This window comes from Hyla sarda, chromosome 1 (genome assembly GCF_029499605.1).
Source record: "Hyla sarda isolate aHylSar1 chromosome 1, aHylSar1.hap1, whole genome shotgun sequence".
Lineage (NCBI taxonomy): Eukaryota > Metazoa > Chordata > Amphibia > Anura > Hylidae > Hyla > Hyla sarda.
The window spans coordinates 424,648,297-424,720,385 of NC_079189.1; positions in this window are offsets into that span (position 1 = coordinate 424,648,297).

A 72,089-nucleotide genomic window follows, 5' to 3' on the forward strand; every position below is an offset into this window, starting at 1 on the left:
TTTTATTTTTTTTTTATGGGAAAAGGGGGGTGATTCAAACTTTTATTAGGGAAGGAGTTAAATGACCTTCATTAACACTTAAAAAAAAAAAAAAATTTTTGCAGTGTTACAGCTCCCATAGGGACCTATAACACTGCACACACTGATCTCCTATGCTAATCACTGGCATGTATTAACACGCCTGTGATCAGTGATATCGGCGCTTGACTGGATCTCAGGCACGGAGCAGTCATTAGTCGATCGGACAACGAGGAGGCAGGTAAGGGCCCTCCCGGTGTCCTGTAAGCTGTTCGGGACGCCGCGATTTCACTGCGGCGGTCCCGAACAGCCCGACTGACTAGCCGAGATACTTTCATTTTCGCTTTAGAAGCGGCAGTCAGCTTTGACCACCGCTTCTAAAGGGTTAATACCGCACATTGCTGCAATCGGCGATGTGTGGTATTAGCCGCGGGTCTCGGCCGTTGAGCGCCGGGACCGATGCAATGTGATGTGGGGTCGCAGCGCGACCCCGCTTCATATCGCGGGAGCCGGCGCAGGTCGTAAATATACGTCCTGCGTCGTTAAGGGGTTAAATACGAATTTTGGTGCATATAGATATCATTTTTTTAAAGTAGAAAAATAAAACCTATATAAATTGGGTATCCTTGTAACCGTATGGACCCACAGAATAAAAATAAAGTGTCATTTTTACCGAAAAGTGCACTGCGTAGAATCAGAAGCCCCCAAAAGTTACAAAATTGCTGTTTTGTTTTTACTTTTGCCCCACAAATATTTTTCTGGTTTTGCCATAGAGTTTGTGGTGAAATGATTGAAGTCATTACAAAGTACGATTTCTGATGCAAAAAACAAGCCCTTATATGGGTATATAGGTGGAAAATGGAAAACGTTATGATTTTTAGAATGTGAGGAGGAAAACACGAATGTGAAAACATTACTTCTGTAGTTCTATTCTTCTTTTATTTTGTTCTGGGAATGTTTGATTCAGAGTTTCCCAACCAGGGTGTCTTCAGCTGTTGCAAAACTCGTCTGGGCATGCTGGGAGTTGTAGTTTTGCAACAGCTGGAGACACCCTGGTTGGGAAACACTGGTTTGGTTATAGGCCATTATATGCTTGATCCCCTCAAAATCATACCCCCCCCCTACACCCAAACATAGCTCAACTACAACCACCAGTATGTAAAGGAACATAGCTCTACTACAACCACCAGTATGTAAAGGAACATAGTACTACTACAACCACCAGTATGTAAAGGAACATAGCTCTACTACAACCACCAGTATGTAAAGGAACATAGTACTACTACAACCACCAGTATGTAAAGGAACATAGCTCTACTACAACCACCAGTATGTAAAGGAACATAGTACTACTACAACCACCAGTATGTAAAGGAACATAGCACGACTACAACCACCAGTAGTATGTCCCTGGTGTCGGGTGATAGGAGTCCCACATCCCTTAATATAAATGTGTGTGTGTTTCCCAACCAGAGTGCTTTCAGCAGTTGCAACAGCTGGAGGCACTCTGGTTGTGAGACATTGATAAATACACACACATGCATAAATCAGTGTTTCCCTACCAGGGTGACTCTAGCTGTTGCAAAACTACAACTCCCAGCATGGCCAGACAGCCAATAGAGCTGGCCGCACCCTGGTTGGGAAACACTGATATACAGACAAATATAAAAACTTATATACACAAACATTAGTGTACTTAAGGGGCACCATGCGATTTGTGACCACCACTGCAATAAGTGCTGCATCAATCCTGGGCCTTGTTGGCCTAGTGACAGATACAGCACTGCATATAACATACATAAAATACTATACATATATACACTTACATACACATACTCACACATATATCATACATGTGTATATACATGCTGTACATACACACCACACTATCCACAAAGGCTTCACAGACATGTTCACACAATACATCTGCATACTATATATGAATACACTCACTTTTATAGAAAGCTGGCTGGGTGCAGGGAATACTTCAGTAACTGGATGTTCGGCAGGACTCTGTGCTTCCTGGTCCCTGCAGACTCATCCGACAGGAAGTTACAGTGTGCGAGATCGTTCAGCAACAGAACAGGAGGGGGGGGGGCGGCTTGTTAAAGGAGCCGAGCATCTCCCTGCCAATGCCAGCGCTATACAAGTGACCTCTGCAGAGAGGTAGCACCTCTATAGGGTGAGCAGACTCACTTTGTCTACCAGTTTTGCAAAAATAAAAAAAAGGGCATTAAAGAAGCAAGGGCGAAAAAGGGCAGGGGCTGAAGCCCCCTTTGAACCCTATGTGTGCACGTCCCTGTTAGGCACTGTGATCAGGACACACCTGCTCAATAGGTTGTCCCACTATTAACACTCAGAATAGTAGATTATTACTGTTGGTCTATTTGCTGAGACTCTTTTTGACACTGCCTCTTCATTCAGTGACACTGTGAGATACTTCTAAGAGCTTTATTTAGCTTCAGATGTGTCCACCCTTATCTTTCCTTAAATTTAGTAGGAAATTCCAAATGCTTATCATACAAATTGAACACTACATTATGACATGCTGATACAACCCTCAACAGGCTGTCATTCATATCAAACCACTGGGTAGCACACATAAACACAGAACATTTACATCTCCCGACAGAGTATGACTAAATCCAATTTTTTTCTAGGCTATTTATCCGGCATACACATTTTCTGATTTGTTGAGCCATGAACTGTAAGAAAATATTTATCAACCATCATCACGGCTGCCCCATACACAGTGAAGAGTGACATGGGACTGCCACTCATTTCCCACTGGAGACTTGGGACTCTTCATCTCCATATCTCTTAGGAAGTGAATTTCTCATGATCATACACTTACCCACTAACACGAGATGAACAACATTTTGTCTGCATCTGGTTCTGCAGTTTGCCCTAAAAGCCCTGCATAACGCTGTTAAAGGGGTACTCTGCTGGAAAACTTCTTTTTAATCAACTGGTGCCAGATTTGTAAATTACTTCTAATTAACCCCTTAATGACCAAGGATGTATATTTACGTCCTTGACCGGCACCCGGGATATAACCTCGTGACCCTGCGTCATATCGGGTCGGTCCTGGCATGTATCTGATGCCGGGACCCGGGGCTAATAGCGCGCAGCAGCGATCGCGGTTAACGCTATTAACCCTTTAGACGCGGCGTTCAAAGTTGCTCAGCGGGGCTGATCGGGACTACCGCAGTGAAAATGCGGTGTCCCGATCAGCTGGGACACAAGCAGAGGTAATCTTACCTGCCACCGGCGTGTCCCCTCGGCGATTGATTGCTCCAAGCCTGAGATGCAGGCTTGAGCAATCGATCACCGATAACGCTGATCATTGCAAAGCTATGGCTTTGCAGTGAACAGTGCAGGCAATCAGTGTGTGCAGTTGTTATAGGTCCCTATGGGAGCTATAACACTGCAAAAAAAAGTGTAAAAAAGAAGTTAATAAATTTAAATTAACCCTTTCCTTAATAAAAGTTCAAATCACCCCCCTTTTCCCATAAAAAAAAGACCATGTAAATAAAAATAAATATAAACATATGTGGTATCGCCGCGTGCGTAAATGTCCGAACTATAAAAATATATCATTAATTAAACTGCACGGTCAATGGTGTATGCACAAAAAAATTCCAAAGTCCAAAATAACATATTTTTGGTTGCTTTTTATATCATGAAAAAATTAATAAAAAGCGATCAAAAAGTTTGATCAATACAAAAATGATACCGCTAAAAACATCAGATCATGGCGCACAAAATGAGTCCTCATACCGCCCCATACATAGAAAAATAAAAAAAAGTTATAGGGGTCAGAAGATGACAATTTTAAACGTATAAATTTCCGTGCATGTAGTTATGATTTTTTCCAGAAGTACGACAAAATCAAACAGATATAAGTATAAAGAGAAGGTGTCATTTTAAAATGTACTGCGTAGAAACGGAATCCCCCAAAATTTACAAAACTATGTTTTTTCTTCAATTTTGTCGCACAATGATTTTTTTTCTGTTTCGCTGCCGATTTTTGGGTAAAATGACTGATGTCACTGCAAAGTAAAATTGGTGGCGCAAAAAAATAAGCCATCATATGGATTTTTAGGTGCAAAATTGAAAGGGTTATGATTTTTAAAAGGTGAGGAGAAAGCAATGAAAGTGCAAAAACCGAAAAACCCTCAGTCCTTAAGGGGTTAAAAATCATAATTCTTCCAGTACTTATCAGCTGCTGTATGCTCCACAAAAAGTTATTTTTTTATTTTATTTTACTTTTTGGCACCAGTTGATTTAAAAGAAAACTTTTTCCAGTGGAGCACCCCTTTAAGTCACCTTGGAGTGTATACATGTACTTCTGTAAAAGCAACATATATGGCTATGAATAAACAGATGGTATCCAGTGGTAACTAACAGGTTTAGTACACCCTGCACTAGTGGATTTTTTTATGCTTTTGAAAATTAATATAAAAATTATACATTTTTAAAGCAGATGCCTACTTTTGTGTACACATAGGTATTGGTAGAAGCAATGGCTTTTTTCAAGTGGTCCAAAAATTTTTGGAAGTAGCAACAGGTTTTGTGCCTGGCAAGTGAAGAAGAAGTGGATTTTTACAAGCTGTGAAAAATGATTAAAATTTTGAGGCATAGCAATAGGATTGTCATCATTGACACAAAATCCTCAGTGCACAGCTTTTTCACAATTAGAGTAAAACACGAAAAAAACTGTCGCACTGGAAGAACAGTTGCAGAACTTTCTCTGTAGTACTTTGTTACTACAACAATTATATATGTGTGGTCCTTCTCCTATCTGTTTTGCTCACTGATGACTGTCCCTGACAGAGATCTTCTCTTAACACCTGCTATCTCTAAAATGGCTGCTGAATCTATATGTATAGGATTTTATAGTGCTTTGACATCACCCCTATAACTGTCTCCTGATTGGATTAGAGAGCTGTTTAAAATATCACACTGAAAAGATTTAAATTGGTTATCCAGGAAAAACTGGCTCCAGAAAGTTAAACAGATTTGTAAATATTGTATTGTGTATTGTGTATGTGTATTGCAATATAATATACATACATGTGAATTAGGATATAAAAACGCTATTACCCAGTCTGAACTAGATCAATGGATATTGGATTTCGATGTGTAATCCAGGCCAGATATTATCTCTGATCTTTTAATGAATTAGCTCCAAATGTGAACCACCATATATAAGTGATCCATAAGAGAAGCTTCAATACATTGTTTATTTTTCCTACTGAAGAAAGGGTCATGCAACATAGTGAAAGAACCCTGAAACGCGTCTAGGTTAATTACCACACCTTGTAATACACTGGCGGTGTGAACCTGGCATAGAGACTTACGATTTATTGGAAGCAACAACCATCGCAGCTGCAGTCTGGTCCGGACTTCCACCTTGATTTGCCACCAACCCGAACCTGCTGGGAAAGATCCATCTTCCACCCGCCCTGAGAACACATCAATCTCCATTACCATCCACCACGAGGGACCCCAGCGCTGTGCCCGCCCTGTAATGACCACAGGAGCAGTACGGAGGCCACTGGGGATGTTGTGCCAAACGCACCCCTGCACAAGCAAAACTCTGCACAAGTTATAGCCCTGTGCCAGCGCAGCCGGCGTGTGGTGAACGGAGTTAACATCGAGCGTCAGGAGCAGGTGAGATACATTGTGCCAGCAGTACTTAATACAGATCAGTCCAAAGCCTGTATTAGCCAAAAAGACTGAAATAAGTAACCATTCAGTGGATACACTATTTATTATATCATCTGTTCATATATTTACTGCAAAGACTTATTGCATCAGCTGCATCAGAGAAGGACACAATATCTTTTAATATATTTTATGGTTGCCAGAATATAAAGTCTCCCTTTTTTTATAGGCGATTAATACCACTAGGGCCCAGTGGAATATTCACCTTTAATATATATGTGCCAGGATTAGAGTAATTTTATATAATTGTTTTATATATGTTTAATAAAATTTATATCAATTGAAGCATCTCTATATTAATTTGGAATTCATTGTGTTCCCTTTGGGATAAAATCCTAGAAGGATTGGTTATATATTCTTTACCGATTTGTAAATTACTTCTATAATTTAAAAAAAAAATCATTTCATTACTTATGAGCTGCTGAAAATGAGTTGTTCTTTTCTGTCTATGTGCTCTCTGATGACACATGTCTCAGGAACTGTCCAGAGTAGAAGCACATCCCTATAGAAAACCTCTTCCACTCTGTAATTCCCGAGACAAGCAGAGATGTCAGCAGAGAGCACTGTTGCCAGACAGAAAAGATTAACTCAACTTCAGCAGCTGATAATTAATGGAAGGATTAAGATTTTTTTAAAGTAATTTACAAATTTAGACAATACAATATTAAAAATGGGGCTCAAGGTCACGGATAGATGGAGTAGTGTGGTATTTATTAGAATTAATCAGATATTAGTTGATGCCTGGCTACCCACAGGGCCCTTGCAGATATACAGGAATCGTATATATAAAAATATTAGACAATCATAGTGTGATAAATATCATAAAAATCATAAAAACATAAAATACATATATTAAGAAAACCTCTGAGATCACTCTAATTAATGATAGTAGTGAATACTGTTGTTGTGGACCAACACCAATAAAGTTCACAAAAGTTCATCCAAGTTCATGGTGAGAGTCGCTAGTAAAAAATCCCACGATAGTAATGACTTGAACCTCAAATTCACACCCAATATTAGTTCGGATTCTGTAGAATTTCTAGATTTATTAATCACCGCAAAAGTAGACAAATTAATCCTTAGCACATACCGGAAACCGGTGGCTAAGAACGGCTTCATATTGTATACGAGCTGTCATCTTCCATGGTTGACAAATGTCCCGACCAGCCAATTCAGAAGGCTCAAACGAAATTGTACGGAAAACGAACAGTTTGAGGTTGAAGCCATTGCCCTTACCAATCAATTTTTAGAAAAAAAGTACCCTCTGTCAAATTTACAAACATCATTAGATAAAGTACGACAATTGGACAGAACAACATTCTTCACTCCCAAGAACCCTATCAGACCAATTACGTCCATTCCAGACAACTCCAAGATAATCATACCATACAACACCCAAGACAGGAAAATTGAAACTATAATTAACAAATACTGGTCATTACTGCAACAGGATAAGACAATTGGTAGTATTCTCCCAGATAAACCACCAATTGTCTATACCAGAGCCCCTAATTTAGGAATCAAAATAGCCCCCACTATTCGTACCGAAAATCCCAACCCTAAACCCACAACTACTTTACTTGATCTAAAGGGTTTCTTTAGATGCGGGCAATGCCCCAATTGCAAAGCGACTAAGCTCGAAAAACGCACCACAGTAATAAAATCCACGGTTAACGAGTTCTCATATAAAATCAAATAATTTTGGAACTGTGCAAGTGGGGGGTTATTTATATGATTCAATGCCCATGTCACAATTCGGCTCATTAGCACCAAAAGGACTGAACAACGATTTGGAACTATTCGACTTTCTAGAATAACATGGAGGTGGGCCCAATGGACGGCCGGTAGGCGTTTGGCTGTTGCTTCCCAGCACTCCTACCGACCCTTTGTTGGTCCTTCCCCCCCCCCCCCCCCTCTCCACATTTCTATTTATTAATTTATGTTTTCTCATTAATTTATGTTTTCACATTATTCATTCTCTACTGTGCTGATTTGCTAATATACAGGTTTTTTGTTTAAATATAGTCATCTTATATAATTTTTATGCCCTATACTATATACTTTATCATCTTCTAAATTTCATCTTTCTCAATTCTAGTTTTTATATTTGCTTACATATTATATATGCCAAATTGTGTTATCCTTTTAATCTTATTACCCTAGATTTTAGTTTTGAACAATAACATATAAATATTTGGATTCACATATATATACATCCAATACCATACCATCTGACTTTGATGGGTTATCTATCATGTACTGAATGTCTTCTATATCGCATTCCACTGCACTGTATTATTTTATATGTTATCATAGATTTTTACAATGTCCTACATGAATACATACGTTCCAATTTATACACATAATTTTCAATACATTTTTTCATATATGTATATTTTTGATACACAAGTTTATATAAAGGTTTCATATATTTGTATATACCTTTTCAGATATACTGTATTGATTTCAGATATTTATATATATATATATATATATCAAATAAAATCAAATTATAGTAAAGGTATTAATTATATTCACACCATGGGTATATATGTGTCCTCACAGATTATATACATAAATATTAACACCTAACAGATATATATATGACACATATTCTCTGACACATAAACACATTCAGACTGTATTGTTCCATTACTAGCTCCTTTTTCACACCTTCATTCACAATTTACCACTGTTTACACTGGATATGACGTCACTAATTAAGGGGATGTCTTTACTAGATATAAAGAGCAAGATAATGACCCCCATACCATCTATATTTTATGCTGCTGAGGAAAGAACCTAGGAGGTTCTGAAACACGTCCAGCCCACTATATCACACTCTTGAGATCAATATCATCCATACTCCTGCCTCCAATATCTAAGATTTGCAGATACTGCCACCTGTCAATCCTAATTGCCCCCAGCGCGCGCTGGAGAAACACAAGGAAAACACCAGAACCACCATCATAGTAGTGCAGCCGCAGCGCTGCATTCCTCCGATTCCAGGCCCACTCCACTATCCACCGCTCTTACCGGGAGACGGCCGAGTCTCCGAGCGGTGAGCTCTCCTGCTGAGAGAGCCGGCACATATACTGCCAGGAGGAGCCGCTCGGAGATTACTTACATGTACCGGAGATATCACTGCATCAACCGGAGAGTCCGTCACGGCACCCGTGCAGCAGACGCCCGGACCGGTGAGCATATTCCATTCATTCACATCACGCAGAGCCGTGAAGTACTATTTGTACAGAGCCGCATATTGGTACAGAGCATGCTATTTCAATTGATACAAAGTGGCTTGATCTAAAGTGATCTGAATTACTTGCTACTTATGAAAACTTGTCACATAAAGCTGCTGAGAATAATTGATTGCTATTGTTATCGCTTGCTCGAGATACATATGAGAGACTGAATTTTCTGCTATACAATTTCATTGACAGAGGCTTTTTGTGGAGTTTTTTTTTACTAGCGACTCTCACCATAAACTTGGATGAATTTTTGTGAACTTCATTGGTGTTGATCCACAGCAACAGTATTCACTACTATCATTAATTAGAGTGATCTCAGAGGTTTTCTTAATATATGTATTTTATGTTTTTATAATTTTTATGATATTTATCACACTATGATTGTCTAATATTTTTATATATACGATTCCTGTATACCTGTAAGGGCCCTGTGGGTAGCCAGGCATCAACTAATATCTGATAAATTCTAATAAATACCACACTACTCCATCTATCCGTGACCTTGAGCCCCATTTTTTATATTTTATTGTCTAGATATTTTGTGACACCTGAGGTATAGGTGTCTGTTGGGTAGCCCAGGTCTTGATTGCTGTCTAGAGGACTTTAGAGCCTCAACAGTACCTTGTTTTTATAATTTACAAATCTGTTTAACATTCTGGTGCCAGTTGATATATATATATATATATATATATATATATATATATATATATAGTTTTTTCCTGGAATACCCCTTTAAGTAGTGGGTTTCCAATACTCAACAATGTAGGAACTGATTAGAAAATAACATTTATTACCGTAATTTCCAGTGAAAAAACTATAATGCTAAGTTCACCGGTTGCCACTAATGTAATGCATAGCATACATGTGTACTTATGTTGCACTGATACATATTAAATAATCTGGATGGAGTCCACAGAAAAGTGCAACCAAGTGCATGAAACACATTATATAAACAAGCACCAAAGCAAAGATACAGTCATAGTTTTATTATGTGATGAATAAGTCTTCCAACTTCACATCTCTATTTTAATTTCCAGTTTACAATGTAATGGCTCTTGTCATGTAGCATATGATATAATATTATTGATGCATTCCACTAGTTAGGTTATTTCTGCAACAGTCACTGTATTTGTAAGATCGCTAAATGCAGTTACATATATATTCATCTTTTGGCTGCCATGTGGTCTTATTCTACCTGAATAGCTGGATCAGAAGCCTCTGTAGCCGTTTTACATCTTACAAGAGAGGGACATGCCCCCTTTTCCTGAGAGAATGTCTAACACTGTGAGCTAATCAGAAGAGGTATTTCTATAATAAATATAGGTGATATAGGCATAAAATAGATGTTCATGGCCAGGATTAGGTACTGAGTAACATATTCATAATTTTTTGGTGGGATTTGAAAGGTACACTTGATCGATAATGTTCACACTGAGGTCTGCTCCAAGACTATGGAATAATTATGTACTCACATTGATATACAAACATCAGCAGCAGGTGGACTTATTATTACCCCTTCAATATTGACCTCACTATTAGGAGTTGGGCCCCACTGATCTGTTATTAATGGCCTTTCACAAAAATTCTGATTAAAACAAATCTGATTTATTTTTATTATTATTCAATTTAAAACAAATTGAATGTGCTCTAAATAGCTTTGCTCATCACTAGAAAGGACCTTGTGTGCTCTTGTGTGCTGGGCTGTACAGGGTTTGATCTGGCAGGATAGCTTGTGACACCCTAAATAAGGACAAATTGGACAAAAGTAAGAAGAATGTGAAAACTTCCAACAGGACTCCAGTTCTCTGCCCATGGTACTTAGCCTGTCTAGGACACAGGGCGTACAGGTACGCCCTGGCACCCTGAGACTTAAGGACCCAGGGTGTACCTGTACCCCCGTGGGAATTCTGTTCCCCACAGCTCACTTGGCGGGGACCGGGATGCCTGCTGAAATCATTCAGCACGCATCACGTGACAATGCCTGGGGGAGTCCCAAGACCGTCAATCTGCGGTCATTCCGGATCATATGGATCTCCGGGGACACAGAAAATAAGGGGGATCAGGGCTGTCCAAGACACCTCCGATCCCCCTGCCTAGCAACATCTGGAGGGCTACAGTTTGGAGACCACTATACAGTTTGGGCATGCTGGGATTTGTAGTTTTGCAATATTTGGAGGGCTACCGTTTGGAGATCACTGTGCAGTGGTCTCTAAACTGTGGCCCTCTAGATCTTGCAAAATTACAACTCCCAGCAAGCCTACACAGCAGTTTGCTGTCTGGGCATGCTGGGATTTGTAGTTTTGCAACATCTGGAGGGCCACATTTTGGAGATCCCTGTGCGGTGGTTTCTAAACCATGGCCCTCCATTTCTTGCAAAAGTTATAGTTGCATACCTCCAGTTGTTGCATAAATACATCTCCCAGCATGCCCTTCGGCGATCAGTACATGCGGGGAGTTGTAATTTTGCAACAGATGGAGGCCCACTGGTTGGAAAATACTGAGTTAGGTAACAGAACCTAAGGTTTTCCAACCAGTGTGCCTCCAGCTGTTGCCAAAGTGCAACTGCCAGCATGCACGGTCTGTCAGTGCATGCAGGGAGTTGTAATTTTGCAACAGCTGAAGGTTTTGAGCTGTGTCAAATTTTACGCCGCAGCTCAAACTCCTAGCAGGTAACTCACAGTAAACCCCCACCTGTGTGAATGTACCCTAAAAACACTACACTAACACAAAAAAAAATAGTAAAACAATACATATACACACATGTACTGTCCCCCCCCCCCCCCCCCCAATAAAAAGTAAAAACGTCCTGTACGGCAGTGTTTCTGGACAGCCACTGACTGTCCAGGCCTGCTGGGAGTTTAGCAACAGCTGGAGGCACGCTGTTTGGGAATCACTGGTGTACAATATTTTTGGTAGTGGAGGCAATTGTAACACTTGCATCACAGTCCAGCCCTATTCAAGTCCTTAATTCAGGTCTCAAAATGAGCATGGCGCTCTCTCACTTCGGAGTCCTGTCATATTTCAAGGAAACAGTCTAGGGCCACATATTGGACATTTCCGTACTCAGGAGCAATTATGTTACAAATTTTAGGAGGCTTTTTCTCCTTTTACCCCTTATGAAAAGGAAAAGTTGGGGTCTACACCAGCATGTTAGTGTAAAAAAAATATGTCATTTTTACACTAACATGCTGTTGTTAGCCCTATACTTTTCATTTTAACAAGAGGTAAAAGGAAAAAAAGACCCCCAAATTTGTAACACAATGTCTCCTGAGTACGGAAATACCCCATATGTGGACTTAAAATGCTCTGCGGATGCACAAGGCTCAGTTGTGAGAGCGCACTATGAGAGCGTACATTTTCAACATTTCAGCCAGAATTCTTCCAACTCACCAATTGACTGTTTTATCACGTGGACTTTCTTTTTTAACAACTACTAGATTTGATTTGTTCCGTACATTATTAGATGTCAGTCGTTTTGTTAGGGGTATTACTTTGCAGAGACATTTCAATGTTATCCGTACTTCTGATGATCTGTTCATTGAAGAATCTAGTAAAATTAAAATTCTTGATATTGACATCTCTGGTGTAGATTCAGGTGAAGTTTATGTTCATAATGATATCACACAATCTGAATGCGATCTTACTACTAACCACATGAATTTTTCCTTTCAGGATTTAGTGATCACATCCCATCTAGACCAGTTACAAAATCACATCTCTGACACCCCTGAAAAGAGTCCAGTTTTTCAAATTCGAAATAATGACTTTCATCCCATTTTATCTAGAACTCCAGTTCTGGACTATTTTCAGAAGGCGGTCGAACATGATCTTTCCAACTTAGCCAATTCACGATCCAATGGCAGTTCTAATCTAACTTGTTTGGAGAGGGTTGCTCTTGACAGCCTGTCCACAGCATACGACATTATAATTAGACAGGCCGACAAGGGCGGCGCTGTCATTATTCTTGATAAAGGCCTTTATCGGCGCATCAATGTGGACATGCTGTCAGATTCCAACACCTACCGTGTCTTACAGTCCGATCCTACCTCCAATTTCAGACAACAACTGGCTGAACTTGTGAGTCTTGGGAAAACAGGTGGTTTCTTCTCTTCCAGAGAAGCTGATTTCATTTTAGTTGAACATCCCCTTGTTCCAATTTTTCATTCTCTTCCCAAGATTCACAGGCTCTGCTTCCCTCTGCCCTGCAGGCCAATTGTGGCCGGTATAGGAAATTTATGTGCATGGGTAGATACATTTCTCCAACCCCTTATTCCCCAAATTCCAGCTTACATTCAGGATGCTAAACACCTGTTATGCTAACTGATGAAGCTGCGCATGCGCAGCGAAACGCGTTGCATCTAATAAACCCAACTTGATTTTATGCTGCACTCCTCCTGGTTCCTCTATCCAGCGCCGACATCTCCTACTACACGGTGAAATTGCTTATCTAATGCTAACTCGAGGGAATAGAATGGCACCAGGGTTTTTCCTGGATTTCCGCAGATGTAACGTCTCTTTATTCAGTCATTCCTCACGATTTGGCAATAACAGCACTACAATGGTTTCTATCTGTATATTCATCTTATTCTCCTGAATTATGTGAATTTGGGATTCACAGTAACATTTCTGTTGGAGCACAATTGTTTTATGTTTGATGGTTGTTTTTTTACTACAAACAACAGGAGCCTCGATGGGGGCGAAATTTCCCCCTCGTTGGCTAATATTTTTATGTGCTGGTGGGAATCTCTTTATTTGTTCTGTTTTCCCCAGACAATTCATTTATTGATAGATTGGTCTAGTACGGTCTCTACATCGACAACCTCATATTTATATGGGGTCCCGGTGTTGCGGTCGTGCCAGACTTTTCGTCATATCTCGATTCCAATACTTGCAATTTACGTTTTACAGTTACTCACCAAAAAAATGCTCTGGTCCTTAACCCCTTAAGGACCGAGCCCTTTTTCACCTTAAGGACCAGAGCATTTTTTGAACATCTGACCACTGCCACTTTAAACATTAATAACTCTGGAATGCTTTTAGTTATCATTCTGATTCCGAGACTGTTTTTTCGTGACATATTCTCCTTTAACTTAGTGGTAACATTTTATGGTAACTTGCATCCTTTCTTGGTGAAAAATCCCCAAATTTGATGAAAAAAAAATGTAAATTTTGCATTTTTCTAACTTTGAAGCTCTCTGCTTGTAAGGAAAATGGATATTCAAAATATTTTTTTGGGGGTTTACATATACAATATGTCTACTTTATGTCTGCATCATAAAATTTATGAGTTTTTACTTTTGGAAGACACCAAAGGGCTTCAAAGTTCAGCAGCAATTTTGAAATTTTTCCCAACATTTTCAAACTCGCTATTTTTCATGGACCAGTTCAGGTTTGAAGTGGATTTGAAGGGTCTTCATATTAGAAATACCCCATAAAAGACCCCATTATAAAAACTACACCCCCCAAAGTATTCAAAATGACATTCAGTAAGTGTATTAACCCTTTAGGTGTTTCACAGGAATAGCAGCAAAATGAAGGAGAAAATTCAAAATCTTCATTTTTTACACTCGCATGTTCTTGTAGACCCAATTTTTGAATTTTTGCAAGGGGTAAAAAGGAGAAAATTTTTACTTGTATTTGAAACGCAATTTCTCTAGAGTAAGCACATACCTCATATGTCTATGTAAATTGTTCAGTGGGCGCAGTAGAGGGCTCAGAAGAGAAGGAGCGACAAATGGTTTTTGGGGGGCATGTCACCTTTAGGAAAACCCTATGGTGCCAGGACACATGGCATGCCATTTTGGAAACTAGACCCCAGGGGAACGTAACAAGGGGTAATGTGAACCTTAATACCCTACAGGTGTTTCACGACTTTTGCATATGTAAAAAAAATAAATTATTTTTACCTAATATGCTTGGTTTGCCAAAATTTTTACATTTTTAAAAAGGGTAATAGCAGAAAATACCCCCCAAAATTTGAAGCCCAATTTCTCCCGATTCAGAAAACACCCCATAAGGGGGTGAAAAGTGCTCTGCTGGCGCACTACAGGTCTCAGAGGAGAAGGAGTCACATTTGGCTTTTTGAAAGCAAATTTTGCTCTGGGGGCATGCCGCATTTAGGAAGCCCCTATGGTGCCAGGACAGCAAAAAAAAAAAAAAAAAAACACATGGCATACCATTTTGGAAACTAGACCCCTCGGGGAACGTAACAAGGGGTTAAGTGAACCTTTATACCCCACAGGTGTTTCATGACTTTTGTATATGTAAAAAAAATAAAAACATTTTTTACCTAAAATGCTTGTTTTCCCAAAAATTTTACATTTTTAAAAAGGGTAATAGCAGAAAATACCCCCCAAAATTTGAAGCCCAATTTCTCCCGAGTACGGCGATACCCCATATGTGACCCTAAACTGTTGCCTTGAAATACGACAGGGCTCCAAAGTGAGAGCGCCATGCGCATTTGAGGCCTAAATTAGGGACTTGCATAGGGGTGGACATAGGGGTATTCTACGCCAGTGATTCCCAAACAGGGGCCTCCAGCTGTTGTAAAACTCCCAGCATGCCTAGACAGTCAGTGGCTATCTGGCAATACTGGGAGTAGTTGTTTTGCAACAGCTGGAGGCTCTGTTCTGGAAACAGTGGCGTACCAGACGTTTTTAATTTTTATTGGGGAGGGTAGGGGTATGTGTATATGTAGTGTTTTTTACTTTTTATTTTATTTTGTGTTAGTGTAGTGTAGTGTTTTTAGGGTACAGTCACACGGGCGGGGGGTTCACAGTAGTTTCTCGCTGGCAGTTTGAGCAGCGGCAGAAAATTTGCAGCAGCTCAAACTTGCAGCCGGATACTTACTGTAATCCTCCGCCCATGTGAGTGTACCCTGTACGTTCACATTTGGGGGGGGGGGGGGAGAAACATCCACCTGTTGCAAAACTACAACTCCCAGCATGTACAGTCTATCAGTGCATGCTGGGAGTTGTAGTTTTGCAACAGCTGGAGACACACAGGTTGTGAAACACTGAGTTTGGTAACAAACTCAGTGTTTTGCAACCAGTGTGCCTTCAGCTGTTGCAAAAGCTACAACCCCCAGCATGTACGGACAGCGGAAGGGCATGCTGGGTCTTGTAGTTATGCAACAGCCGGAGGCATACTACATTGGCTGGGGATGCTGGGGATTGTAGTTATGCAACAGCTGGAGACACACTGGTTTGCTACTTAACTCAGTGTGCCTTCAGCTGTTGCAAAACTACAACTCTCAGCAGTCACCGACAGCCAACGGGCATGCTGGGAGTTGTAGTTATGCAACCACCAGATGCACCACTACAACTCCCAGCATGCACTTTAGCTGATTGTGCAAGCTGGGAGTTGTAGTTATACAACAGCTGAATGTACACTTTTCCATAGAAAGAATGTGCCTCCAGCTGTTGCAAAACTACAAGTCCCAGCATGCCCATAAGGGCATGCTGGGAGTTGTGGTGGTCTGCCTCCTGCTGTTGCATAACTACAGCTCCCAGCATGCCCTTTTTGCATGCTGGGAGCTGTTGCTAAGCAACAGCAGGAGGCTGTCACTCATCTCCTTCTGCTGCTCCACGATGCCGCCGCACAGGACAGTCCCTCGCCGCCGCCGTCGCTCCTGGGGCCCCGATCCCAACAGGGACGCCGGGGATCGGGGTCTCCAGCACCCGGGGTCTTCTGCCCGCACCCGCTCACGTCCTCCGGAAGAGGGGCGGAGCGGGTTGTGGGAGTGACACCCGCAGAAGGCGCCCTGATTGGTCGGCCGGGAAACCGGCCAACGAATCAGGGTGATCGTGAGGTGGCACCAGTGCCACCTCACCCCTGCTGGCTCTGGCTGTTTGGGGCCATCTCTGATGGCCCCGATCAGCCAGTAATTCCGGGTCATCGGGTCACTGGAGACCCGATGACCCGGAATCCGCCACAGATCGCTGGACTGAATTGTCCAGCGATCTGCGGCAATCGCCGACATGGGGGGGCATAATGACCCCCCTGGGCGATATGCCGGGATGCCTGCTGAACGATTTCAGCAGGCATCCAGCCAAGGCTCCCCTCCGGCTAGCGGCGGGGGCCGGAAATGCTCAGGGCATATCCATACGCCCTCGGTCCTTAAGGACTTGGAAACGGGAGCGTATGGATACGCCCTATGTCCTTAAGGGGTTAAAGGGGTACTCCGGTGGAAAACCTTTTCTTTTTAAATCAACTGGTTCCAGAAAGTTAAACAGATTTGTAAATCACTTCAATTAAAAAAACTTAATCCTTTCAGTACTTATTAGCTGCTGAATACTACTGAGGAAATTATTTTCTTTCTGGAACACAGAGCTATCTGCTGAATCACAAGCACAGTGCTCTCTGCTGACATCTCTGTCCATTTTAAGAACTGTCCAGAGTAGGAAAAAAAAACATAGCAAACATATGCTGGTCTGGACAGTTCCTAAAATGGACAGAGATGTCAGCAGAGAGCACTGTGCTCATGATGTCAGCAGAGAGCAACTGTGTTCCAAAAAGAAAAGAATTTCCTCTGTAGTATTCAGCAGCTAATAAGTACTGGATGGATTAAGATTTTTTCATATAAGTAATTCACAAATCTTTTATAGCAAAAATATTTACCCAAAACCTCAAGGAAAGAGTATAATTTTTTGGGGAATTAATAAAATAGACGGTGCTTCAATTAACAGTTGTATTTATTAAAATATCACAATTATAGTAAAAAATAGTAGTAGTAACAAGATCCCCTCACAGGACCCTATGGGGGGATCTAGCAATATAGTAAAAATTATCTAAAATAAATTATGCAATATTATCCTCTAGTAAAAGAGATGTAGCAATGTTGCAGTATTCTCTGAACAAACAGTGTTGTTAGTCCCAGCAGAATATATAAAGAATAGGTACAAATATATTGGCTGTTTGCGCTGACAATTGTCTGAGCTGGCAGGCGCTCACTGTGGTTATGGAAGTTAAATGTTGCCGGTGGTGATGGCAGCTGGTCCGGACTGCCCCGAACCTGTTGTAAAAGCCGCCCGTCTGTATGCACAGGATTTAAACAGCGCTCTCGATGTGAAAATTATGCGCTCACCGGTATTCTGATGGAAATCAGTCCACGTTTGTGCCGGGTCTGGTAGAAGACTGTAAGCCGGTTCACCGACACACTGCAGCGCCTCAGCCTCGTGAATTCAGCTTGTGACGTCACTGGAAACTCTGCTGGACCGAAGGACTCACTGGAATAGAGATGGAGCAGGGACCGTGGATATTGTCAACCACATATGGATCATCTGAGAGGTATGATAGGGTACAACCATAGGCGTGCGCAGTCTATTGCATTAGGGTGTGCACCCTAAAGCACAAACTCACGCCGCACACGCGTGTGTGTGTTTATATATATATATATATATATATATATATATATATATATATACATATACATATACACACACACTCTTGCTTGCATGCACACATACATAAACAGACCTACACTCATATAAATATCAATACAAACAAAATGAAGAACTTTATTAAAACTTTTTTGGGGATTGGAGGCTTTTTTTTGGATTGGAGGCTCCATTATACATACAGTGTACAGCAAGCATACCTCCATTATACATACACTGTACAGCAAGCATACATTCATTATACATACACTGTACAGCAATCATACATCCATTATACATACACTGTACAGCAATCATACCACCATTATACATACACTGTACAGCAATCATACCACCATTATACATACACTGTACAGCAAGCATACCTCCATTATACATACACTGTACAGCAAGCATACCACCATTATACATACACTGTACAGCAAGCATACCACCATTATACATACTGTACAGCAATCATACCTCCATTATATATACACTGTACAGCAAGCATGCATCCATTATACATACACTGTACAGCAAGCATACCACCATTATACATACACTGTACAGCAAGCATACCTCCATTATACATACACTGTACAGCAAGCATACCTCCATTATACATACACTGTACAGCAAGCATGCATCCATTATACATACACTGTACAGCAATCATACCTCCATTATACATACACTGTACAGCAAGCATACCTCCATTATACATACACTGTACAGCAATCATACATTCATTATACATACACTGTACAGCAATCATACCTCCAGTATACATACACTGTACAGCAATCATACCTCCATTATACATACACTGTACAGCAATCATACATTCATTATACATACACTGTACAGCAATCATACCTCCATTATACATACACTGTACAGCAAGCATACCTCCATTATACATACACTGTACAGCAATCATACCTCCATTATACATACACTGTACAGCAATCATACATTCATTATACATACACTGTACAGCAATCATACATCCATTATACATACACTGTACAGCAAGCATACCTCCATTATACATACACTGTACAGCAATCATAAATCCATTATACATACACTGTACAGCAATCATACATCCATTATACATACACTGTACAGCAAGCATACCTCCATTATACATACACTGTACAGCAATCATACCTCCATTATACATACACTGTACAGCAATCATACATCCATTATACATACACTGTACAGCAATCATACATCCATTATACATAAACTGTACAGCAAGCATACCTCCATTATACATACACTGTACAGCAAGCATACCTCCATTATACATACACTGTACAGCAATCATACATTCATTATACATACACTGTACAGCAATCATACATTCATTATACATACACTGTACAGCAATCATACATCCATTATACATACACTGTACAGCAAGCATACCTCCAATATACATACACTGTACAGCAAGCATACATTCATTATACATACACTGTACAGCAATCATACCTCCATTATACATACACTTGTACAGCAATCATACCTCCATTATACATACACTGTACAGCAATCATACATCCATTATACATACACTGTACAGCAATCATACATCCATTATACATACACTGTACAGCAAGCATACCTCCATTATACATACACTGTACAGCAATCATACCTCCATTATACATACACTGTACAGCAATCATACATTCATTATACATACACTGTACAGCAATCATAAATCCATTATACATACACTGTACAGCAAGCATACCTCCATTATACATACACTGTACAGCAATCATACATTCATTATACATACACTGTACAGCAATCATACCTCCATTATACATACACTGTACAGCAATCATGCATCCATTATACATACACTGTACAGCAAGCATACCAACATTATACACACACTGTACAGCAAGCATACCTCCATTATACATACACTGTACAGCAATCATAAATCCATTATACATACACTGTACAGCAATCATACATCCATTATACATACACTGTACAGCAAGCATACCTCCATTATACATACACTGTACAGCAATCATACCTCCATTATACATACACTGTACAGCAATCATACATTCATTATACATACACTGTACAGCAATCATACATCCATTATACATACACTGTACAGCAAGCATACCTCCATTATACATACACTGTACAGCAAGCATACCTCCATTATACATACACTGTACAGCAATCATACATTCATTATACATACACTGTTCAGCAATCATACATTCATTATACATACACTGTACAGCAATCATACATCCATTATACATACACTGTACAGCAAGCATACCTCCATTATACATACACTGTACAGCAAGCATACCTCCATTATACATACACTGTACAGCAATCATACATTCATTATACATACACTGTACAGCAATCATACATCCATTATACATACACTGTACAGCAAGCATACCTCCATTATACATACACTGTACAGCAATCATACATTCTTTATACATACACTGTACAGCAATCATACACTGTACAGCAAGCATACCTCCATTATACATACACTGTACAGCAAGCATACATCCATTATACATACACTGTACAGCAATCATACATTCATTATACATACACTGTGACTGTACAGCAATCATACATCCATTATACATACACTGTACAGCAACAATCATACCTCCATTATACATACACTGTACAGCAATCATACATTCATTATACATACACTGTGACTGTACAGCAATCATACATCCATTATACATACACTGTACAGCAATTATGCCTCCATTATACATACACTGTACAGCAATCATACATTCATTATACATACACTGTACAGCAAGCATACCTCCATTATACATACACTGTACAGCAATCATACATCCATTATACATACACTGTACAGCAAGCATACCTCCATTATACATACACTGTACAGCAATCATGCATTCATTATACATACACTGTGCAGCAATCATACATCCATTCTACATACACTGTACAGCAATCATACATCCATTATACATACACTGTACAGCAATCATACCACCATTATACATACATTGTACAGCAATCATACATCCATTATACATACACTGTACAGCAATCATACATCCATTATACATACACTGTACAGCAATCATACATCCATTATACATACACTGTACAGCAAGCATACCTCCATTATACATACACTTTACAGCAATCATACCTCCATTATACATACACTGTACAGCAATCATACATTCTTTATACATACACTGTACAGCAATCATACATCCATTATACATACACTGTACAGCAAGCATACCTCCATTATACATACAGTGTACAGCAAGCATACCTCCATTATACATACAGTGTACAGCAATCATACATTCATTATACATACACTGTACAGCAATCATACATTCATTATACATACACTGTACAGCAATCATAAATCCATTATACATACACTGTACAGCAAGCATACCTCCATTATACATACACTGTACAACAAGCATACCTCCATTATACATACACTGTACAGCAATCATACATTCATTATACATACACTGTACAGCAATCATACCTCCATTATACATACACTGTACAGCAATCATACCTCCATTATACATACACTGTACAGCAATCATACATCCATTATACATACACTGTACAGCAAGCATACCTCCATTATACATACACTGTACAGCAATCATACATTGATTATACATACACTGTACAGCAATCATACCTCCATTATACATACACTGTACAGCAAGCATACCTCCATTATACATACACTGTACAGCAATCATACATTCATTATACATACACTGTACAGCAATCATACATTCATTATACATACACTGTACAGCAATCATACATTCATTATACATACACTGTACAGCAATCATACATCCATTATACATACACTGTACAGCAAGCATACCTCCATTATACATACACTGTACAGCAAGCATACCTCCATTATACATACACTGTACAGCAATCATACATTCATTATACATACACTGTACAGCAATCATACATCCATTAGACATACACTGTACAGCAAGCATACCTCCATTATACATACACTGTACAGCAAGCATACCTCCATCATACATACACTGTACAGCAAGCATACATTCATTATACATACACTGTACAGCAATCATACATCCATTATACATACACTGTACAGCAAGCATACCTCCATTATACATGCACTGTACAGCAATCATACATTCATTATACATACACTGTACAGCAATCATACATTCATTATACATACACTGTACAGCAATCATACATTCATTATACATACACTGTACAGCAATCATACATCCATTATACATACACTGTACAGCAAGCATACCTCCAATATACATACACTGTACAGCAAGCATACCTCCATTATACATACACTGTACAGCAATCATACATTCATTATACATACACTGTACAGCAATCATACCTCCATTATACATACACTGTACAGCAATCATACCTCCATTATACATACACTGTACAGCAATCATACATCCATTATAAATACACTGTACAGCAAGCATACCTCCATTATACATACACTGTACAGCAATCATATATTGATTATACATACACTGTACAGCAATCATACCTCCATTATACATACATTGTACAGCAATCATACATCCATTATACATACACTGTAAAGCAAGCATACCTCCATTATACATACACTGTACAGCAATCATACATTCATTATACATACACTGTACAGCAATCATACATCCATTATACATACACTGTACAGCAAGCATACCTCCATTATACATACACTGTACAGCAAGCATACCTCCATTATACATACACTGTACAGCAATCATACATTCATTATACATACACTGTACAGCAATCATACATTCATTATACATACACTGTACAGCAATCATACATCCATTATACATACACTGTACAGCAAGCATACCTCCATTATACATACACTGTACAGCAAGCATACCTCCATTATACATACACTGTACAGCAATCATACATTCATTATACATACACTGTACAGCAATCATACATCCATTATACATACACTGTACAGCAAGCATACCTCCATTATACATACACTGTACAGCAATCATACATTCATTATACATACACTGTACAGCAATCATACATCCATAATACATACAGTGTACAGCAATCATATCTCCATTATATATACACTTTACAGCAATCATACATTCATTATACATACACTGTACAGCAATCATACATCCATTATACATACACTGTACAGCAATCATATATCCATTATACATACACTGTACAGCAATCATACCTCCATTATACATACATTGTACAGCAATCATACATCCATTATACATACACTGTACAGCAAGCATACCTCCATTATACATACACTGTACAGCAATCATACATTCATTATACATACACTGTACAGCAATCATACATCCATTATACATACACTGTACAGCAAGCATACCTCCATTATACATACACTGTACAGCAAGCATACCTCCATTATACATACACTGTACAGCAAGCATACCTTCATTATACATACACTGTACAGCAAGCATACCTCCATTATACATACACTGTGACTGTACAGCAATCATACATCCAATCCATTAATAATGGATTGGATGTATGATTGTTGTACAGTCACAGACACAGTGTATGTATAAAGGATGTATGATTGCTGTACAGTGTATGTATAATGGACAGGGCCGTCTTTAATTTTGATTGGACCCTGGTCAAGCAATTTTTTTTGGGGCCCCCCGGTCCCCCACCCCCATCCCACACACACTCGGGATCAGTACAGGATCAGAAATGTAATGTATGTACACAGTGACCTCACCAGCAGAATAGTGAGTTTAGCTCTGGTGTATAATACAGGATATAACTCAGGATCAGTACAGGATAAGTAATGTAATGTATGTACACAGTGACTCCACCAGCAGAATAGTGAGTACAGCTCTGGTGTATAATACAGGATATAACTCAGGATCAGTACAGGATTAGTAATGTGATGTATGTACACAGTGACCCCACCAGCAGAATAGTGAGTACAGCTCTGGAGTATAATACAGGATATAACTCAGGATCAGTACAGGATAAGTAATGTAATGTATGTACATAGTGACCTCACCAGCAGAATAGTGAGTACAGCTCTTTAGAATAATACAGCATATAACTCAGGATCAGTACAGGATAAGTAATGTAATGTATGTACACAGTGACCTCACCAGCAGAATAGTGAGTACAGCTCTGGAGTATAATACAGGATATAACTCAGGGTCAGTACAGGATAAGTAATGTAATGTATGTACACAGTGACCTCACCAGCTGAATAGTGAGTACAGCTCTGGGGTATAATACAGGATATAACTCAGGATCAGTACAGGATAAGTAATATAATGTATGTACACAGTGACCTCACCAGCAGAATAGTGAGTACAGCTCTGGAGTATAATACATTATATAACTCAGGATCAGTACAGGATAAGTAATATAATGTATGTACACAGTGACCTCACCAGCAGAATAGTGAGTACAGCTCTGGGGTATAATACAGGATATAACTCAGGATCAGTACAGGATAAGTAATGTAATGTATGTACATAGTGACCTCACCAGCAGAATAGTGAGTACAGCTCTTTAGAATAATACAGGATATAACTCAGGATCAGTACAGGATACGTACGGGGGAGGGGATTATCAGATTATGCATGTGAGGGGAGGATAATAATGATTATTATAATCCTCCCCTCACATATAGGTAACATCTCCCCCTCACATGTATAATCTGATAATCCCCTCCTCACATTGATAATCCCCTCACATATAATATCATAATCAGATTATATGTGAAGGGATAATCAATGTGAGGAGGGGATTATCAGATTATACATGTGAGGGGGAGATGTTACATATATGTGAGGGGAGGATTATAATAATCATTATTATCCTCCCCTCACATGCATAATTTCCTCCCTTCTTACATTATATAATAGCCCCCCCCACACTATATAATAAACCCCCCCACATTATATAATAAATCCCCCCACATTATATAATAAATCCCCCCACACTATATACTTAATCCCCCCTCACATTATATAATAAATCCCCCCCACACTATATACTTAATCCCCCCTCACATTATATAATGAATCCCCCTCACATTATATAATAAATCCCCCCCTCACATTATATAATAACCCCCCCCCCACACTATATACTAACCCCCCCCCACATTATATAATAACCCTCCCCCCCCACATTATATAATAAATCCCCCCACCTCCCACACTATATAATTAATCCCCCCACACATTATATAATGAATCCCCCCTCACATTATATAATGAATCGCTCTCACATTATATAATAAATCCCCCCCTCACATTATATAGTAAACCCCCCACACTATATAATAACCCCCCCCCACATTATATAATAAATCTCTCCCACCCCCCACACTATATAATGAATCCCCCCTCACATTATATAATGAATCCCCCCTCACATTATATAATGAATCCCCCCTCACATTATATAATGAATCCCCCCTCACATTAAATAATGAATCCCCCCTCACACTATATAATGAATCCCCCCTCACATTATATAATGAATCCCCCCTCACACTATATAATGAATCCCCCCTCACATTATATAATAAATCCCCCTCACATTATATAATAAATCCCCCCCACATTATATAATAAATCCCCCCACCCCCCACACTATATAATGAATCCCCCCTCACATTATATAATGAATCCCCCCTCACATTATATAATGAATCCCCCCTCACATTATATAATGAATCCCCCCTCACATTATATAATGAATCCCCCCTCACATTATATAATAAATCCCCCCCTCACATTATATAATAAATCCCCCCCACACTATATAATAACCCCCCCCACAATATATAATAACCCCCCCCCCACATTATATAATAAATCCCCCCCACCCCCCACAATATAATGAATCCCCCCTCACATTATATAATAAATCCCCCCTCACATTATATAATGAATCCCCCCTCACATTATATAATAAATCCCCCCTCACATTATATAATAAATCCCCCCTCACATTATATAATAAATCCCCCCCACCCCACACACACACACACACTATATAATAAATACCCCCCAACACACACACACGTGCACACTATATAATAAATACCCCCCCACACACACACATTAAACATACTCACATATCCGGCGGTGGGTCCCCTGCTGCGGCCTTGATCCTGGAAGCGGCCGTGTGGGAGACTCTCTCTGCTCCGCTCCTCTCTATGATGCCGCCCATGACGGTGCACCACACGTCACGTCACGTGACCATCTCCCAGACAGCCATTGCGGTACTGGCTGCCTGGGAATGAGTGGCGGCGGCGGCGAACATAAAAAGGTAGCGTGCGGCGCAAAACTTTATGGGGCAAAAGGGGAGAGCTGCTTTTGGGCCCCCAGGAATTACAGGGCCCGGGGCAGCTGCCCCTTTTGCTCCGCGGCCGCGGTGATTAGGGTGTGCCTGGGCACACCCGGCACACCCTGTGCGCACGCCTATGGGTACAACTGAAACTGCCGGATTAGATGTTGGTACAGCAACCGCACATGTAGGTGGTGTCAATCACCTAGACGCATTTCAGGGTGCTTAAATGTCGACCCTTTCTTCAGTAGGAGTATAAGTTTCTGGGAATCGACTGCCTTTTATCTAGCACGGAATCAAATAGAAAGGAAACTTGGAAAACATGTTATGGATTAAATCAATTATGGCAAATAGAAGACTATTCACATCTCTTAGAACTACAACAATAACGGTTGTCTCTAGTCACCACAGAGGATACATATAATCATCGTATAAGATATATGAATATTAATGGAAAAATAAGAGAAATATAAATACACCAAATAAAAATAGATTAAAATAAAATTGAAATAATAAAATAAGGAATGCATGGAGATAAATCGGAAATAATGATAATGCTAAATATAAAAAAAATGAAAAAATGAGAATGAACATAGAAATAAAAAATAAAAATTGTGAAGAGTAATGGTAAATAATAATAATGATAATAATAATAAAAATAATAATAATAATAAATAGATGAAAATAAAATAAAAATAAATTTTTTTTTTCATCTATTTATTATTATTATTATTATTATTATTATTTACCATTACTCTTCACTATTTTTATTTTTTATTTCTATTTTCATTCTCATTTTTTCATTTTTTTTATATTTAGCATTATCATTATTTCCGATTTATCTCCATGCATTCCTTATTTTATTATTTCAATTTTATTTTTATCTATTTTTATTTGGTGTATTTATATTTCTCTTATTTTTCCATTAATATTCATATATCTTATACAATGATTATATGTATCCTCTGTGGTTACTAGAGACAACCGTTATTGTTGTAGTTCTAAGAGATGTGAATAGTCTTCTATTTGCCATAATTGATTTAATCCATAACATGTTTTCCAAGTTTCCATTTTTTTTTATTCCGTGCTAACTAATGTGGCCTTGTGGCAGGGGTCCATACACCACTATGCCACATAGGGCACTCTCCAAGTTAACTCTGGGAGAGTGACCCTGTGTACACCCGTGACCCACGTACCATTCTGTAAAATTAGGGGAGCCATGCCAGCTCATTTCTGCTTATGCCCACGCCTTTGAACGCAAGACATCTGCCTCTATTAATCTCTACACACAGTATGGGCAAGTTTGCCCTCCTCTAAGATGGCCCTCGCTTACTCTTGATCAGTTGTGCGCAAGCGCACACAAAATACAGAGTCCAATACTTCATTGACTGCTCCTCTCTGGTGAACTGTGCTTCTGATTGGCTGGCAGGTTGCAGCCGCGCAGTTCCGGAGATCCACCCTCTAGTACACACACGTGTAGTCCCAGTAAGCTCTGCCGGGTAAGCGCCCAATTATATTTATTTTACATGAATGCACTATTGTTTTTAGGCAGATCGCTGCACTCATGCACGTGCACTATGTATGGCACTTTTATCACTGCACCAGCATTGAATGTATATTGCATTTATGGATGATGCCTTATTACCACTGTATGTATCGTAAGCACATGTCTCTGTTTACTTTGTATTTGATTGGTTAATGATGTAACACTGATGTGTATTTAAACCACCACATGTGATTCTGCACTTGAGCTTGATAACGGTGACGTGAGGTCACAGAAACGTTGCTCGCATTTTGTTCACTGGATAAATGGAATAAACCTCCACCTTTTGACACGAATACCCTTGTGTGCTGCTGTCTTCTGGATTTTTATGTTAGCGGATCCCCTGACCCGGGTTCCCACACAGCTTGCACCTTATCTCTACTTTGTTTCGCTTTTTGGTTGTGCTGCTCTCCTGGAATTCTATATATATATATATATATATATATATATATATATATATATATATATATATATATATCTACTAAGTGAAACACACAGTATAATCTATTAGTGGCATCAGAAATTATTTTAGATAATTTTTTCTATATTGTTAGATCCCCCCATAGGGCCCTGTGAGGGGATCTTGTTACTATTACTATTTCTTACTATAATTGTGATATTTTAATAAATACAACTGTTAATTGAAGCACAATCTATTCTATTAATTCCAAAAAAATGTATACACTTTCCTTGAGGTTTTGGGTAAATATTTTTGCTATAAAATACTTTTCCTTTGTACCTAGGGTATAGGTGCTCAACCAAGTTAACCTCGGATTAGTGTGTTGTGAGCTGCACTTATCTTTCTTTTCTTCTAATTTACAAATCTGTTTAACTTTCTGGCACCAGTTGATCTAATTGTACCATATGATATGACAACACCCTACTTGATTTTCTGCTTGTAACATATATAAGAAGGGGTCTTTCCCCCTCCTCAATAGAACTGATTGTGTCTGTGTCAAAGTCATTTCTCGACAAGCTTGTGTATATTAATTAGAAACTCTGTGACATCACATTGAAGTCCCCTTGAAGACTTCCCAGACAACCTGGTGCCCAATGTGCGGCCAGAAGCCAATATCAAGAGCAGAGCGGCAGCATCATCCCCCTTGACCGAGCAGAAAGCAGGAGATCCCAGAAACCACAGATCTAAAGGAACAAGCATTTGTCAAGGTAAGACCTTATCTCACCAATCTTATCTGTGTTTCCTGAGATAGCGTTTGCTTTCTTTCTAGAGGGGTAGGAGTGCACATGCCTTCTTGATGTATATATATATATATATATATATATATATATATATATATATATATATACAAACAGATAAGCAGCAGCAACACCGGTATAAAGTGCAAGATAGTGTCTTTATTCACACAACGTGAGGCAACGTTTCAGTTTGCTCACCAAACCATTTTCAAGCAACAAATGACATATCAGGTGTCTTTTTATGGTCACGCAGGACCGGATCATCAATCAAATAATCAAGTGTATAAATATATAAAAACATGCAATAATAAAGCTAAAGTGCAAGATGCATCATTACGGGGAATATGAATACATGAATCAAATCATTATATATACATAAACATACATATAAAATAGTGCATATTATAGAAAAATATCATATTCCCATTAATTAATAATTACGTGCAGCTGTGCATCATAACAGATGGGCGGGGGGATGGATCCACTCACCATTCCTACATGGTAGCACTGTACTCCATGCGGACGCCAAGTCCCGGCGTTTCCGGTGTCTTGCTTTGCAAACCGGAAATGGCTTCAGAGGTAGAGATCATGTGTTCGCCATTGCTAGGTGATGCATCAACATCGGGCGCGCATGCGTCCTACTTGTTCATGAGGCGTCGCAGTCATCTTGTTTAAGGGCATAGTGGTCAAATGTCTTACAGCAATCTCGGGCATACACAATCTGCACAGGGCATGACGGCGGTGCAACAAGTCAATATCGCACCCGCCTAAGCCGCTCATGTGCTATGATAAACCACTCCACCTGAACTGTTCAGATTGAAGAGTTGAAGATATTCACTGAGATGTGTGAGATTGGTAGTGTTACGAGTAGCGCTGCAGGCCGTGGGTGCTTTCCCAGCCTGGACTGTACTGCCGTTCAAATGTTGCAATGCAAAAGTGCATGGTTCAGTGCTTCAACCTGCCCCGCTGCCTTCCTACTTCCTCCATTGTCCTTACTATCCAGCGCATGCATATCCGCCTCCTAGGGCGTGCGCGCCGGTTCTCAGAGCTTTAAAGGGCCAGTGCACCTATTTAACCCCGCAAACTTCCTTCTGTTCCCTTCCAGATCTTTGTGCCATGTTGCCTTAGATAACGGGTTCCCTGTTATATCAGCTATTCTGTGCAACAGTTTTCGCGCTACGTTTCCTGACCACTGTTCCTTGACGTCTGCCCTGACCTACCTGCCTGTCCGCGACTCTGAGTATGTCTCATCCTTCTGTGCCACACATCATCTCCTTTGTGGACGAGTCGTGCCAGAGGTAGTGACCTGGGAGCCACCTGCCGCAGCAAGTCCATCCCGCTTTGCAGCGGGCTCTAATGAAAACCAGTGGCTCCTTAGACTCTGCTCCCTGTGGCGGCTCACGCCATCTTCCACTCAGGTACAGCTGATCCACACCACCAGCCATTACAGGTAGACTGTAAATGTTTAAACTACGTGCAGGTACACTTGTGAGATTGCCCACAAGTATGGGCATATTGGTGTAGAGGTTTTGTTGAATCCTTGGGCAAATCAATCAAATTTAGAATCTGTAGATCAAGTGTTCATAGTCTAGAGCTGCGAGTGAAGGTTGCTATCTTAAAAGTCCAAGCCTACAATAGTGGAGGAGGCTGCCAAGGCTGCAGTGCTCCTCTCCCCCCCCCCCCCAGTTATGGTAAAGAGTGTACAGGTGGATGGGAAGATATGGATCTGTCTGATTGGGTCTCTTAGAGGAAACAGCAACGCATGCTGACAGAGACCAATGGAAGAAGAAAGAGGTGGTACAAGGTAAGGACGGCATCTGTAGAGCTTATAGGAAACTGTGAGTGCCAACAGCCTTGTACCCCATGATGACTTATGAGGTCCTGTACAGTAAGTGAAGGTAGCTATGAATAGTGTGATAACCTTACATTGGGTGGCTTCAGGATTTAACAATGCAGAAAAGAAGGTTTGCACAGACTTGCATTATTTGCATCTGTTATGACCTAGGTAAAACAATAAAAGGTATCTGTGTGACACCCCATGACCATCTTACCTGTTTTGGAGACTATAAGTGGACTTCATCTTGCTGCCTGAAGTGGATCAATATGAGTATATCCTTGTCTGACTGTACTGATTTCCTAATCATAGATACAGTAAAGATACAACTGAGAACCTTGTGTAATGTTATAGGGTAATTGGGCAACTAATTGACTGTTATTGGGCAACTAATAAACTGTTGTAAGAAGGAAGACTGGGGCAATGCAATTATGAACATCATGAAACACATGGTAATTATGTCAAATGTGAAGATAGGTGGTGTGCAGAACACTTTGAGGTTTACCATGTAAAGCCTGGAAAAACTACTTTAATGAGTAGATTGATTACCATATCTCTACTTTTCACTACAGTGAACAATACTCCAGAATTCTGGTATCCTGAAATTCTGGGTAAATATTTGGATGGAAAGAACAAGACACACAATTTAGCCTTGTGTAATGATGCTCATAAGGGTAAAGTTTGTGGTGAAGGGACTGAGGTATATGAACCTTGTCTGTTACAACATGAAAGTAACATATGAACTCAGGTCACTATGGGAAATCATTTTATTGAGGAGGTCCTCTCGACAAGTGTGTTTGGTCAGTAATGATAATGAAACTCTCATACCCCTTAATCTTACTGCTCCCTTCTCAGGGTGCATATCAGGTGTTCATGTACTACATTGGGAAAATGGGACTTTCTTATTTGAAAATGACATACGATTGTTTATACTCGTAAACATAACTCTTCCCTCCTTTACTGAATTACCTACATATATTTACGACTTATCAAATTTGCATAGTTTATTAAAAGATGCCGAACATGTAAGAAAACACATAAATAGATATAATCACACCTTACAGGATAGCTTAGTGTCTGCATATATAGACAAAGATCAGGTACTAGTAATCTATTAACCCCTTAACGACGCAGGATGTATATTTACGTCCTGCGCCGGCTCCCGCGATATGAAGCGGGTCACGCTGCGACCCCGCATCACATCGCGTCGGTCCCGGCGCTCATCAACGGCCGGGACCCGCGGCTAATACCACACATCGCCAATCGCGGCAATGTGTGGAATTAACCCTTTAGAAGTGGCGGTCAAAGCTGACCGTCGCTTCTAAAGTGAAAGTGAAAGTATCCCGGCTAGTCAGTCGGGCTGTTCGGGACCGCCGCGGTGAAATCGCGGTGTCCCGAACAGCTTAGAGGACACCGGGAGGGCCCTTACCTGCCTCCTCGGTGTCCGATCGACGAATGACTGCTCCGTGCCTGAGATCCAGGCAGGAGCAGTCAAGCGCCGATAACACTGATCACAGGCGTGTTAATACACACAAGTGATCAGCATAGTAGATCAGTGTGTGCAGTGTTATAGGTCCCTATGGGACCTTGAACACTGCAAACAAAAAGTAAAAAATAAGTGTTAATAAAGGTCATTAAACCCCTTCCCTAATAAAAGTTTGAATCACCCCCCTTTTTCCATAAAAAAATAAAACAGTGTAAATAATATAAAAAATAAAGATATGTGGTATCGCCGCTTGCATAAGTGTCCGAACTATAAAAATATATCATTAATGGACTTTGGAATTTTTTTACGCATACGCCATTGACTGTGTGGTTTAATTAGCGATATATTTTTATAATTCAGACATTTCTGCACTCGGCGATACCACATATGTTTATTTTTATTTTTATTTACACAGTTTTTTTATGGGAAAAGGGGGGTGATTCAAACTTTATTAGGGAAGGGGTTAAATGATCTTTATTCACTTTTTTAAAGAAATGTTATAGCTCCCATAGGGGGCTAAAACACTGCACACACTGATCTTTTACATTGTTCAATGGTTTCTCATAGCTAACCATTGATCAATGATTCTGCCGCTTGACTGCTCATGCCTGGATCTCAGGCACTGAGCAGTCATTTGGCGATCGGACACCAGGAGGCAAGGTAATGGACCCTCCTGCTGTGTCACAGCTGTTCGGGATGCCGCGGACAGCCCGAACAGCCCAATGAGCTAACCGGCAATGATTTACTTTCACTTTAGATGCTGCGTTCAACTTGGAACGCCGTGTCTAAAGGGTTAATAGCGCGCAGCATGCGCTATTAGCCACGGGTGCCGGCCATTGTTAGAGGGGATGTGGGGACACGCCGTGGCCCCGTGGTATAGAACGGGAGCGAACTCATGACGTACCGGTACGTCATGGGTCCTGTAGGGGTTAAGTATTGTACCATATGGTATGACAACACTTGTTTTTCTGCTTGTAATATATATAAGGAGGGGTCTTTCCCCCTCCTAAATAGAACTGATTCTGAACACTGCTTGTGTCTGTGTCAAAATAATTTCTCAATGAGCTCATCTATATTAATTAGAAACTCTGTGACATTGCAATAAAGTCCCCTTGAAGACTTCCACGACACCTTAAGGGGTTAAAGTGTACCAACAAAAAAAAAAACACAAAAACTTACCTTTGTTGCTCCTGCCACCACTGTTGTACTCCCAGGGCCTGTTCTGTGATACATCACTTGCTACATTTGAGGATTGGTGCGTACTCTGCCTGCTAAGCCAAATAGCAGCCACAGCAGTGACCTACCTCAACCCTTAATTAGTTGAGGGGGCAATGTACTATACATATTGGGGGAGATTTATCAAAACCTGTGCAGTGGAAAAGTTGCCAAGTTGCCCATTGCAACCCATCAGATCCCTTCTTATATTTTTGACAAGGCCTCTGCAAAACAAGCAATAGGACTGGTTGCTATGGGAAACTAGGCAACTACACCTCTGAACAGGTTTTGATAAATCTCCCCCATTGGGCGGCATATATCATTGTCTTTAGAGCTTTTTTTGTGTGTAGATTTTTCTCACATTTGGCTATTTTTTGTGTTTTTTGTGTTTACCCTTTTTGTTTGTACAAACCAGCTGTTACTGTAAGGTTAGTCTTATCCTGTCGTAATGAATTTATCAACTGAGACATTTTGTAAAAAAGCGCCAAAAAAGGCGCAGAGTCACCAAAATGTCTCTAAACTACACCAGCCCATACTTAGCTTAGCTTTTTGGTGTATATGAAGAGTAAAATTTCAGAAAATGTGTACCTGCACAAAATGTATCAAATGCCCTGTGACCATTGAATAAATTGGTGCTCCTTCATGTTACCAGCACACAAAAAAAAATTGTAGTAAAATGCTTCACTTACACCTACAATGATGAATGTCGCCCATAGACTGCAAACAAAGCGGGCACTGTACAACTTAACGACTCTGTGACATTGGCAGCAGGAGCAAGGAAGGTAAGTATAAGTGTTTTTTTTTGGCAGGCCCCTCACCTCTTTTAACAAGTCAGAATATTCCTTTTAAAGTAAATGTATATGATCATCTGAACATTTAACACACTATTCAATGTACATGATAAAAAAAAACATGTGTGTGTGTGTGTGTGTATATATATATATATATATATATATATATATATATATATACATACATATATATATATATATTTTTTTTTTATTTTTATTTCTTCAGTTCACCCAGTGTATTGCTAGAATAACTGGTTTATTCCAGGGCAGTGAGTCTTGCAACCCATCAGTCAACTTCACTTGGTTTTCACAGGTTCTTAAGAGATTGTATGCATATGAGTGCATTAAAATTGTATAGCAATTCAAAACTTCACTGCTAGCTTTATAAGGGACTCTTTTAAAACGCAAATAGGTGTGAAAAGTCTGGTGAGCATGCTCATTGTTCTAAGAATCAAATGCCTGAATAGTTGTTAATGAGGCAGACAAACAGTCTCACTCATCCTCTGAGGATTTGAAGGGCAGAGAGAGGCAGAAAGAGAGAAGATTCTCACTACATTATTCATAACATCTTGTTTGATTTTTAAGCCATTTGAAGTAGCAAGGTGGGTGTTTATTATTCTGCTGACCTGCACTGCTCTAAGCAGATGAGTATAAAAGTCCTGTCACCTAATTGACAATAGCTCATTCCAAATTCAGTTGCATCACTGCCCGGGTGAAATGTAAAGGCCATGTGTTCTTATAACATAAACAAATGAAAATATATCATGAATACATAAATAAAACAGATGGTGATTGAACAGTTTAGTGAACTTCTTTGTTTCTGCTACACATAGATATACTGTATATGTACATAAGTTTAGAGCCAAATACATGAAACCATACTAGGTCAGTGACCTTTTCTATTTAAAATTTGTCATTATTCTGTATTTTTCAAATTTTACATTTTTCTCATTGTAATGTGACTTACTTTCAGGTGATATTTTAGTGTATTACGTGAAAACAACAAGCAGTGAACTTGACTTTTTTTTCGATTAGAGAGGTAAGGATGGGTCATCGATAAGAGCTTGGTGGGGGTTTGACTCGGTTGACTTACTTTTTTGCTGTTAATGATACTTTAACTCCTTCAGGACGAAGGGCGTACCTGTACGCCCCTCACCCGGTCCCGGTGTTTAATCCGGGGTCACACCGGGATAGCCGGGACCCTGGGCTAATAGCGTGCGGCACCGATCGTTGTGCCGCGCGCTATTAACCCTAAAAATTTAAGTAAACGCTTCCCGGCAGCTCAGTCGGCTGATCGGAACTATCGCGATAAAATCAGCTAGGACGTTAGCGGAGATCCCCTTACCTTGCACCGTCACGTCCGATCGGCATTTGATTGCTCCAAGCCTGAGCTACATGCTTGAGCAATCGAGCCCCTATCTCGCTGATCCATTCAAAGCTATGGCTTTGCAGGGATCAGGGTAAAAGATCAGTGTGTGCAGTGTTATAGCCCCCTGCAAAAAAAAAAAGTGAAAAAAAAAAAAGTTAACAAAGGTCATTTAAAGGGGTACTCCAGTGAAAACCTTTTTTATTTTAAATCAACTGGTGGCAGAAAGTTAAACATATTTGTAAATTTCTTCTATTAAAAAATCTTAATCCTTCCAGTACTTATTAACTGCTGAATGCTACAGAGGAGGTTCCTTTCTTTTTGGAACACTGATGACATCACGAGCACAGTGCTCTCTTCTGACATCTCTGTCCATTTTAGCAACCATGCATAGCAGAAGGGCAGCATGGTGGTTCAGTGGTTAGCACTGCTGCCTTGCAGTGCTTGGGACTTGGGTTCAAATCCCACTAAGGACAACAATAAATAAAGTATTATTATAATAACATCAGCAGAGAGAACTGTGCTCATGATGTCATCAGAGAGCATTCCAAAAAGAAAAGAATTTCCTCTGTAGTATTCAGCAGCTAATAAGTACAGGAAGGATTAAAAAATTTTAACAGAAGTAATTTACAAATATGTTTAACTTTCTGCCACCAGTTGATTTAAAAGAAAAAAGGTTTTCACCGGAGTAACCCTTTAACCCCTTCCCTAATAAAAGTTTGAATCACCCCTCTTTTGCCATTAAACAAAAAAAAAAAAAAAACCTGTGTAAATAAAAATAAACATATCTGATATCACCATGTGCGGGAATGTCACAACTATAAAAATATATTGTTAATTAAACCGCACGGTCAATGGCGTACGCGCAAAAAAATTCCAAAGTCCAAAATAGAGTATTTTTGGTCACTTTTTATATCATGAAAAAATGAATAAAAAGCGATCAATAAGTCTGATCAATACAAAAATGGTACCGATAAAAACTTCAGAACACGGTGCAAAAATTTAGACCTCATACCGGCCCGTACACAGAAAAATAAAAAGTTATAGGGGTTAGAAGATGAGAATTTTTAGCATATAAATTTTTCTGCATGTAGTTATGATTTTTTTTACAAAGTACGACAATATCCAACCTATAAAAGTAGGGTGTCATTTTAACCAAACGGACCTAGAGAATAAAGATGAGGTGTTATTTATACCGAAAAATGCACTGTGTAGAAACGGAAGCCCCCAAAACTTACAAAATGACATTTCTTCTTCAATTTTGTCGCACAATGAATTTTTTTTCCGTTTCACCGTGGATTTTTTGGTAAAATTACTTATGTCACTGCAAAGTAGAATTGGTTTTGCAAAAAAATAAGCCATCATATGGAATTTTATGTGCAAAATTGAAAGTGTTATGATTTTTAGAAGGTGATGAGGAAAAAACGAAAATGCAAAAACTGAAAAACCCTGCGTCCTTAAGGGGTCAGAAGGAAAACCGGGATGTAAATGTGGTAGTCCAGCACAGCTGTACCAGCTGCTATGCTGAAATTAGTTCAGGTCACTATAGACCCTAATTGGACAAACAAAGCATGAATGTCTATATGTGCATTACTAATGTACATTATGCAAGGGCTACTGTGCATTGTGACTTTGGCCACACTACATTAAGATCACAATGTCTAAATTTACAACCAAAGAGAGTGGAAGTGGTCATTTTGATCATATTTGCTATCAACACTGTAAAGTCACTGCTTTGTTAACTTGAAGGTTGTAATGCCATCACATTCATTAGTTGAGAGTTAGCAGAGCAGTATTGCCCTTTTTATTTGTAGCCCAAGCCTACATCAGCTTGCATACCTAGTAAACCTTAATAATCACAGAATTATAAAACATGTATTAAAAAGGTTATTTGAATGTTTAGTTTCAGAAGCACAGCATTTTATTTTATTTGCTAGGTTTACTTTGAAAACTATGCTCACTGCTGGGATGTAGTTAGCTTAATTCTCTAAATTATGTTATTTAAATCATCTTGATTGGTTGTTGTAAGGAAAGATTTAATGTTTCTTATTTGTGTTCATGTAAAGGCAAATTTAGCTTCAAAACATTAAAGTTAAAGGGGTTGCCTGGGGATCAGGAACGGTCTTACAACTTCTGTTCCCTGATGCTCGCTTTCTGCCTCTCCACTTCTTGGTGTGGGTGGCAGTCACAATCATTGCATGCAGAAAAAATAAGCATGCAATGTCCAAAACAGCTCTATGTCCCTGCAACATAGTGGAAGTGGCTGAAATTAGAGTCAGGGAGAAGAAGGGGTAAGATCGGTGGCGTAGCTACAAAGTTTGTAAAGGTCACATTTTCAACAAGGCCTCTTTTCCAATGGGGGCCCTGCCCATATATTATATTATAGCATTGGCCCTGCCACTGCTATCATTCAGCTGCTGAGTGACTTTCTACAGCTGCTGGATGGTCCAAGTCTGCTATACAAGCAGTAAAGCTCCAGAGTCCATGGGCCAGATGAGGGCCTGGGGTAGGGGTGTGTGATGTGCTGGGGGCAGGGACAGTGAAGCAGCACCACCATGTCCTGATTGCCCACTCCCTGACTTGATTATTACTACAATAGAATAAGGAAAGGCATGCTACAAACAGCCCTGCCCAGGAAGAGGAAAGCTCTGCATCTCCTCCTCTAGTATGTGTATCTTTGCAGTATATCAAAGAGCAAGGCAAGGCTGTTATTCACAGCCTTGGCTTGCTGCCAATTACTAACATTTACTGGGTTTCCCACAGAGAAGCAGAAAACCTTTCTGGCTATGTGCCAGAACCTTTTCCTTTTGCAGGGAGAAGAGCTAGAGAGCTAAGTATAGTTGTTTTTTTTACTTTCTTTCTTTGTTTTTTTTTCTTCTTTTTACCAACTTTTTTATATATCATGTTTAAAAAACATGGTAGTACAGTGGTCTCTCAACATACGATGGTAATTCGTTCCAAACGACCCATCGTTTGTCGAATCCATCATATGTTGAGGGATACGTGCAATGTAAAGTATAGGAAGCTGTACTCACCTGTCCCGCCGCTCCACACCAGGTCCTCACCGCTCCCGCTGCTGTTCCAGGGGCTCCCGATGCTGTCCCGCTTCTCCGGTGTCTTCTTCGCGATCCTCCGGTGTCTTGCGCATCTTCTGCAGGGTCCGGGCCTCGCTTTCAGGTGACGTTATTACGCTGCTGCGCCGGCGCGGCGTGCGTAGTGACGTAATAACGACGCCGGAAAGCAAGGCCCGGGAGAAGATGCGCAAGACACCGGAGGATCGCGAAGTGGACCCGTAGCAGCGGGAATAGCTAAGCGAACCTGCCAGGGATGCTTAAACTGCTATCCGACAGCAGCTTAAGCATTTTGCGCTGTCGGATAGCAGTTAATGCGATGGCCCCGACATATAAAAGCATTGTATGTCGTTGCTGACATCGACATGCGATGGCCTCTGAGAGGCCATCGTATATCGATTTTATCATATGTCGGGGCCATCGTAGGTCGGGGGGTTACTGTATTAGGCTGGAGAGGCAAAAATGAATGACCCTTGCCACCATGATGGCACCAGACTGCTACTGCTTGGTTTGTATCTGGCTGGTTTTGGAAAATAGCATGAACCCATGCTTCTTTTTTCATAAATAAATATGTGTGGGTCTCCCCTGTTATGTATTACCAGCCAAATAGAAAAACAAGCAGCAGCAGTCTGCCATTAGTGTAATAGCAGCCTGCTACCGCCCAGTCCCAGAGCCTAATTTTTTAATGCCTCTTGGTAGCCTGGTGATAATGGGGGGAAGGGAGGATCAGTGCCAGTCATTTTATTGTCTGCTAAGCCCCTAGTCATTAACACACATATATCAAGTGGCTTCTGCTATTTAACCAAAAATAAATATGAAATAACTACACACAGCGGTTTAAAAACTCACTTCATTAGCCCATTTATTAAATTAAAGAAAAATCTTCTTTCTTTTGTTTTTTATTCTGATGTAATCAGACAAACACTACAACTCCCATCATGCTTATGGCTCCCCAGGCATGATGGAGTAGTAGTTTTGAAACAGAGCTGGAGAAGCAGCTGGCTACATCATGGGAGAGCATAGTAGAGCAAGCTGACACAGTACTGTCAAGGATGTCCTGAGGTGAGGCATTAAATTGGGAGTGACTGCCGCTGTATACTGCTGATTGCCGGCACAAGGAATACACACCAGATAGAATGTTGGTATAATTTCTCCTTCTCAGCATACTCGCTAAGCAGCTGTCCCTAAGGAGTTCTGTTTAATTACACGGAAGTACGTCGTTTTTACATTTGACAAAAAAAAAAAGGAGGTTTAGTTATGACGTCAAAATCATCATGTTACATTGGTTTGATTGGTTATTTGAGCTTTATCTCTGTATATATTAGAAATGTTTAATTTATTATTTTTTTCTTGGCCAAAGTTCCAGATCCTTGTCCTTCTATACAATCTGTCTCTTCCTCAAATGTTTTGTCTTCTAATGTCTCATCTTGGCGTCATTCCAAGGTTTCCATCTTAGTCATAAGCAGATAGCAAGAACCGGAAAATCATTAGGATCACGGTGTATAGGTTAAGAGTAGGTAACACATATCTTTTTTCAGCATTAGAAATGGCATATAAATATATAAGTGTTGATAAACATATTGATCGGCAGTCAGAATCATTTTAATCAACTTGGCAGTACTTTCTGCTGGACTTTCATGACATGGGGGTATAGCAGAGAGTACAATAGTGCTATCAAAGCCATAACAGCCAAGTTCTGCTTTTCTTGAACTGCCAGCTCTGCTGTACCCCCCCCCCCCTTCCCCCCATGACTCATGATTCTGGCAGTATGAAAGTCATTTTAAAGTTTCCTTTAACCCCTTAAAGACCCATTAAGAAAAATGTAATAATTTTGTCCTAATTTCATTAACTTGGGGCCATCATTGTCATGGTAGCTTACCTAGCCTTTCATTGCTGCCAGAGCTCTCCTATTGATATAGCCTTTCTGTAGCACTACAAATAGAACACAGATCACATAAATCAGTGCAGTTCAAAGAAAATAATAAGATAAAAATGAATATAATAAAGGTTTACCACATATACTTTAACCCCTTCTATACCAAATGTTGAAATTACCTCATTTTTTCCATTTTTTATATAAAATTTGTAAACATAATAAAAAGGAAAAAGGAAAGAAAAGGGGGAAAAAAGCGAAGAAGGGGTCCCTTTCAATTGAGATTTATAGATTTGTCCTAATGTTCTGCAATTTTTCTTCCATCCCACCCAGATTTTATTACCCAGATCATTTTACCTCTTTCTTTGAACAAAAGTAGCTTATTAAGTTATTAAGCTTTCTTCATGCTTCTAAAGAAGGTAAAGAATAGTGAGACAAACAAAAAAAGAGTGTTTCTATTCTGTTATCTTTTTTATTCCCTATGGGTCCAGTGGCATAATTTACCCTGATCTATTATAAATTTTCACCCCCAACTCCTTCCCATAATTTTATAACCTATGAACAACCCTATATCATAGAGAAAATCCACCCCTTGCATATTGCATCTTGGGCAGTTATTCATTTTGTCTAATTCCCATCCTTAAAAGAATATTGGGGGAATAGTTTAATTGATGAATAATTCTAAACTGAGTCAGTTTATGATTTTGATTTTAAAGAATTTGTTTATACTCCTTTGGTATTCTCTACCATTCCGCCATGGTAATTGGGAGAAAGCTTTTTTTCCCATGAGGCTAAGTTCACACTGCGGAATCTCCAGACAAAAGATGCCATGGGCAGCACATCGGACCTTGCAGGCTGCATTTCCGTCCCCCATAGATGGCAATGCATTTCTGAGTTGATCTTTTGGCGGATCCGCACAGAAATGCATTGCCGTCTATGGGGATGGCAATGCAATTTATGCGGTCCTAGCACCACCTGCAGGATCTCCTGTAGAAATTCCATCCGGAGATTCCGCAGTGTGAACCCAGCCTAATAGTTAGCTACAACATTTAATATTTTTTGCCCTTTCCATTGAAATCTTTTAATAAAAAAAAAGAAAGACTTATTTTCTGTCAAGTCATCAACATTTCTTTTATTAATTCGAATTAATAAAGAAAAAACTTTCATCAGTAGATACTGAAAACACATGTCTAAGATTATAATATCTATGGGGGACATTTATAAAGGTATTAATAACCTTTTTTGCTTACAAAAGTCTCACAAAAAGTCTCACATGCGCCAAAGCCCTTTTTTGTGCAACCTTTGTGAGTGAGCAAAAAGTTATAAACAGCCTTACCTAAGCCAATTTCAGTTTTCACTTTGTAGTGATCAGGTTTTTATGATGTGCAAAAGTCGCATATAGGCAAAAAACTTTGCAAACCCTTTACAATAAGTCGTAAGTTTACTCCAGGTCTAACCTGGAGTACAAAACTTCCATAAGTGAGCAAATTAAAAAAAGTTGCAAAAAAGTTTCACAGAAGTTTTAAGCTGCAACTTTTTTGTTTTGCTTATGTGCTCCAAATTTATCAACCCCGTGTTGCTATGATAAATATCTAGCACATAAGCAAAACTAAAGCAAGAAAGAAAATGGGGGGAATTTAGCAAGGGATATACACAGGATTTTTGGTGTACAAAAGTCACAAAAAAGTTGCATGTGCCCCTTTTGTGTGACTTTTAGTGGTACGCCATTCTTAAAATCCAGCTGTTTTGGACAAGATTTGTTTTTACTTAGCTGTAGGCAGGGATTTACTAACAGTGACTTTTGATTAAAAAAACGCAAAAAAGGTCACAAACAGCCTAAAAAGTCGCAAATGTACACCAAAAAAAAGTTGGCTTAGAAAAAGTAGTGTAAAGTCCCGCCCGCATCTAAGACCTGCTGACTGTCTGCATCTATCACCAGCCGCCCGCATCTATCACTGTCTGCCCGCATATACCACCCGCCACCTGCTGTTGTAAGAATACAACTCCTAGCATACCCTTAAAGTGAGGACATGCTGGGAGTAGTCTTACAGTAGCTAGCAGGCAGGGGTCAATGTGGCCGGGGGTCAATGTGGTATATGCGGGGGGCGGATGGTATATGAGGGGGGTTTGGGGGCGATGTGGTTGCATACAGTGGGTGTATGCAGGGGGCAGCGGGTGACAGATGTGGGCCTGCAGGCGGTGGGGAAATTTCATATTCATGGTAGCCAGCTGGGGAGTGGAGCGCTTGTCACCTGCACCGCATGACCACAAATCCCAGCATGCCCTTACAGTAAGAAACATGCTGGGATTTGTAGTTGTGTGGTGCACGCAGGTGACAAGTGCTTCGCTTCCCGTACGGCTCACAGGAATATGAAACTACAGCACTGTAGTTTCATTTTTCCCTCCTGAAGCTGTAATTGGCCGAGACCCCTGGGCCAATCAAAGCTCCAGGAAGGGAATATGAAATGACAATGCCGTAATATTATATTCAAGGTTCCCGACTGGCCTGCTCTGCTCCCCACCGCCCGCCCACCTGCTCGCATCTATCACCTGCTACCCAACATCACAGGGGTGCCAGGAAGAGGCGGTACCAACAGGTCCGAAGCATTAAAAATGGCACTCCTGGGCTTAGGAGGTAACAGGCTGGCATTATTTAGGCTGGGGTGGGCCAGTAACAATGATCCTAAACCACCCTGGTAACATCAGGCTGCTTGGTTGGTATCGTGCTGAGAATGAAAAACACTACATTTTTGAAAAAATATTATTTATGAAAAAAATGTGTGTGGTTCCCCGTATTTTCATTCTCAGCACGATAACAACCAAGTAGCAACAGCCTGACGTTACCAGGGTGGGCTGGGACCCTCCCCAGCCTAAATAAAGCCAGCCTGTTACCGCCTAGGCCCGGGAGCACCATTTTTGAAGTTTCGAACCTGTTGGTACCGGCTCTTTCCTGCACCCCTGTGGCGGTGGTTACCGGGGTAATAATTGGGGGTTAGCACTAGCTGTTTTTTGGGGCTAACGCTAAGCCCGGCTTAGTAATGGACTCCGTCTATTAACAGCTTCCACTACTAATTCTGTTAAAAAACTTCAAAAACAGGACATGTTTAAAAAAAAATTATTCCAAAAAACACTCCCTCACAAGCCCTCATTAACCATTTTATTAATATTAAGCAAAAATAAAAATGCTGGTCACCATAGTCTGAAGTAGTCCTTTGCATACACAGAACTGAAATGAGAAAGAAAAAAAAAGTGGTAAAAAATGAAATAAATACATATATATCGGACATTTTTGTTACAAATGCGGCTTTAGAGCAGAAAAGTCACAGAGGAGAAGAGGTAATGTTACAAAATGGTGTTATGAAGTCATTGCTTGTTTTGTATGCAAAAAAAAGTGTTTTTGCTTATGTATGGCAAATTTATCAACCCCCCCTATGATAGTATGATAAATGTGTCACACGTAAGAAACACTTACCCATGGAAAACAGTGTACATAAGTCATGATCCATATTTCTGTGTGACAAATTTATTTAGGGCAGTACCTCCTAAACCCGAAATATACCACAGCTGTGCAGCCATATATTAATCTCTAACGTGTGGTACTGCCAAACCACCAGCATCCTTAGACACCCATATTGAATTCATCATCTTTCTGACTCTCTTTCTTCCTAAAATCAATTTTATCAATTTATTTTTAAAATGGATAGGAAATGTGTCTAAGAATCATAGAATTCGAGGTAATATGGTCATCTTTGTTAGGGCACTCTAATCTGCCACTGAGATCGGGAGCTTGAGCCAAACAGCTATTCTTCTTTATAAATTTGCAAATAGGTAAATTAAATTGACATGAATAAATTCACTTAAATCTGCCATTATTTTAACCCCCAAATATAACAAAAAAATCTCATTTATTTAGAATCTTATGGCCATCCAAGTTATTATCTAGAGAGAGGAGGCATGACTTGTTCCAGTTGATTTCAAACCCAGATATAGCCCCAAATGGCTAAATGCTAGTAATGATGTTTCCACAAGACATCATCAGCATAGCTGAGAATCTTAAATGCCCTCCAATCCAAACCCCTCATATGGCACATGCATCCATATACAAAAACAAAGGATTTATAAATAGAAAATGAAAAGGAGAAAGGGGGCAAGCAGGCTCAAATCTATTTGTAACACCTAAACTACGGGATTGAAAATTTTATCCCCTATCCTAAGCATAGGGGATAAGTTTCAGATCGCGGGGGGTCCGACCGCTGGGGCCCCCCATGATCTCCCGTACAGGGCCGCGGCTCTCTGCATAGAGAGCGCGTGTCGACCACCGCATGAGGCGGCGGCTGACACGCGCCCTCCATTTACTGCTATGGGAGAGCCGAAGTGCTGCCTGCTTAAATTTCTGGCTCTCCCATAGCAGTGTATGGAGGGGGCGTGTCGGCCGCTACTTCGTGTGGTGGTCAACACACCCTCTCTAACCAGAGAGCCGCGGCCCCGTACGGGAGATCGCGGTGGGCCCCAGCGGTCAAACCCCCCGCAATCTGAAACTTATCCCCTATCCTTAGGATAGGGGATACATTTTTCAATCCCGTAGTTCTCCTTTAATTCCAACTCTTGCCCTGGGGCTACATTATAATGTCTCTACCATTCCCATCATATCAGGGCCAATATTGAATTTGTCCATCAACCTTCATGGAAAACCCCACTCCACCGTGGTGAAAGCCTTAGTGGCATCCAGTGACATGATAGAATGGGAACTCTTTATTTCCATTTGAAAGGAAGTGTATGCCCTATGAATATTGTCAAATAAATTTTTAACAGGCAGGAAGGTGCTCTGTTCAGAATGTATAACATCAGCAGAGCACATTTTGTGGGGACAGGCTTTTGCAAAAAAAAACTTCTATCAGTGTTGAGCAGCAAAAAAGGGTGATAAGCCTCAACTTGGAGAGGATCTTTGTGTTTTTTTTTTTTGTTTTTTTTTTTAAGAATATCACAGCCTTTCTCATAGATGCTGGCAAGGAGTTTCCCTTTTAGAATAGATTAAGAACCTCTGTCAGTATGGGCAGTAGAACCATGTAAAATGTCCTATATATCTCAGAGAGGAAAGAGTCAACCCCAAAAAAGAATCTATTTAAACTATTTATTTTTTTTTTTTTATCAGATCATCAGCAGAAACTTCATCAATCTCTTTCTCCTGCTGTACAATACTGCTATCTAAATCTCTTACTGGCTTAATTGGGCTATATGATTTGCCCTAACTAATTACATTTGACAAAAGTCTATTAGGCCTGCCCCCTCCTGAAACCTCTTCTCTACTGTCATTGAAAATAAGTTTATTTTGAGATTTAAGCTCATTTTGTTTGAGTTTTGAGTATTTTCCTGAGTTGAAAAGGTAGCCAACTTGTGAATCAGATTTTCCAACAGTCTACCACTGCATCCTTTTCTTTATTTTTTTCCTTTTTTTTTTTTTTAAGTAGTTCACACAAATAAGCTTTAAATGAGTACTCCTGCTGCTCAGTGTTTAGAACAAACTGTTCCAAATGCTGGAGCCGGCGCCAGGAGCTTGTGATGTCCCATAGACTTACATTGTGGGGGTGGGACATCATTAGGGGCAGGGCTATGACATCACGACCTCCTGGCGCCGGCTCCAGCATTCAGAACAGTCTTTGTTCCAAACGCTGAGCACCGGAGTACCCCTTTAAGTGCATCCCACACAAACCCTACCACTGCCATCCCTTTATTAATATCGCAAAATGCCATAATCTCCTCTTCAATACCATCACAAGTACTGTTCAACAATATTCAGGTTGGATTGATTGAAAGAAAATCTTCTTACCCGATCCTTTCTTATAAAGTTCTAATAATAAAGCAGTATGGTCCAACAAGGCTCTGTGGGTGTATTTTAGTCTTTTTACTTTGGTAAAATCCAAAGCATTGCAGAAAATTATATCAATTATTTATTAATATAATTTGTTCAAAATATCTAATAAACCTCACACAACAACATTTTCAGGAAAACCTAGGAGCCTGAGGGTACACATCCTGGATCCGTCTTCCAAACCTGCAAAATATTTGACCACTGCATCTGCTTGTTTTAATGCAGCACACGTTTTCTTCTCCATCTCAATAAGTTTGTTTTTCAATCCTCTTGACCCATTCATTTATCTTGGTCTACTTGAATTTATAAATAGATTTTTTTTTTACTGAATTTCTGAACCTCAAGCAGTATTTCTCCCAACATGGCATTGAGTACTGTTTCCTAGACTTCCCCTAGGACAGCGATCTCCTCAACATAAGATTAGAGTTAAGTTGTTAATGCATAGTGGGAGAGTCCCAGGACACAGTATTCCACACAGCATCCATTTGTGAATACCATATGGCACACTGATGGCCCTGATATATGGTGAAGTTGGACAGAGGTTGTTAAAGGAAAACTGTCAGCCTGTTCACCCACACTAAACCCAATAGTGTGGGTGAACAGGAGTGCAACGAGGGGTCACTTACTTAAATAGTCTAGTAGGTCCTGAGATATGTCCCCCAGAAGATCTACATCCTAGTAAAGTGAATTCACAGACAATTAATGCGTAAATTGAGCCGGCAGAGCCCCACCTCCTGCACATGATTCACTGAATTTAGCAGAGAATCTTCAGCGGGACATATATCAGGACCTACTGGACATATTTAGCTAAGCGAACTCTCATTGGACTCCTGTTTACCCACACTATAACCCAGTGTATTAGGCTGACAATTTTCCTTTAATTGATCTCTGCTCCATTCCCATCTACAAAATTATGGAGGGGACTAAGCCCTCCTCACTCAGCTTCTTTTTGGCCTTCGGGAGCCAGCAGGCTATCCTGTTAACTTCCATGGTGAAGTGTGTGCGGGCAGTGTATTTTCGGGACTCAGTTACCACTAGTCATCCTGTTCCCACATACATAAAGTATTGCAAAAAAAAAAGATCTTGCTACACATGACCAGAGCCAAAGATGTGACCGCAGCAAACTTCATACACCAATGAGGACAGCAATGCAACCCAGCTCAAGCGCACAAGCAGCCTGTAATGCTCCCAGCATCCAGAAAGGAGACACACAGTCAATCAGCAATATTCAGATGGCGACCATCACGGATGAGGTTCAGAGGGGAGAGTCAGGTAGCTAATTCCTTCTGCCAGCAACTCCAATCTCTTGTATTTTATGTACTTTCCCATAGGGGCTACAGTTTTAATTTTTTGTGTATATTCAAGCATTGCTATATAAAATGGGTATATTTTCTGTGGGTTACATTGTTTCAGTGTATACACATTATTTTAATGCATCATTGCAATCTATTGTGAATGTCTCATATCTTTTCTCGACTCTAATGTGTTTACTTTTCTTTAGTGAATTTAATAAAGTATTATACATTGTACCTATATTTTAGGAGGTTTATGCATTAATTACACAATACAATATATATTTTTTGATAATACGTCCTTTAATAGGTGTTCTCTCTATTTTTAGTGTTAAGAATTTAATGGCTCTATAACTCCCACAGACCTCTCCTTCATGTGGTTACAAAAAGGGGTGAAGTGGAATCCCTATGGATGGGAGCCCACACTAACTTTTTACCCAGGGACCCTATCTCTGTGACTTAGTGCTCATATACTCCCATAGCTCAACCCCTCTGCCTATTCTCTATGCCTTTCATTCAATATTTATTGCCATATATACCCTTACTCTATCAGTGCTGCTTCTAAGTTTCTGTACTCTACTCTGTCTATTAAAATTTAAAGCAATAAAAAAAACTTGACAGACAATGGCGAACATGATGATTAAAATACACTACTGGACAAGAAATAGCAGTGGAAGTGTTAATTCCAATACCTGTGATGAAATGTTTTATTCATGCAATAATCTCTATTCAAATCAGAAGCTACAATGAAACAACCATGCATTAGTTTTGGTAACGTATCATAAATTCAGACTTTAAACTAACCAAAAATATGATATGTCCATCATGCTGTTCCCTGGTTATAATTGTCTTCTAGCACCAATTAGTTTTCAACCTTTAAAGCAAGATCATTGACTTCCTCATTATTCTTTATCAATTAACGCATAAAACAATTAGTCCCAAATGGATACTAATCTAAAATGTTAAAAACCTTTTTTCTTTATAAAATGGTCTTAGCTGCAAACCTTTACTCTAGACTGGTTAAAAATTGTTTTTATATTGTGTCTCTCCAACACTAGGGTATTATATCTATAAATTGAGTTAAGCTAATAAATCCATTTCTTCCATGAACCATTTTGTCTTGCTCGTCTTAGGCAATATATCTTACTGTGCTCTCATGGCAACTCTCTAATTCTGCTTTATAAAGATAGTCTAATTACTTTGGTTAATTAGCTTTTTTTTCTAAGGCAACATGGTTAAAAAGAATTAAAAGGAAAAAACAGAATCCACAAGGGTATCTATCTGGCCTTACCCTCCCACGTTCAACAACACTAATGATGCCCTGTTAGATGACCCTTTTGTTTCTCACCATGGGGTCTCATTTTGCTACCCTGCTTGTTTAATTCACACACCCTTACTTCTAAGTCCCTGCTGAGGACAGCAGGCAATTTAAACCTGAGTGCAGCAACTAATTAAATCAATATGAGATAATGAACAGCAATTAGAGGTCCAGCTAGGCACATCTTCTCTTGTAAATACTGTTGCTCTCCCAACGGGAAGCTCTTTTTTTTAATAATCTGTGTATAGTTCATTTCCAGAAGCACTAATTCCCCAAAGAAGCAATTTGGAAAAGTGATTTGTTTATCTGTAAAACTGCCAAATATTTTACTTTAAATTGTTTTTTTTTCTTTCATCCTTTATTTTTTAATCACTAAAGAAAACAATGTATCCTTTTTTTAAGGACGTCTCAATTTCCTTGTTGCAATGAACAATAAGGAAATGGGCTCCTATTTCCTGTGTTTGTATACAGTTTTAAACTGAAGCATGATGCCTATTAGTTCAGCTTGCATTTTCACATGGTGCTGCTGGAGCATGTATGGTTAAACATATCCCATTAGGCTAAACAACTTTCTAATGTTTAGTGATTATAAGTGAAGTCAAAGCACATGACCTCATTCAAGTTGAGCTATATAAATCACTATATTCCTCTACCATTGCCTAAGTATTAGTGAACACATTCCTGATGAATGACTTGACCTGTCTGATTCTAATGCCACCCCTTTGACCTTTACCTGGGTCAGCATTCAACCACTTTTTTAACTGCCACTGTTTTGTTTGCTTTCTATTCTTGTCTTTTAAACAATTATATCCTTGTGACAGCGGTGCCATCTGCTTTAGCAACCATTGCTACAATACCCACCAGTGCTGCTACTTTCCGTTTGCGAATCCTTGGTTAATACTAGAGGCCAGCTAGACTATGTTGCTTAATTCTGTTCATTGCCTTTCTTAGTCAGTACAACATGACAGTATACTCTGGATGTGAATTTTGTTAATATGTCCAAAATGCTAAACAATTGCATTGCATGCAGTTTCTTGAAGATGGTTTCACTTAATTAGACCCAATTCAGAGTTCAATGCTAGGTACATTTGCTTCTCTGCCAGCTACTCCAGTACTACAAAGACATGTATGTCCTGAGCTAAGCATGTTTCATAACTTTCATTAAGGGCTGCTATCAGCAGCTAAGACTTACCAGTAATGACAGACATTAGTGAGCATGCGGATATCCAGAATTAACCCACTTGATGCCATGATCAAAGCTAGAGATGAGCACATTTTTGTAAAATTTGATTTGGCCGATTTGCCGAATTTTTCCCCCAAAATAGTTTCTGTTTGTATTTATTTGCGGTGAATCGCTATTAAAAACAGCTATTTCTGGGATACAGAGAGCTTTAATAGGGGTGTAGAACACTTCGCCTTGCCGTAACACACATAGAGAGTGTGCTGTGTTAGTGAAATAATACTGTTATTCAGTATGACATGCAGATTACAGGCATCACTATTAGAATTACTGCCACAGAGTGTCTGGATGTGGCAGCAGGGAGACAATATGGCGTCAAAATTGAAGAGTTTAACCCCTTAAGGACCACAGGTTTTTCCGTTTTTGCACTTTCGTTTTTTCGTCCTCACTTTTTAAAAATAATAACCCTTTCAATTTTGCACCTAAAAATCCATATGATGGCTTATTTTTTGCGCAACCAATTTTACTTTGCAGTGGCATCAGTCATTTTACCCAAAAATCTACAGTGAAACAGAAAAAAAAATCATTGTGCGACAAAATTGAAGAAAAAAAAACAACATTTTTATTATCTTTATTCTGTAGGTCCATGCGATTAAAATGATACCCTACTTTTATAGGTTTGATTTTGTCATACTTCTGGAAAAAATCAGAACTACATGCAGGAAAATGTATACTTTAAAAATTGTCATCTTCTGACTCCTATAACTTTTTTATTTTACCACATATGGGGCGGTATGAGGGCTCATTTTTTGCGCTGTGATCTGAAGGTTTTAGTGGTACCATTTTTGTATTGATTGGACTTTTTGATCGCTTTTTATTCATTTTTTCATGATATAAAAAGTGACCAAAAATGATGCTATTTTGGAATTTTTGTGCGCGTATGCCATTGACCATGTGGTTTAATTAATTATATATTTTTATAGATAGGACATTTACGCATGCGGCAATACCACATATGTTTATATATTTTTTTATTTACAAATTTTTTAATTTACACATTTTTTTTTAAATGGGAAAAGGGGGGGATCTGGACTTTTATTAGAGAAAGGGTTAAATCACATTTATTAACTTTTTTTTACACTTTTTATTGCAGTGTCATAGCTCCCATAGACTTATACTGTGGCGTCCTCAAAGGGCCTGAGCAATCGGCAGGTGTCACGTATTAGCTGCCCCTGGTTGCTATTGAAGTTACACAGTGGAGTCCCCTTATCCTCTTGAGTCATCAAGAAATATGAAGGGTAGAACATATGAAGGGTAGAATTCCAATGCGTGGAAATATCGCAAATCAGCCTATGTTGGGGGAGGCCGTTCTGATGCTGCATCTCAAGGAGGGTGTACTTTGCGGTGTACGAGTGGCTGAAGTGCATGCAAAGTTTTCTCTACATTGTTAGGATGTCTTGCAGATGGGGGGAAGACTTCAGGAATTGCTTGACAACCAGATTGAACTCGTGTGCCATGCAGGGCGCATGGCTCAGGCTTCCTTGAAGCAGCACAGACAAGTTGTTCTTCTCGATATCTGTCACCATGGTTCCCATTTCCAGTTTTCGTGGAGTAAGCCATGATTCGATTTCTTGATGAATGACTTTGATCAGTTCCTCCCCTGTGTGACTCTGTTCGCCAAGGCAAACCATGTGAAGAAAAGCGTGACACCACCGTGCCCTGCACACATGGTATGTTGGAGGGGCATTTTTATTAAAATAATAATTAAAATTTATTTAATAACATGAATGAAAATTATTTATTATTTAACATTTTTATGTAATGTGCCAGCAGCATGAGGAGACCACATGGCAGCACAACGACACAGTCTGGAGGTGACAGGAGCATAAGGAGACCATATAGTGGCAGAATAACCAAGCCTGGAGATGGCAGCAGCCAGAGGAGACCATAGGGCCTCACAATTGAAAAGATTAAAGATATATTTTCATATTTAAATTGAAGTTTTTAAATAAATTACCATACATTTCTTTTAGGTAATGTCCCAGCAGCATGAGGAGACCACATAGCGGCACAATGACAAAGCCTGGAGGTGGCACTAGCATGAGGAGACCAAAATGTGGCAGAATGACCAAGCCTGGAGGTGGCAGCAGCAAAAGGAGACCATATGGTGACATAATGACATAGCCTGGACGTGGCTCCAGCCAGACCAGACCAATGGGCCTCACAATTGAAAAGATTAAAGATATTTCTTTTAAATTGCATGTGACGATGTTAACATTCTCTGGATACTTGAAAAACTGCCACACCAGAGTAGCTGATTTCCCCACCAACAGTCCGCACTAATTGACTGCTACTGCTGCCGACTCCAGGGACCCCAGTTCCACTACCTCCGGGGCAGGTAGGCTGCCATGAATCAGGTGGTCTACCCCGGGCACGTTTGGCTACAGACTTCCCACTGCTGCCAGAATGCTGATTCCCAACCATGCTACCACCGTGCTGTCTCAACTGCTGCCTCACGGGCAACCTGCCACCTTCTTTTCTTGATGATGATGAAGCCCCTTCTGCACCAGGCTCCCAAGTGCAATAGCCTCAACATCATCAAGTTGAGTAAGCACGTCACTGATGTCCTCCTCAGGTTCCTCAACAGTGTGTGCTTCAGGAGCCTGAACGCTCCCAACACCACCTACCACGCCACTTCCCTCATAACTACTTGCCCGCCTAGCGAAGGAAGCGGGGGATGTCTCCTCCACATCTTGGCTGGGCAGCATAGGGCAGAGGCAATTGGAGGACAGGGACTGCTCCCGGGCCATGCCAACTGATGGTTGTGTCTGAGGAACCCACCGACTGTTGACTGGGGGTGTCAGATGTCACTTGTGATGAAGTGGATGACCTAGTTAACCAGTCAATGATAGCAGATGGGTTGCTGGTCGAGACACAACCGCTATCTGATACTAGGAGCTGATGCGTCTCGCTGCAACTCCTGCTGCCACTTGCCCCTAGTCTGCTACGACCTCTGCCTGCGCCTGATGAATTTAGGCCTCTGTCACTTCTCTGTGCACGTCCTGGCACTTCTCTGCCTTTCATACTTAGTGCGTATATAAGGGGAGAATACACTCCACTACGCTTAAAACAGTATATGTCTAGAACAGCAGCAGGTGTGTACTTTTGGCTGGCCCTTCAAAGTAACTAGGCCCTTAAGACTTTAACAGGAACAAAATGGTACACCACTTAGATGTACATATGTGGTATGCACTTTTGAGGGGAGTACAATGCGCTCCAGTATGCTTAAAACAATATTTGTCTACAACATCAGCAGGTGTGTACTTTTGCCTGACCTTTCACAGTAACTATGCCCTTAACACTTTAACAGGAACAAAATGGTACACCATGTAGATGTACATATGTAGTGTGCACTTATGAGGGGAGTACAATGCACTCCAGTATGCTTTAAACAGTATTTGTCTACATCACCAGCAGGTGTGTACTTTTGGCTGGCTGTTCACAGTAACTAGGCTCTCAAGACTTTAACAGGAATAAAATTGTACACCACTTAGAAGTACGTATGTGGTATGCACTTATGAGGGGAGTACAATGTGATCCAGTACGCTTAAAACAGTATTTGTCTAGAACAGCAGCAAGTGTGTACTTTTACCTGGCCTTTCACATTAACTAGGCCCTTAAGACTTTAACGAGAACAAAATGGTACACCATGTAGATGTATGCACAGGTTACACACAATAGAGGACAATATGCTTATAGTGCTCTGCTGACCCTAACTGGCTGGCTACTATTAGCTTTTCAGCTTTTGTACACACCAGTACTGCAGCACACAGTTGCTGTGTGCTACACTCAAAATTGCACTTTCTCTCTCTATCTCACTCCATTCCCTGTCAGTGATTCTAGGCAGGATTTGGGCTTTAGGTGAGTCACTGCTGTAATACACCCAAAATTGCTCTTTCTCTCTCAATCTCTCTCCCTTCCCTATGAGTGCTTTTAGGCTGGATTTGGGCTTATAGGGAATCACTGCTGTAACACACCCGCATTTTCATTTTCTCTCTCAATCTCTCTCCCTTCCCTATCAGTGCTTCTAGGCTGGATTTGGGCTTGAGGTGAATAACTGCTGAAAAAAAGCTTTTCTGTGAAACACACTGCTCTTTATCCCTCTCTCTCTGCAATAGAATGCTGATGTGAGTGGCCGCAAGATGGCTGATGATTATATAGGCCTATGACATCACAGGAGTGGCTGGCTGCTGATAGGCTGCATGCTGCATTTGATTCAGGGTCATCCCACCTTCCCAGGATTCCTTGCCCCATGTCCTCACATGTGGATCTGCCATTTTAGATGCCCTGGAGCCTGGACCACACTGAATGGAGTTTAATGAAGCTATTTGTGCAATCGAATCACGGCGATATTCACATTTGTTGCGAACCTAATTTTTCCTGAAATTCGTAACAAATTCGGATTCATCAGATTCAATTTGCTCATCCCTAATCAAAGCCATTAATGGCATTTGAAATATTAAAAATCCATTGCTGGGGGTTTGGGGGCTTTCATTGGATCCTAGCAGTCGTGCTGGGTTAAAATGGCCGCCCAAGTGCTTCAGCTTACATTCTAGCCACTGATCTTCACTCTGCTTGTACAACCTTAGGCAGGCTGTAAAATTAAAAAGTGATCTTTAGGTCCCTAATGGTACACAAATGGTACAGATATGCAGCTCCATAGGCATAAAAAAAAATAAAAAATTATTGGGCTAATTAGACTAGGTTATTTGTTGGCATAATTTTTGTAAACAAAAAAAAAGTAGTGAAACAAAGCAAAATCTATATAAATTGGGTATCATTGTTATTGTATTACACTTTTATATTTTTAAATGTGCAAACTAAGATGCAAATTTCCATAGATGGAGTTTCATCTTTCTGGAAATGTTCTGGAAAAAAAGTCTGTTGTAGCAAAAAACAATATGGGAGTCATTTACTATTTACAGTGTTTTGGTGATTAAATGTACAAAGGTTCAGTTCTGTTGAAGATTGACTGAAAAAGGGCTGATGGGTACTTTGGCATTTCCAAACGGCCTTCCTCCATCCCCCCCTTTTTCCTGTGATTGACAAACAGCTGTGCATACATGTGTCAAGCAAGGCTGTGACACATTAAAAGAGCAGTTTTTATGCCATTTTGGCTAATAGTTGAACTTCAATTTGGAAAGCAAACCTGTATCCTTAATATGCCACCCTAACACATCTAGTGTATTTAGCCAGCAGATCTCCTTGAAGCAAAGGATATATGACAATTAGTTGCTGAAACTGCAAACTTTTGAACAATCTATGTTATCTTTTGAACATACTGTATTTCTGTTGCTATAAATCCAGGTCAAAAAAATGAAATAGCGCTTAGCAGAGATTACCTTTTAATAGTCAACACCTTTTAAATTAGATTCTTGGAACACAGATCTATTTTGGCATTCAGATAAATTGAAAATAATAAAGCAATTAATCTTTTTTTTTTTTTCAAAGAAAAGAAAAAGACCTCTCTTTAGGAGATTAGTTTAATGAACTACAGTATATTGTACAAATTCCATTTTCGTGCTATTGACTAAACCTAATGTTGACAGTTTGCCTGCTAGACAATAGACTTATAATAATAACAAAATAGCAACAAAGACGCTTAATTCTTAGGATGATAAATATTGTTTTTTAGAAAATAAATACCTCCCTATGTCAACAAGTAATACAATTAATTTGTCAACAAGTTAGTTTGACTCCAACAGCTTGCAGTGCAAAATAATTATTTTATTTTGTAAAATTGCATTATGCGTTCACATATCGTAAAATGAGAAAAATACAACCGTAAAATATGTAAAAAAAACTGCTATATTTTTAATATGATAATGTGTACTTTAAAGTATATGCACAAATGGCCTGCAGTACACGCTCTGTTTGAAAAAACTGCCATAAGTTCCAATTTTGGAATTATAGTCAGATAGATGAAATGTCATCATCTTCAATAAAAGCGTAACTGTTGTTACAAACAACTTTTATATGTAATACTTCCTTAAAAACTAAGCATTTTCATAATATACTTCATAAAAAAGTCTCTTTATTCTGTCTCTTTCATTTTGCAAATGAACACTGGTATCCATGTCTTTTTGGTCCTAGGAACTTAGCAACCTAGCAATTTTGGACCATTTTCTGAGGGGATGAGAGAGAGGTGTGGTTATCTCCCTGCTGTGCCTCAGTACAATGTATAATCCAGCTTTGACCAGTGTCGGCTGAGCCCCTGTAAGATCCAGACAGCTTGCAGTCTTTTTAGAAGAGGAGCATTTCAATGCACACTGACAATCAATACAAGGTGCTAAATTATCATTTATATCCAAAATGATTTCTCTTTGGTCATTTTATGAACTTATTTCTTGTACTTTTACCTCATACATGTTCACATGGTTGCATTAGGGGTATGTAGATCATGCACTTTAGGCATAAAGCTTTGAAAATGTATAAATATTTGTGCAGACCTCATGGCAAGGGTGAGGGAGGGTGGAGAAAAGTAGAAAGCTTGTCATGTTCCTGAAGAAACTCTTCCAGCCTTTAGGTGGTCTGCAAGAAGATTGAGCATAGTAATATTTAGATCAAAAGGAATTTAACTTATAAAAACATGCATATTATTATGCATACAGGTCTTAAAGGGGTACTCCGGTGAAAAACATTTTTTTAATCAACTAGTGCCAAAAAGTTTAACAGATTTGTCAATGACTTTTATTTAAAAATCTTAATCAGCTGCTGTATGCAATAAAGGAAGTTTTATAGTTTTTTTTTTCTGTCTGACCACAGTGCTCTCTGCTGACACTTCTCCAGCTCTGGACAGTTCTATACATGGACAGAGGTGTCAGCAGAGAGCGCTGTGGTTAGACAGAAATCAACTATACAACTTCCTCTGCAGCATACATCTGCTGATAAGTACTGGAAGGATTAAGATTTTTATATAGAAGTAATTTACAAATCTGTTTAACTTTCTGGCACCAGTTGATTAGAAAAAAAATGTTTTCCACCAGAGTACCCCTTTAAGGCACATAACTACTCTGACTTGAGATTTTTTTTTAATTTCCTTACTAATGATTGTAACGCTTTAACCCCTTAATGATGCAGGACATAAATGTATGTCCTGATGCGGTGGTACCTAACGCACCAGGATGTACATTTATGTCCTGTACATGGCCGCGAGCACCGGGATGGTGCTCATGTCATGCACGGCAGGTCCTGGCTTCTATCAGCAACCAGAGACCCGCCAGTAATGGCGGACATGAGCGATCGTGCTTATGTACGCCATTAACCCCTCAGATACCGTGATCAATACAGATTACGGTCTCTGCGGCAGTGCGGTCAGAAAAATGGATGATCGGATCGCCCACAACGCTGTTGTGGGGATCCTATCATCCATAATGGCAGACGGAGATCCCCTCACCTGCCTCTGTCTGTCTCCAGGGGTCTTCTGCTCTGGTCTGAGATCGAGCAGACCAGAGCAGAAGATCACCGATAATACTGATCAGTAGTGATGAGCAGCAGGGGCCATTTTCGAATTTGTAATATTGCACTAATATATGGACACTTATTTGTCCTATGTTCGCAAAATTCGCATATTCGCTATGTTCATTCCCTTTTTTTAATGCAAAAATTCGTCATGAAATTTGCATAGTGCGTATTCGCGATTATATCTTTCACCTAAAAGAAGGGAGGGATCAGTGTCCTCTGGAAGTGCCGATATTCGCGAATATTTCCATATACAAAATATTCACGCTCCCCACCTACTCACACAGTAAATAATATTGGAGCCTTCTTTGGACCACAAGATGGAAGCAGGGAGGGATGATCACTTTTTTTTTACAAAGTACACATCATTGTTGTGATGTATACTATGAAGAAAATAAAAACAAAAAATGAATATTCATCATTAGGAATATATATGGCTATATTCTAAATATTCGCGAAGTGCCACAAAGCCGCGAATCTTCACGCTCAACACTACTGATTAGTGCATTGATCAAGTGATTGCTATAAACAGTCCCCTAAAAGTAAAAGAAAATTGAAAAATCCTCTCCCCCAATAGAAATTTAAATTGTCCCTTTTTCCCATTTTATATTTGGTATTGCCACATGCGTTAATGTCCGAACTATCAAAATATAATGTTAATGATCCCGTACGGTAAATGGCGTAAAGGTAAAAAAAAATTAAAAAAAAATTGCTGCTTTTTTGTCACATCCTATTCAAAAATAAATAAATAAAAAAATGTACTAAACGTTTTATATACGCAAATGTGGTACAGATGTACATAAAAACGTACAGATCACGGCACAAAAAATGAGGCTTGGGCTTAGTGTGGGTGAACAGTCTAACAGTTTTCCTTTCATGTAAGGAACCAAGAATTTGGCCAAGATGGCGATATTCGCAGCAAAACTTAGCATTTTGAATATTCATGCTCAACACTACTGATCAGTGCTATGCCCTATGCATAGCACTGAACAGTATTAGTAATCAAGTGATTGCTATAAACAGTCCCCTATGGGGACATATAAGGTGTAAAAAGAAGAAAAATATTCACGCTCAACACTACTGATCAGTGCATTGATCAAGTGATTGCTATAAACAGTCCCCTAAAAGTAAAAGAAAATTGAAAAATCCTCTCCCCCAATAGAAATTTTAATTGTCTTTTTCCCATTTTATATTTGGTATTGCCACATGCGTTAATGTCCGAACTATCAAAATATAATGTTAATGATCCCGTACGGTGAATGGCGTAAAGGTAAAAAAAAAAATTTAAAAAATAAAAATAAAAAATTGCTGCTTTTTTGTCACATCCTATTCAAAAATAAATAAATAAAAAATGTATTAAACGTTTTATATACGCAAATGTGGTACAGATGTACATAAAAACGTACAGATCACGGCACAAAAAATGAGGCTTGGGCTTAGTGTGGGTGAACAGGCTAACAGTTTTCCTTTCATGTAAGGGACCAAGAATTTGGCCAAGATGGCGATATTCGCAGCAAAACTTAGCATTTTGAATATTCATGCTCAACACTACTGATCAGTGCTATGCCCTATGCATAGCACTGAACAGTATTAGTAATCAAGTGATTGCTATAAACAGTCCCCTATGGGGACATATAAGGTGTAAAAAGAAGTAAACAGAAGTAAACCAGTAAAAATGTAAATTGTCCCTTTTTCCCATTTTACTCCCAAAAAGTGTAAAAAAATTCATAACAAACATACTTGATATCGCCACATGCGTAAATGTCCGAACTATCAAAATATAATGTTAATGATCCCGTGCGGTGAACGGCGTAAACGTAAAAAAAAAAAAGTCCAATTCCCAAAAAATTTTAAAAAGTTAAAAATGTATTAAAAGTTTTATATACGCAAATGTGGTATAAATAAAACGTACAGATCACGGAGCAAAAAATGAGGCTTGGGCTTAGTGTGGGTGAACAGGCTAACAGTTTTCCTTTAATGTAAGATTTTATCAGCATTCAGGATGGAAAGGGACCTATAAGTCTACGTTCCCCTAAAGGTCTGTCTAGTTTGAAATAGTAGCATGAAAAGAGATGAATTGAGATGGCCCAGCCTAAGTAATTGTGACATGATCAGACTGACATATATACACCTCTCAACTTTCAACATTTTCCCATTTGCTAGTTTTGTTATCACCTGTGATGCTTCTTTAAAGGGGTACTCTGCCCCTAGACATGTTATCCCCTATCCAAAGAGGATAACACCACAGGAGATTGCGCTGGATGCCTCTACAATCCACGATCTCCGGCAGTGTTATTCTTGGATCCTTTGGATAAGGGATAACATGTCTAGGGGTGGAGTACCCCTTTAAGAGTTAGGTCTTTCTCTAAAGGGGTTTTACCAAAAAGATAAAAAGATCTAAACTGATACATTGTGTAAAATTTGACATATTCGCAAATACAAATATCAGAAATCAATAGATAGTCCTACTAATATAGGTAAGATGCCATATTGTTGTTTGCTTTTTGCCATAGGATACGTCCTGTTGGCAGTTTTCTCTTCTGGACAGGCATGCTCAGTTCTCCTCAGAAACAGTGAATATACAACCACATAGACTGCAGCTCACTGACATACTTATGTATGAGGGAGTCGGCTTCCCTGGCTAAATATTCACAGGCCAGGATGAGGTTTATATTACCTCATATTATACTATGTACTATATATTATGGACTATACATATGTACTATATATTATACTACTAATAATATTATTTTCTCTAATATCACTGTACGATGTTTGAGTAGAGAAGAGATAACTACCATTATAAAGATAAGATTCTCTGTGGATAACTTACACTATGAAGGGTCAAGCATCTGCACTAATGACTGCGGAGAAATGGCATTCAGAGCAAATCATGTGACAGTCAGAAGTTTCACCCACCTCACAGATTTTCATATGAAAAGAGGGAAAGGATAACAATGAGGCAGGGAAAAGGAAATAAAGTCCTATCTACATTTTACATATCTACCTAATTACATATTTTTCAGAGGCAGACATTTAAAGGGGTACTCCAGCACTAAGACATCTTATCCCCTATCCAAAGGATAGGGGATAAGATGCCTGATCATGGGGGTCCCGCTGCTGGGGACCCCCATGATCTTCCACGCCGCACCCCGTTAGAATCAGCCCCCGGAGCGTGCTTGCTCCGGGTCTGATCACTAGTGATCACGGGGATGGAGCATAGTGACATCACGGCTCCGCCCCATGTGATGTCACGCTCCACCCCGTCAATGCAAGCCTATGGAGGGGGCGTGACAGCTGTCATGCCCCCTCCATAGGCTTGCGTTGAGGGGGCGGAGCGTGACGTCACACGGGGGCGGAGCCGTGACGTCACCTATGCTCCGTCCCCATGATCGCTAGTAATCAGACCCGGAGCAAGCACGCTCCGGGGGCTGATTCTAACGGGGTGCGGCGTGGAAGATCACAGGGGTCCCCAGCAGCGGGATCCCCACGATCAGGCATCTTATCCCCTATCCTTTGGATAGGGGATAAGATGTCTTAGCGCCGGAGTACCCCTTTAATTTCATTCATGCTGTTGTGGAAAGTGAATCATAATAAAGCTCCTTTAAGAATTATCTGGGTTTGGGAAAAAGTTGAGAATATGTTATGGATTCTAAATAAGACAGCTGTGAAGCATAAATCGGCATGAAAGTATTTGAACCTATTGCTGCACTCTTCACCCAGCTGTATCTATCGACTGGTGGGGTCTCAAGCATTTCTGTTTCTAATAATGTCAGTAACGCTTTAAAGGGTACCTCTCATCAAAAATGCAGAATAACTTTACAATTGCATATTATTAAAAAATATGCTTCTTTCTATTTAATTTTCCACTTTGAAGAAATGACCACTAGGGGTCTCCCTACCAGTCCTGGCAGCAAGCATTTCAGACTCATGCTGGAGTCCTAAACACTACGAGCTGCCAGTCTGCTTTGTTCACAAAGGAGAACACTCAGAGCTGCCAGCCGGCTTTGTTCCCAGCCTGTTTGGCTGTGAACAAAGCAGGCTGGCAGCTCTGAGTGTTTAGGACTCCAGCATGAGTCAGAAATGCTTGCTGACAGGACTGATCGGGAAAAATACAATAGAAAGCAGCATATTTTTCATTAACATGCTATTGGAAAGTTATTCAACATTCATTAATCTAAAATATATCAAAAGTTTATTTGATGAGAGGTACCCTTTAAGCTCACCAATGTCTAGTATATTGACAGTAATTGGCAAAAGTCCATATGACATCTGACCTATTCCAGTTCATTGATTAAAAAAAAAGTCTCAAAGTATACACAAAGACTGTAAATTGTTTTTTGAAATATTGAGTTGAGTATTTACTGTTCAATTTAATTCTCTAAACTACACATCCCATAGTTCCATGCATGTAAGTGTGAAGTCGCTTTCCTCTCTCCCACACATCAGCCACCCCATGCATTGCAGCACAAATGAGCTGACTAGTGATGTCAGGTCTCGACGCACTGCAACCTGGGAAATCCCTAGACAAGTAACATGTAAGTAAATTTGTATGCTGTTAAAAATTAATATTGGGGCGATAATCACAGAAGAATTGTGAGAAAACCATCACACTAAGGTACAGACACTATATTATGAACTACACTAACTTTACAGCCCCTGTAGCACAGTCAAATAAAAAAAATTCCCAGCAAAGCTTCTAGGAGATAAATATTAAGTCCCCTAGTATACAACATAACACGTAGGAGGTTGTGAGCCCCTAGAAGTACAGTATGAGAAAGAAGGCCCATAGAAATACTGTATGGCCCCATAGAAGGCTATTGGTGTAAATTAAGGATACATACCACACAGATCTGTAATGAGACCATTTGCACGATGTCTACAGTCAGGGACTGATTTTGACTAAAAAGTAGCTCTGGCACACAAGCCATACAAGCCCACATACATCCCCCCAAATAGCACTCTGTAAAGTATATAAACTGCATAACTCTGGGCTGTTCCCTAGGTATTCCTCCTGGAAATCTGGGCAAAAATATGACTCTGTTATCATTCTCCTTACTGTCAAATCTTGATTTTTAAACTTGCTGACAGTATTAGACTATACAGGAGCACCTCCTACAAGTAGTAACACCCATTTGAAAACAGGCCTAAGCTACTTGGATGATTCTGTAGCTACGGATTGATAATTATGTCACAAAAAGTCTCCATGTAGACCTTAGTGTAATATTTCCAGGAGGAATAACAGAAGAAGAGCACAACAAAGAGTTATAAAATACTTCAGAATTGTTATCATACGGACCTGTCTACAGTAAGATATCAGATTATGCATTAGCCTCTCTGTCAATGGAGTACACCAACCATTTGAGACACTGTGTATGTAATACTCATGGTATCCATTGCTGATGCCCTCTTGGGGACACTGTGAATGTGGTCCAGTCTTCAGAACAGTGATGATTCCAACTGTGTGAAGCAAAAGCTATGTGCATATAGCAGACGTGGACCCCGTATGTCCACTGTGAAGAAAAATAGAGCAGCAGGACTTCAAAAGGGTGGACCCAATGAATAAGTTGCCCAGCCTTTCATTATATATATATATATATATATATATATATATATATATATTTTTTTTTTTTTTTTTTATAAAATCCATATTGGTAAGCAGGCCATTATTGTTAGTCTTCACATTGGACATACAGGAGCCCACGTCTGCTACATACACCCACCCACTGTCCCATACAGAAGGTACAAGGGACAATGTAGCCTCCAGTAACTGTTTAAGCCTGCCAAGAGTCTCAGAACCTGTCTGTATGTGATGGCGCAGCTCCACTGTGACTTGTCCTGTAAGTGTGTTGAGACTAGGGCAGCTGCAGGGGCATCATCCTACTACTAAACTTATAGTATAGCTTCAGGGATCCAGGAAATTAATATTGAGCATCCATGGAACATGCTCGGGGCCAGCAGGCTGTATTGGATTAGCCTCTTGATTCAGTTCACAACCAGTAAAAGTTTGAATGCTTATCACATCATAAGATTTCAGTATACATCTGTCCACGGAATTTATGCAATTTATATTTGGTCTCTAAATTGTAATTATCATTATACATGAAACCTATTTGACACCAGAACAAAACATATTTTGGAGATTCTTGATTCATCATAACCTGTCTTATTTTTGTATATATAATATTCTTTATAAGTAGTCTATATTGCTCCATACAGAACAGTAAGAAATGGACCCAAGGAAACAAACCCATTAGATTTTCTAATGATGTGTTTAATGTAAAACATTACTGCTTAAGGGTATTAATGGAATAAGAATCTTACACCATTGGGTTCCATGGCATTAATGCAGACAGTAATATTGAAGCTGTTGTAGTTCGTTGTCCTGGAGTGGTTTGTTTATTGTGATATTTATGGAGAAGTGGAAAGATTAATGGGCATTCAGATTAATGGGACATTGAAAAACAGTGTGAGTGAAGTCCTACTGAGATTTTCACATGTCACAAAATGAGCAAGAAAAAATATAATTAGTAAAGATACATAGAGCAGAATGTAAATCATAAGAATCAAGAGAAATCCCAATAGAGTATGTATAATCAAATTATAAGCAGTTACAAGCCACAACATAACCTATAGCTTTTGATTTTTTTCATTGACTTGTGAACTGAAAAAAAAAAGAGTATTAAAATAAAATAACTGTGAACAGTAAACAATAAAAATTGTATTAAATGTTAATTAAGTCAAAGCATTAATACTACTTTGCCTTAGTTTCTTAAGACATTTTTGATATTTATTTTAAGTGGGTAGACAAAAACAAATTGCCCTCCATAAGTGTTTATTGATATTTGACCTTTGTCTTTGAAGTAAAAGGCTCATTACGTGGGTCTAACTATAGAAAATTCTAATTCTGAAAATGGAAATTTCCTAAATGCTAGTCAAGAAGCTATGCTGGGGATCAGGAATGAAATGAGATTTCAGGCTGGGGATTAAAATTGAGATGGGAAGATATGCTGGATAGGATAGGGGATAAGATGTCTGACCCACTGTCTTTACTGCACAGGGCTAACTTGCTCTGAGTGTAATGACGGGCGATACAGGGGCCGGAGCATCGTGACTTCACGGCTCCGCTTGATGTCACGGCCCGCCCCCTTAATGCAAGTCTATGGGAGGGGGCGTGATAGCCGCCATGGCCCCTCCCATAGACTTGTATTGAGACATATACCTGCATATCTTCCATGATTCATGTTGCTCTTCTCCTGCATTTACCCGGTTTCCAACACGTCCTATTTTTTGTTATTTCATGAGATATACTCACCTTCATTTCTTCAGTATGTGTATCCTGTGTAATCAATGTTTTTATTTCTATGTCTTTTAATTTGTGTTCAATAAAGATTATTACTTTTGTTACCATATTTGGCCTCATTGTTTGGTGAGAATATTTGTAAAAAACTTCACTTGACAATCAAACCAGCATTCTATGTACTTTTTCCTTGAAAGGACCTTCCACACTTTTTTGCACATATTTGAGCGGTCGGCACAAAGAGATTTCGCTATGTATTAACATCTTATATAAGCATATATAAAAGTAAAAGTGTGTGTGTGCGTATGTATGTGTGCGTGTGTGTATTTCCCCCAAAAAATATTTGGTTGGGAACCCCATTTAGACATTATCTTATGTGAGGGAGAACAAACAGAGCTTTGAGACATGATGGCCTTATATGCAAGCAACTTGGAATGAATATACAATAAATTACTTAAAAATAAGACATTAGATATGATTAAAAATAAAGACTGTGGAGGAGATTTATCGAAACTTGTCCAGAGGAAAAGTTGCTGAGTTGCCCATAGCAACCAATAAGATCGCTTTTTCATTTTTGAAAAGGCCTCTGAAATATTAAAGAAGCAATCTGCATGGTTAGTATGGGCAACTCAGCAACTTTTCCTCTGGACAGGTTTTGATCAATCCCCCCCCCCCCCCCCCTGTAAGCTTTTTTTTATTTTAAAAGGAGACAAGATTAAATATTGTATATAATATATGGATTATGGATTCTATTTATTTAGAATTTAAACCCAAATGTTTAGGGACACAGCCCAGATTGGCCTCGAGGACAAAGACAATTTTCATTTTTGTGTTTTCATATTTTCTGCTCGCCGCTTAAGAACCATGCCTCCTTTTTTCTAAAATATATTATCACCAAAAATCTGTATTTGATATATTTTTACATTTACGATGCTCAGCGCACAGAATCATATGCATTCTATTTTAATAATTCAAACAAATCTGCATGCTGTGATAACACATGTTTATTTATTTATTGTAAAATGAAAAAAAAGTGGGGGGTGATTTAAATTGTTCTTGGCAGAGGGTCTTTTAAATAATTTTAAAAACATTTTTTTTAATTAATTTACCCTTTCTTAACTCCCCATAAGGGAGTGTGGGTGGGATGTATTACAGTTGGGCAAAAACATATTTAGTCAGCCACCAATTGTGCAAGTTCTCCCACTTAAAAAGGTGAGAGAGGCCTGTAATTTTCATCATAGGTATACCTCAACTATGAGAGACATAATGAGAAAAAAAATCCATAAGATCACATTGTCTGATTTTTAAAGAATTTATTTGCAACTTATGGTGAAAAATAAGTATTTGGTCAATAACAAAAGTTCATCTAAATACTTTGTTATATACCCTTTGTTGGCAATGACAGAGGTCAAACATTTTCTGTAAGTATTCACAAGGTTTTCACACACTGTTGATAGTATTGTGACCCATTCCTCCATGGAGATCTCCTCTAGAGCAGTGATATTTTGGGGCTGTCGTTGGGCAACACAGACTTTCAACTCCCTCCAAAGGTTTTCTATGGGGTTGAGATCTGGAAGCTGGCTAGGCCACTCTAGAAACTTGAAATGCGTCTTATGAAGCCACTCCTTTGTTGCCCGGGCAGTGTGTTTGGGATCATTGTCATGCTGAAGGAGCCAGCCACATTTAATCTTCAATGCCCTTGCTGATGGAAGGAGATTTTCACTCAAAATCTCACGATACATGGTCCCATTCATTCTTTCCTTTACATGGATCAGTTGTACTGGTCCCTTAGCAGAAAAACCCAAGCATGATGTTTCCACCACCATGTTTCAAAGTAGGTATGTTGTTCTATGGAAACAAATCAGCATTCTTTCTCCTCCAAACATGCCGAATTGAGTTTTTACCAAAAAGTTCTACTTTGGTTTCATCTAACCATATGACTTTCTTCCAATCTTCTTCTGGATCATCCAAATGCTCTCTAGCAAACTTCAGACCGGTTCCGGACATGTACTGGCTTAAGTAGGGGGACACATCTGGCACTGCATGATTTGAGTCCCTGGCGGCATAATGTGTTACTGATGGTAGCCTTTGTTACTTTGGTCCCAGCTCTCTGCAGGTCGTTCACTAGGTCCCCCCGTGTGGTTTTGGGATTCTTGCTCACTGTTTTTGTGATAATTTTGACACCACAGGGTGAGATCTTGCGTGGAGCCCCAGATGGAGTGAGATTATCAGTCATTATCATCATATAGTGGATGAATGACACAGCGTGGATGTGACTGAAGCTTGAAGAAACCATATAGTGGCTGAATGACACAGCTTGGAAGTGTTGGCAACATGAGGAGACCATATAGTGGCTAAATGACACAGTCTGGAGGTGTTGGCAGCAAGAGGAGACCAATTAGTGGCTAAATGACACAGCCTGGAGCTGGCAGCAGCATGAATAGACACTGGGGCTTCAGAATCCCTAAGTTTAAAATCTGAATTTTGAAATTTAAATTGAAGATTTATGGTAGCTAATGCTACCATAAAACTATTTAGGCTCAAGCCTAGGCCCAGCAGCATAATAAACCATATATTAGTTGAATGACATGGCCTGGAGGTGGCTGAACAATGAGAAGACCTTATAGTGGCTGAATGGCACAGCCTAGAGGTGGCTGAAGCATGAGGAGACTATCTACTGAACGAATGGCACAGCCTTGAGTCAAAGGAGTCAAATGTTACATGGCAGCACAGTTACTGGAGTCTGGAGGTGGCATCAGCCTGGAGGTGGCTGAAGCATGAGGAGACCATATAGTGTCTGAATGGCACAGCCGTGAGTTGGCTGAAGCATGAGGAGACCATTGAAATGTAAGATTTTTAAATTTAAATTTAAAATTTTTAACCCCTTAAGGACCACGGGTTTTTCCGTTTTTGCACCTCCGTTTTTTCCTCCTCACCTTTTAAAAATCATAACCCTTTCAATTTTGCACCTAAAAATCCATATGATGGCTTATTTTGTGCGCCACCAATTCTTCTTTGCAGTGACATAAGTAATTTTACCAAAAAATCTACCGCAAAACGGAAATAAAAATCATTGTGCATTGAAATTGAAGAAAAAAAGTTTTCGGTAAAAATGACACCTTATATTTATTCTGTACGTCCATACGATTAAAATGGTACCCTACTTATATAGGTTTTATTTTGTTGTACTTCTGTAAAAATCATAACTACATGCAGAAAAATGTATACGTTTAAAATTGTCATCTTCTGACCCTATAACTTTTTTATTTTACTGCTTATGGGGCGGTATGAGGGCTAATTTTTTGCACGGTGATCTGAAGTTTTTAGCTGTACCATTTTTGTATTGATCAGACTTTTTGATCACTCTTTATTAATTTTTTCATGATATAAAAAGTGACCAAAAATACATCATTTTGGACTTTGGAATTTTTTTTGTGCGTACGCCATTGACCATGCGGTTTAATTAATCATGTTTTTTATAGTTCGGACATTTACGCATGCGGCAATACCACATATGTTGTTATTTATTTTTATTTACATGTTTTTTTTTTTATGGAAAAAGGGTGGTGATTCAAACTTTTATTAGGGAAAGGGATAAAATTACATTTATTAACTTTTTTTTACACTTTTTTTTGGCACTCTGATCTTATACCCTGTTCACTGCAAAGCCATAGCTTTGCATTGATCAGTGTTATCGGCGGTCGATTGCTCAAGCCTGCATCTCAGGCTTGGAGCAATCAACCACCGAAGGGACACGCCGGAGGAAGTTAAGAGGACCTCTGCTCGTGTCACAGCTGATTGGGACACCGCATTTGCGGTGGTCCCAATCAGCCCCACTGAGCAGCCGGGCAGCTTTCACTTTCGTTTTAGTCAACGTCTAAAGGGTTAATAGCACTATTAGCCCCAGGTCCCGGCTTCAGATACATGCCAGGACTGACCCGATATGACGCGGGGTCACCGCGTGACCCCACGTTATATCGTGGGAGCCGGCCAAGGACGTAAATATACGTCCTTGATCGTTAAGGAGTTAAATTGAGTATTTTGAAATTGAAATTTTAACTCCCAAGTTTTAGTGTCTTGGGCCCCAGTGTGTGGGTACAAAGGACAAAATCTAACAAGGAGTCACATGACAGAAAATTATGAGGGCAGAAGAATGCGCTACAGTACACTTAAATTTTTTTTTTAGTAAAACATCAGCCGGTGATTACTTTAGGCTGTCCGTTCACAGTACGTAGGCCCTTGACAGATTAACAGGTACAAAATAGTACAACACTTAGATGTACGTATGTGGCATGCACTTATGAGGGCAGAAAAATGCGCTACTGTACACTTCAAAAATTATTTGAGTAAAACACCAGCCGGTGATTACTTTTGACTGTCTACTCACAGTATATAGGCCCTTGACAGATTAACAGGTACAAATATTCACCACTTAGATGTAGGTATGTGTTATGCACTTATGATGGCAGAAAAATGTGCTACAGTACGCTTAAAAAAAAAAAAAAATAAATAAATAAATCCACAACACCAGCAATACACAACAATGCTGCAGCACACAGTCACTGTGTACTAAACCAAAAATTGCAAAAAGACTTTCACTCAAATACTATTAGGAATGGACTGCTGGGTATGGATTATACCATCTACAGACTATTATAATCAGCAAACCAGTTGTTGTGGAACAAAGACACAAATTTTTTAAAAAAAATTATTTATCCCTCCTCTAAAAAAGTTTCTACAGCTGAGGCAAGGCACAGCTCTCTGCCCCTTTCTGTAAAACAATGCTGTTCACAGTGACTGAGGGGTTAATCGCGGCAGTAAGAATTAATTCATGTACAGTGCAAAAACACTGTGCTCTGTGTCCTACAGAAGGCTGAGGTGACTAAGTGGTGAAACGCTGCTACAAAAAGCTTTTCTGTGTAACACATACAGCAAAGTCCTTCCTATGTCTCTGCAGTGTAATGAATGATATGACGAGCCGCAAAATGGCTGCCGGGTATATAGGGCTGTGACATCACAAGGGTGATTGGCTGCTGATAGGCTGCATCCTGCATGTGATTTAGAGTCATACCGCTTACCTGCCTTCCCAGAGTTCCTTGCCCCATGTACATGTGGATCCGCCATTTTAGATGTCCTCTAACCCTTTTTTTTCTCATTATGTCTCTCATAGTTGAGGAATACCTATGATGAAAATTACAGGGCTCTCTCATCTTTTTAAGTGGGAGAACTCACAAAATTGGTGGCTGACTAAATTCTTTTTTGCCCCACTGTAATTTCAGAGTATATGAACAGAGCACTGGGGTGATGCCTGTCCCATAGGTAGCTGAAACGTAAAGGGGTACTTCTATTAAAAAAATCTTAATCCTTCCAGTACTTATAAACTGCTGAATACCACAGAGCAGTGGTTCTTAACCTTGTTGGAGGTACTGAATCCCACCAGTTTCATATGGGCATTCACCGAACCCCTCTTAATTGGAAAAATAAAATATGATTTTTTCAAATTCAAAACATAGGAGGTATATATTTAAGTATATATTTATACATAGGTGCACAAAATGAACAAAACCATTAAGAACAAAGAACAAAACCATGAAAACATGCTTTTCACACAAAAACATAATGAATATTTTCAGGCAGTGTTCCCCCACACATTAGGCCCTAATGCAGGGGTCCTCAAACTTTTTAAACAGGGGGCCAGTTCACGGTCCCTGAGACCATTGGAGGGCTGGACTATAGTTAAAAAAAAAAAAAAAAAAGCTATGAACAAATTCCTATGCACAATTATATATCTTATTAGTGGACTACTGCTTTAAGTACGCAGCACAGCTCCCCCCACATTAGGTAGGCAGCACAGTTCCCCCCACATTAGGTTGGCAGTATAGATCCCCCCACATTAGGTTGTAGTTCCTCCACATTAGGGTTGGTAGTATAGTTCCCCCACATTAGGTTGGCAGTATAGTTTCCCCACATTAGGCTGGCAGTATAGCCCCCCCCCCCCCACATTAGGTTGGCAGTATCAGTACCCCCACATTAGGTTGGCAGTAGTTTCCCCCACATTAGGTTGGCAGTATGGTTCCCCCACATTAGGTTGGCAGTATAGTTCCCCCCACATTAGGTTGTAGTTCCCCCACATTAGGTTGGCAGTATAGTTCCCCCACATTTAGTTGGCAGTATAGTTCCCCCACATTAGGCTGGCAGTATGTTCCCCCACATTAGGTGCAATATAGTCTCCCACATTAGGCTGGCAGTATGTTCCCCCACATTAGGTACAATATAGTCCCCCACATTAGACTGGCAGTATGTTCCCCCACATTAGGTGCAGTATAGTCCCCCCACATTAGGTGCAATATAGTCCCCCACATTAGGCTGGAAGTATGTTCGCCCACAT